Source organism: Pteropus medius, unplaced genomic scaffold (genome assembly GCF_902729225.1).
Source record: "Pteropus medius unplaced genomic scaffold, Ma_sr-lr_union100, whole genome shotgun sequence".
NCBI classification, from domain to species: domain Eukaryota; kingdom Metazoa; phylum Chordata; class Mammalia; order Chiroptera; family Pteropodidae; genus Pteropus; species Pteropus medius.
This window is the reverse complement of record NW_024354500.1, coordinates 33,955,759-34,027,847: the sequence shown is the minus strand read 5'-3', so window position 1 is coordinate 34,027,847 and position 72,089 is coordinate 33,955,759. Positions and strand designations below refer to the sequence as shown.

At 33.7% G+C, this 72,089-nt stretch overlaps 2 protein-coding genes across 2 annotated transcripts; both read right to left on the bottom strand.

Annotated features, from left to right (window-relative positions):
• Nucleotides 1–13,551: 13,551 nt before the first annotated feature.
• LOC120594830 (cysteine-rich secretory protein 2-like) lies at nt 13,552–24,008 on the bottom strand. The gene is made up of 7 exons (XM_039852976.1): nt 23,940–24,008; nt 22,721–22,837; nt 21,843–21,930; nt 18,089–18,234; nt 17,574–17,671; nt 15,570–15,658; nt 13,552–13,679 (listed from the first exon to the last, which is right to left on the bottom strand). The coding sequence occupies exons 1-7, from the start codon at nt 24,006–24,008 to the stop codon at nt 13,552–13,554; spliced, it is 735 nt and encodes a 244-aa protein (XP_039708910.1).
• A 7,401-nt stretch (nt 24,009–31,409) lies between these two features.
• LOC120594927 (cysteine-rich secretory protein 3-like) lies at nt 31,410–67,823 on the bottom strand. Its single transcript, XM_039853122.1, has 9 exons — nt 67,439–67,823; nt 52,935–52,971; nt 44,016–44,086; nt 40,504–40,620; nt 38,906–38,993; nt 37,205–37,353; nt 36,689–36,786; nt 34,739–34,827; nt 31,410–32,827 (listed from the first exon to the last, which is right to left on the bottom strand). Exons 3-9 carry the CDS (start codon nt 44,082–44,084, stop codon nt 32,700–32,702), a joined length of 738 nt encoding a protein of 245 aa, XP_039709056.1. The 5' UTR covers nt 44,085–44,086; nt 52,935–52,971; nt 67,439–67,823; the 3' UTR covers nt 31,410–32,699.
• Nucleotides 67,824–72,089: the final 4,266 nt, after the last annotated feature.

Below are 72,089 nucleotides of genomic sequence, written 5' to 3'. Positions count from 1 at the left end.
CTGATTGGGTTGATAAGGCATACACAACCTGCATGAGCACTGCTGTGTTCCAGTTTCAGCATCGGGCCACATTTCAAGAAGTGTCAGTCCAACAATAGGCTTTGCTTTTCTACAAGGATATAACTCTTCTGAAGTTCTGGGGAATAAAAATTTCCACCTGATGACATCTTTTCCAGAAAAGATCTCGATAGATCTATTGCATGCGCTCTTGCGCCCTCGCTCTCTCTCTCTCTCTCTCTCTCTCTCTCTCTCTCTCCCTCTCTCTCTAAATATGAGAAGTGGTAGGAAAACAAAGTTAGAGAAGACATTCTCTCCAAGCAAGAAAAAGCCCATTCTTCTGTGCATTGTGAGGAACACAACCAGAACACTATAATCTTTTGTAATGTCAACTTTCAACAGGATGTTTAATCTGGTGTCCAAAGGACAGTTTCCAGTGAGGTTTACTGTCTCATATCATAACCAGCTCCCTCCTTCCCTCGCCCCCCTTTTGTTTCTTCTTTGTGGCTGTGATATTTGTAACTGTGGAGGGGCAAACATGAGCATCAGGATTTAAAGTGAGGAAGATAAGAGAGCAGAGTCTCCAGCCTGAGGTCAATGTCACATGTTTTACCGTTAGAGCCAGCTCCCACCCACAATCCTGCAGTATGCGGGATGCTGCAGAATTGGTGTCTTGATGACTCTGAGGATGATGTGGTCCTGAAGGATGATGCGGTTTTAATATACCTTACCTCCCTATTACTGTCCTTTGGACACCAGTTTAAATACCCTGTTAAAAGTCAACATCAGGAAAGACTATAATGTTCTGGTTGTGTTCTCCACAATGAACAGATGAATGGGTCTTTTACTTGCCTGAAGTGAACTTTTTCCTATAAATATGCTCTAACCTTATATCAACACAGTGATAATAGTGTCGTACTGTTGTCATAAATCACAGTTATAATTAATGAAAAGCTTTAGGTCTTTTTCAAATAACATAAGTCATGTGCAAAGTATGTTCAACTTGTTCTCCCACAGTTGATTTTTGAAACTAAATTCCTAGTTACTGCCACATTCCAGCTTTTTAATGCTTGCTACCCTTGATTCTGTCACTCACTTAAAAGTATTAGCCATCTGTCTAAGGTTAGCATGATTATATTCCCCATTAAGGGCTCCTCTTTTATAGTGACAGAGTAATTAGAAGGTCAGATATTCAATAAAAATGTTGCTTTTTGAACATAAAATGAGAGCAAAAGAAAGAGCTTTGACGGGCATTTCATTCAAGTCATGATGGGGCTAATGAAAGAGCCTTGCTTCACGTAGAATACTGTTCCCTGAAGATTACACTTGAGTCTGCCAAATTTAGTGTTCGTCTTCCCTATTCCATATAATAAGCTAGTCAGTCTTGACCTTTAGTGCCCTCTAGTGGGGAACACATTAAAACACAGATTGCTGGGTCTTACCCCAAGTTTCAAAATCAGCGCATTTTCACAAGTTGCCTCGTGATGTTGATTGGGGGACGACTGTTCAAGGGCCACTGCTTTACACTGACCTGCCCAGCCTAATTACACAGTCTTTCCTTAGTATGTTGCCATTTAAGAGTTACAATTACATTCCAATCTTATCTCTAGGAGAGTAGATCTAGGTTAACTTGACTGAAGTTTTGGGCTTCCCAAACATTTCACTTGACATCGATAACATCACTTGGTTTAACTAGGAAACAAAATGTTATTGACAAAGTCCTGGGAGGTTGCTCATTGTTGAACCAACACACTGCCTATTGCTCTCCTTCCTCATCATTTTTTCGATTCACTGATAGTAATTTCATGATGACTAAAAAGTTTTCATTATCTCTCAAGCATCTAGATGATTTGTTACTGTCTCCTCACAGATTTAATTATTTTTTTCTTTTAGATAATTGTGCTGGACTGTAGAGTTTAAAGATTCATCACTTTTATAGAAAAATTTAAAATAGGACTTATACAGTAATTTGTCTCTTTTTGACACTTTTGATGGACCTTTGCATCTTATATTAACAAGCTTCAGCATATTCTTGAATTTAGCATATTGCTTCACTCGCTTTCTAGTAATGTAATATACTATCATGACTTTAAGTATCTTCTATATAGTGATGATTCCTAAATTTTTATTTCCATTCAAGACTGAGTTCTCAACTCATAAATTCAACTGTCTCTCCATACTTCCACTTTTAATATGCCCCAAACTGAACATATGATTTTCCCCCAAACCTGTGCCTCTATGCCATGTTGTGGTAATCTTCCTCTCTTTTCCTTTTTCTTTTCTTTTTTAGATGTTTCTTTTTCTTCCCTCCCTCCTTCCTTCCCTCCATCACTCTTCCCTCCCTCCTTTCTTTCTGTTCTGTATCTATTCTTTTTTAAATTGAGACATAACTTGTATATAATATAGTGCACAAAACTTAAAGGTATGTAGCCAATTTAATTTTTACATGTATGTATGTATATAGCTATGTAACCAGCACTCTAGAAGTCTTCCTCATGCATTCATCCAATCAGTACTCTTTAAGGTTTGATTTATTTCTCAACATCTTTTTTTTTTTTAACATATAATTATAGACCAAGATTTTAAGGTACTAGAAATGGAAGTCAACAGGATTTAGTCACTATGTGATTTTATGAAGTTATAAGGAAATATTTTATGCCTGACTACCATCGAACTACAAGTCTTAAAAGTCATATTGTCAAAAATAAACACGTCTCTGGGGACCAGTCAAGATGGTGTAGAAGGTAAATGCTCTACATTCCTCCTCTCGTGACCACCCCAGAATTATAACGAAACTACAAAGCAACCTTCACTAAGAGTTGCCTGACGTCAGGCTGAACAAAAGTTCTACAACTAGGGACATACATAAGAGGTTACCTCTAATAGGTAAAAGGGGTGGAGATGCAAAACAGCTTGGTCCTACAACCACGTGTGGTGATTGAGAATCAGGTGAGTTATCTTGGCTGCAGAGCCCCTTCCCCATCAGAGGAGTGAGAGGTCCTGGCCCCACTCTGGGAAGAGAAGTCCTTACAACCTCTGGCTGTGAAAATCACTGGTAGGTTGTGGCTGAGTGACATGGAGGGCTGGGGGAATGACAGGCTTTCTTCTTAAAGTGCCCGTGTCTGGACTTACTCATTGACAGACTCACTTGCTCTGAGCTCTAGCACTGGGGCAGCAGCTCAAAAGGTGCCAGGGACATACAAGGAGGAACTGAATTGTCTGCAGGGTGAGAACTGGAGAGGTGGCTTTCTCCTGGACAGAAGTGCTGGTAATATCCATTGTTCCTTTGTTGAGCCCTCCCCCTCCCAATGTGTGGGTACAGGTGGCCACCATATCTGAACTGCCATCGACCTAGATAATACAAGTGGCTCTGCCCAGGGAATTCCCTGAGACTCTGCCTTTCACAACTTGTGGGCCCACTCAAGCCACTTTTAGTGGTTTATTCCATACAAATTGCCTGTCTTGGCTTTTGCTACAGACTTCTAAAATCTCTCAAAGGCTCACAAAACCTAAAGAAGCAACATTTGGCTCAGAGTGTCCCGTACCTCTTGCTGAGCAACCTCAGGCCCCACACTAGTGGCAGCCAGCCTCAGTTCCTGGCTTGGCCTCTATAAGCCCAGTATGGGTGGCAGTCATCTGTGGATTGCTGGGTGACTCTTACCAGGTGGCTACGGAGGTGCACAGGCTGTGGCTAAACTTGGCTTATAGCTGGAACCCTCCCAGGAGGCACTTGGGCCGGCACACCCTGTAGCCTGCTTTGAATAACACTGGAGCCAGAGCACCACCCAGGGCTGCATCTGAAGAGGACACATCCAAAGGGTAGACTGAGCAGACACCAGAGCCCTGCTAAAGTGAATCCTGCTCCATAGGGTCAGCCCTTCACTGGCCAGTCCTCACAACCAATCAACCTAAGGGCTAATCCCATCCATCAGAGTCCGAAGAGCAACCAAGTCTCAACTATGACAAGACGGTATACACAACACATCCAAGGGACACATATGTTGAGCACGTCGCTCAAGTGACCAGGGAAGACTGTGCCACTGGGCCCTACAGGACATCTACTACATAAATCTACTCTACTGAGACCAGGAGACTTAGAAGCCCTACCTAATACATAGAAACAAACACAGGGAGGCAGCCAAAATGGGAAGACAAAGAAACATGTTCCACATGAAAGAACAGAATAAAGCTCCAGAAAAAGAATTCAACAAAATGGAGACAAGCAATTTACCAGATGCTCAATGAACTTATGGAAAGAGTAGGTGAATTCAGTGAGAACTCTAACAAAGAGATAGAAAACATAAAAGAGAACCAGTTAGAAATGAAGAATAAAATATCTAAGATGAAAAGTACATTAGAGGGAATCAATAGAGTGATTGAACAGGAGAATCGAATGAGTGATTTAGAGGATGGGGTAGCAGAAGACACCCAATCAGAATAGCAACAAGAAAAAAATTTTTTAAAATGAAGATATTTTGAGGATCCTCTGGGACACATAAAGTGTAACAATATTTGCATCATAGGGGTACCAGAAGAAGAGAGCGAGCAAGAAATTGAAAACCTATTTGAAGAAATAATGACAGAAAACTTCCCTAACTTGGAGAGGGGAATAAACATACAACTCCAGGAAGTTCAGAGAGTCCCAAACAAGATGAACCCAAAGAGGCCCACTCCAAGACATATCACAATTAAAATGCCAAAGGTTAAATACAGAGAATCTTAAACCCAGCAAGAGGAAGGTGACTAGTTACTTACAAGGGAGCACCCATAAGACTATCAGCCAATTTCTCAACAGAAACTTTGAAGGTCGGAAGGGCTTGACACAAAATCTTCAAAATGATGAAAAATCAGGACCTACAACCAAGATTACTCTGCCAGCAAAGCTATCGTTTAGACTCATAGGACAGATAAAGAGCTTCCAGACAAGAAAAAGCTAAAAAAGTTTATTACCACCATGCCAGTATTACAGGAAATGCTGGAAGGACTTTAGAGAAGAAAAAAATATGTATCAAAAATATGAATAAAGAATGGCAATAACTACATATTTATCAACAAGTACTTCAAATGAAAAATAATTAAACGCTTCAAACAAAAGATAGGATGGCTGATCTCTTTCTCCCCCATCGTGGTGTCTGCTGTTGTCTTACTCGCCATGTCTTCTCACAAAGCTTTCAGGATCAAGCAGTTCCTGGCCAAGAAAAAAAGCAGAATCATCCCGTTCCCCATTTGATTCAGATGAAAACTGGCAATAAAATCAGGTACAGCTCCAAGAAGAGACTCTGGAGAAGTACCAAGCTGGGTCTATAAGAAATCACGCAAGAGATGGCATACATATTTCTGCTGTATCCATGTTGCTTGGATCTTACTGAAGTACTGAGAAGATCACTACTATCTGGACAGTTGGACACGTTCTATTGAGAAATTATTGGAAAAATGAGTTTCCTCTTTGTGTAATGTGCTTCTGCACTAGTAAGTTGGTTCAGCAATAAATATGTGAAGCTTTTTTTTTTTTTTTTTAAAAAGGATAGGGTGGCTGAATGGATAAGAAAACATGACCCTTATATATGCTGCCTACAAGAAACTCACCTCAGATTAAAAGAAAACAGAAGGAAAATGAAGGGATGGAAAAATATATTTTATGATGGAGCTAGAGGGCATTGTTCTGAATGAAGTTGTCGGATGAAATGACAAATGCCATATGATTTCATACAAGTGGAATCTAAAGACAAACTAAACCAAAAAAAAAAAAACCCAAAAAACAAAAAAACAGAAACTAATACGTAGATATGGAGAACACTTTGAGGGTTACTAGATGGAAGGGGAATTGGGGGAGTCAGTAAAAAAAGGAATTAAGAAGTACAAAGTGGTAGTTACAAAATAGTCATGGAGATATAAAGTATAGCATAAGGAATATAGTTAATAATATTATAATAATTACATACAATGTCAGAAGGGTAATAGATTTATTGGAATGATCATTTAGTGAGTTATGTTGTACACCTAAGATTAATATAATATTATATGACAACTATAATTGAAAAATAAAAAATATTATTAAATCTTAAAAAAAACCTACATCTCTATAAATGTAGAATAGGTAATCTATCTCAGAACTTAATATAAAGGAACATTTTCCTATCAAATTAAATAGTATAAATACATTTTTAATCCAAACTGTCAATCAATTTTAGTCTAGTTCAGGAAACCTCATTGTGTAGTGCTTAAATCATTAGGCTTTTGTCAGACCACATCTGGGTTGAGTTCATATTCTGATGTTTGCTGGTTGTTAACCCTCCTATCCTTAACACTCCTATCCTTCTTTAGTTATATGCACAATGCAGACACAAGACTATTAAGAGGATAAAGTGCAAAAATAAATATAAAACATTCAGCATAGCACTTGGAATGTGATATATTTTTAATTAACTTTGGTAGCAGTAAGTAGAAACAGATAAGTAAATAAAAATTCATTGAGCAACATTAGTGTCTCTTACTGATAAATATCTTAAGTTATTTCACTTAATCAAAAAAGAAAAATCATCTCGATTTGAGATAAAGAAATAGATATCTGATGACATTTTAAAATTCTATATACAAATCAAAAGTACCTTTTATTATCATCTCTCTCAACATTAGGGATTTTGGTTTTAAGATAGTTCCCATTAATTGTTTTCATATGTGCATGTGCGTGCATGTGTGTGACAGGTAAAGGTAGTATTCTCCTCTATCTGCTATTGAAAGAGCCATAACCCTAAACTTTTCACCCAGTCACTACTGCATACCTGTAGACCCCTGTGGATTTTCTCATGTGTACTAACAGATCTTGTCACCTGCCCCATAGCACCTGATCCTTTCCTACTCTTCTATTCAGCCTCTCTCATAGATTTGGAATGTTTAGTGTTCTGATGCCTGGGAACATTCAATGAGCATGTTGCCAGTAACTCCAGACCTCAAAGATGAGTTTGTCTACTGGGTACTGAAGCCTCCAGTGGTCTCTCTTCAGCCATCACTGTCTTTGTGGCTGGCTTCCAATGTCACAGTGATAAGGATGAATACTTCATGCAGACAACATAAAATTGTGTTTTCTGGAACTTTCTTTAATTCAAACAAGACGCGTTCCCTTTAAAAATGGTTAAATTGCATTTTTCCCTTTGGTGTCACATTTTATATCATTTTATGAATAATTTTTACTATCCTGAAGAACGTTTTGTGTCCTCAGTGGCTAGGAACTCTTATGTTCTTATCTCCCACATGCACTCATGAGTGCAAGGATTCCTTCTGATTTGTTCACTGATAGTTCCCTAGTATCTTTATCTACCTCTATATGTTAAAAACCATCAATTCATACCAATATTTCCAATCTCAATATAATAACACGGAATTTATTCCTATATTCCTCCTCTGCTTATATATAAATCCTTTCTCCAACAGTGAGAAAATTGGCCCCCATTATTCATAATATATTTATTCGTTCACTCATAGGATATATAATAGTTTTAGAACTACTACCCTATGTGTCTAAGGTTAAAAATAAATAAGAAAATCTTATTCACTACAGTTGAAAGTTTGTTTACATAAATATAGAAGACATACAGTCCAAAATGGCATTCAAACATTAGTTGAACTGGTTCTTTTTTTACCCATTACAGTGATTATTTTATGTATTTAAAACATAGTTTAATTTGTTTTTGTGTCTATTCCATTTTTGGCTTTTTCTTACCCTCATTGATTATATTTTATTTTAAAGAATATGAAACATTAACATGATTCACAAACTAAAACTATGCAAAAAGAAATAGTCAGAGAAGTCACTCCCTCGTCATTTTTACCTAACCCTTCGACATCCTCCATTCTGCCTTCCTCACTCATTCTTGATCACCCACTGTATATAACCAAAATCATTAGTTTCTGGTACACTCTTTTTATGTTGCATGTATATTTTTCAAAAATGTGAAAGTACATGTATATTTTTGTATTTATCATTTTTTTTACACACAAGATAGAATACTATAAAAATACTTTTGCACTTTGCTCTTTTTCATTTAACAACATACCCTGGAAATCACTCTGTATCAGTTCATAAAGATCCTTCTCATTCTTTTTAAAAGATGCATAGTACTACTTTGTGTTAATGCACCACAGTTTATTCAATTAACTTTTTGTGTATGAGTTATAGATTTTTAGAAATATTTTGCAATTACAAATAATATTTCAATAATATTGCACATATTAATCTTTATATTGTTGAAAGAACAATATGGAATTTCTAGAAGTGATTTAAAGTTGAATTCTAGAAAGGCTGCTGGATTAAAAGGTAAATGCACATGTAGTTTTGGTAGCTATTGCCAAATATTTCTTCATAAAAACTGTACCATAATATATTATTTTTGATTTTTTTAAATTTGAGAGGCGAAAATGCTATGCAAGTGTTTTTTTAATTTCTTTTTATTATGAGTGAAATTAAAAATCTTTTTTTTATGTTTAGTGGTCATTTTAATTAATTTTTGGTGAATTATTTGTTATGTCCTTTGTCCATTTACATATTAGATTACACACACACACATTTTTTTGAGATGATAGTTTCTTGATAGCTTCATAGATAATGGCCAGTTTAATCTTCATCTCTAATAGAGTCAATTTTTGTAAATTCTATTTTCCTAGTAAATTATTTTTTTATCTAGGGTTCCAAATATATTTACATATTTATTTATTTATTTATTCATTCATTTATTTATTTACTTATTTATTTAAATTAGTTTCAAGTATACAATACATTGGTTAGACATTTATATAGTTTATAAAATGATCCCCCTAATTGTTCCTTCCCTCCTTGGGTTTTCCACCTAGCCAATATATTAATGCTAACTGCATTCCCTATGCCACGCTCCCCATCCTCATGACCATCTATCAGCTACTAATTTGTACTTTAATCCTTCACCCCATTTCCCAGCCTTCTTGTCCCCCTGCATACAGGTTTTAATAGTACCTTTCGCCCCACATCCACTCTCCCCTCCCCCGCCCCGGACCCCTCTCTCTTCCTATTTCTTCTATTCTAATAGTTGTTTCTCCTTTGTGATTTTGTTCGGTCAATTTGTGGTTTTATCTTTTTTTTGTTTTTTAAGCTCACTAGTCATTTGTCTGTTTTGTTAATTATAAAACACAGAATTTTGATTTATTAATTATACTTCTGATTTTCTATTCTCTAGTTCATTAACTTTAGTTTATGACCATTATTTCCTTCTTTAGAATTTACTCTCCTTTAGATTTACTCTACTGTTTTTCTAGATTTTTGAATTGGGGATTTAATTAATTTATTTTAATTTATTGGTAAAAATGTTTAAGACAATGAATTTCCTTTTTATCACTGCCTATGTGTGTTCTACAGATTCAGATAGATAATATTTTTATCATTATTTTTATAGAAATCCTGTAATTTGTATTTGTCTTTCCCTTGTTACTTAAGACTTGCTTAAAAGAGGGTTTTTAAATTTCCAACTAGAAAGGCCCTTTTCAGTTTTGATTTTGTTTCGTTACTTGTTAAAGTGCTTTTTACATTTCTATTTTATAAAACACTTTTCCGTAAACTAATAATTGATCAATTTTTAAAACTATTTTATGCACTTGAGAAGAAAATGTAAATGCTATTAATCTGTCTCAGTGACTCTTTTCTCTTTTACATTCTAATTTTTAGCCACTTGACCTTTCTTGAGCTGAGAGTTGTATGTTAAAATCTCCTGTCTTATTAGTATGTTTCAGTTTATGTCTCCTTGCATCCTCTATAGTTTTTATTAAATGGCCTTAATGTTATCTGATGATTAGGTGTTTATAACTTTCATATGGCGCATTGCAGAGAGTTATTTTTAATGTTAGATATATTTTCGCTTGAATTCTTCTTAGGTTGATATTAGGCTTATAGCCCATGCTTCTTATTTTTTCTATTTCCCTGGAATACATTTGCTAATTCTCTTACTGTTAGTCTTTTTGAATCACTCTTCGATAAAGCATACAGGTGGGTTCTGTTTTGTGCTAAGCTGAAATTTCTTAAAGTAATTGATTTACAAGCCCATTCATATTTATTAAAATAATTAATATGTTTTCAATTCTATTATATTATTTTACATTATAATTATTATGTGCATTGCATTATATTTGCTTTGTTTCTTTATAGATTTTTCTTCACTCTTTTAAAAAAATTATGACTTAAGATTTTTACTTTTTATTTGAGTAGTGCCCTTAATCTTGTTTATTTGTCATTTCCTAGTGGATTTATCAGCTTTTAGTAGAATACTTTAGCTTTAAGTTATTGACTATACTAAAACAAATGAGCTTATTCTACTTTTTTCCTTCTCCATTTGGATCTAAATTATTTTAGAAGGAATCATTTTACTCTGCAAACTTCTTCTCACTTTCAGAGTTAAAATATCAGTAGCCTTTGTTTCATTTATAAATACTATTAGCACTGACTCTAAGATTAAAACTGTTACTTTAAACTTACATTTAATAAAAAATAATAATGCATAAAATTGAATCGACATACTGAATAGCTTATATACAATAAAATATTGAAAAATCATGAATCATTGGGATGCTACTACAATTTTATTTTCCTTATGTCGTATTCTGCCAGAGGCGATACAGTCTGTTTCTGATTCTTTTTACATCACTGGAGGCTTCACATGATGCATTTTTCAGCAACTCCTCCTGAATATTTTGTGCATTAGTGTAGTTTTGCTTTAAGTGTATGATGTATAGATTTGCTTGCAGGTACTAGGTCTATTTCTGTTCTTATTCTTCTTTAAACTATATATAAGTTCGTAAATATAATCAAATTTAACTTTTGACCTGGAAATCTCCTGTAAAAGATACACTGATTTGACTGTCCTTTTTCAGTCTTTTGAAATTTTAAGATCTAGTTTAGGTAATTTATCCTTTTAAAGAGGCTTTTTCTTTCTTTTCTTTTTTCTTTTCTTTTCTTTTTTTTTCTTCCAGCCTTCCCCTTCCTTCCTTCCTTCCTTCCCTTCCCTTCCTTCCCTTCCCTTCCTTCCTTCCCTTCATGTGAAATTATGTAGCCTAGTATTGCTTCTTATACCTCCAAAGAGAGAATGTTTAAATAGCCCACATTCTCTTTTTTCTGTTCCATCTTCTTGCTTATTTTCTCTCTGACATTTATAGTATACAATAGCATGTTTGTGGGCCTATTCATTGATATTTATTCCACAAATATTTATTGAGGCCTTCCTATGTGTGAAAACCTCTACTGGGCACCGGGAATAGAGCTGTGAAGTGAATAAGATCACACTAGAAAGTGAAATTCCTGAAGGCAAGGAGACCATGTGAATGCACTCCTTGAAGACAAGGCCTGGAGCCTTTTGCCACAGGAACTGCCTAGGTCTTGGGAGCTGTCTGGTGCTAATGTATGCTGGGAGCCTGATTTCATGGGAGCCTACTGGAAGCCTGGTGCTATGGGAGCCGACTGGTGCCAGGGTGGATTAAGAACCTGAGATCACAGGAGCCTGCCAGGAGCCTGGAGCCATAGGAGCTGCCTGGGGTCACTGGGGAGCTGCAGAGGGTCTCTGGAGCCCACAGGCACAGGGTGACTTGGGGGCCTGGGTTTATAGAACCCTGCAGGGACCCCTGCAGGGCTGCAGGAGTTGGCCTGGTTCTGGGGTGGGCTGGCTCTGAGGTCTTTGATGAAGTCAGGCACTTACTTCACTCCACTTTTCCCACAGAAAAGGTATTTCTCTCTGCAATGGACTGCCCAGGATTGGGAGACAGGAATGAGAATAGTGTGAATCTATCTTTCCTTCCCTCCTCGGTGTGTCTTTTCTTATTTATTTCTATGCTTCGCCCAGTTGCTGTAATCCCTTACTTGAAATTCTTGGCTCTGGTGAAGGTATTTTTGCATGCAGATTGTTCAAAATTATGGTTTTGAGTGGAAGATGAGTGCTAGAAATTCTTATGCCACCATTTGCCGATATCACTCTTCAAACCAACAATGTTATTTTAACTGCTTACCTTTATCATTAAATTTTACCAAATTCCTTATGCAATGCATATAATAATTATACTCATTTTGTAAATGAGTATAATTTATAAATGAAGTCTGATCTGCTTTCTGTCAATATAGTTCGCATTTTCTAGTTTTATATAAATGGAATCACACAGTATGTATACTTCTGTCTTTTTTCACTCAGTTTAATTATTTTGAGATTCATCGACATTGTCGAGAATATGAATAGTTCATTTTTTTATTTGTCAAGTAGTACTCCATTATATGCATGTACTGTAATTTGTTTATCCAGCCACATGTGAATAAACATTTCTAGGTTTCGGCTATTACTAATAAACCTTATATGGATGCTCACATATAAGTCTTCAAATGGACATATGTTTTTTTCTTGGATACATAAAAATGGAAAGGCTTGATCAGATGATAGGTATATAACTTTTTAAGAATCTGAAGACGTGAGTTCTAAAGCAATTGCATGACTTTATATTCCTAAGAGGAGTATATGATGGATCCAGTTCCTCCACAACTTCATCAACACTTTGTATAGTCATTTTCATTCTAGTCATTTTATTACTTGTATATTGGTATCTCACAGTGTTTTAAATTTGCATTTCTGTAATGACTAATGATGTTGAACATCTTTTTATATTCTCACTTGCCATTTGTATATATTCTTTGAAGTCTCTGTTCAAATCTTCAGTATTTTTATTGCTTTTTTTTAAAAAAAAGCATTGTTGACCCTGTTGTTTTATCAGTCTCAAATGAGAATATGTGCAGACTTATAAATGGTAAATCTCTCTAAAGTATTTATTACTATTGTTTTCTTTTGAGGAGGGAGGATATATTTGTATATGCTGTTAGGTAATATTTTCTTTTTAGATCAACTAAGCCAGTAGGGAGGAGATCAAAATGTCAAAAAGCAAAAAGCAAATAAGAATAGAACTGACTCATTTTTTTTTTTTGGTTATCAAGATTAATTTTATAGGTAAATATTTTGTTCTGTATAATCATTTATGTGGGCTGAATCTAGCTAGAGATAAAATTATGAATACTGTAAAATATTGCATAAGAATCACATCTATGTGATTGCTTAGATAAGTTCTTTATTTTAAAAGCTAATTACTTCTGTTAGTCTTTGTATTTATTCTTTATTTATGTAAAAAATCATGTAGTACAAATGACAATGATGTTAATTTTTTTTTATTTTTTGCATATTGTTTCAGGAAACAGGTAATTCTTCATTTTAATTTGAAGTTCTAGTGACCTAAGTCCTGTGGTTAAACAACTTTAAAAATTCCCAACTTGGTTCAATTCATTAACTTTAAAGTACCAAATGTATATTGAAGTCCCAAAGCTGTCGTCATGGACTTCGCTGCTTTTATAAATCGATTTATGAAAGAGATTTCCGTGAAGATCCAAGAGAAAAAGAAGTATTACTGTTCACAATCAAATTTCTAACATGCCTACAGTTTCAGCTTTGTTATGTGTCTTTTAAATCATGCAGCCCTTCTCCACTCACTCTTGCTCAAGGCATGATGAGTATTTCAGTAAATTTTGTTTTCACATTGGCAAGTTGCCTTGCACTTTTCTTTGAGTAGTTCATGGTCACAGCCAGCTGTTGCCTTCAAGGAATCACAGTTACTAAGGAGATCTTCATACTCGCAACTATTGGCTGTAACAAAAGCAGATTAGTTATATCCTTATAATTTTCTTTAGTAGCGGCAAAATAATTTATACATTCAAAGTGCATAGGAGGGTGGATTGGACAAAAAGTCAAGTTTTCTTACTCTGTGATGGGCCTTTTACTTCTTGAGGGACATATAGTTTACTCAGTTGAGCTCACTGATTAATCCACCACTTTTTTTATTTTGAAAATGGTGACATGTTTCTAAAATGAATTGACCTACTTTTCTCCCTATCAAAGACAGTAAAATGAATATAAATAAATCTCTCTACACCTGCAGAGTCTAATATGAGAGCCACTAGCCACATACAGCTATTTAAATTTAAATTATTCTAAATTAGATAAAATTTAAATTTTAGTTTCTTAATCTTACTAGCCACATTTCATGTGTTCAAAGGCCACATGTAATTAGTGGCTATATATGCTAACAAAATATTTCCATCGTTTCATACTATTAGACAGCACTGCTTTAGATGTCAATGTTTTCTTCCTGGAGAAAGTGATTTCTATGGAAAGATAAAGATGCAAAACAGTGATAATGTGCCCTTTTTTCTTCTGATACTTCTTGGGTGTTCCCCAGGGGCCTTAAACTCAACAGATCTCAAACTAGACTCATACTACCCACAACCCTCACAATTCCTGAGTTTTGTCTCCCTGTATCCCTTCCACAATCTTAGTGAAATGGTTCTCCTACTCAGCACTTTAGACTGAATCAATCTGAACTCTTTTTCTACTTCTGACCAGCACTCAACCAGCACAGGTAATGAATACTGGCTATTCTACTTCTTTTCTCTCAACTCAGTCCATTTCTCTTCCTTTATTTTGCCAGTGATGCAGTAAAGACATCCTTTTTGTTTTTCAACCCATATTTTTTCAAAGTTTTCTAGCTGGCTTCTGTCCAATTGTTTCTACATACTATTGCTAGCAAGCTTTTTATAAAACATGATTCTGACTCGTCACTCTTACATTTAAACTCTTTCAATGGACTGCTTATCCCTAATAGGATAAATTCCAAGCTTCTTAGCAAATAGCGTTCAGCAGAGATATTAATATTCAATTTTTTTCTCCTTTAGTTGATTTATAACTTTGATGCCATAAATATTCTGAATTATACCTATAGAATTCAGTCAGAAAGAATGTTAACTAAAAGTGAATGCATTTAAAAATCTCAGTGAATAGGCCAACTCTATTGTTCATAACTTTAATAAAAGTATATCAACTAACAGAGGAAATAGCTATTCTTACATCTTTTTATGATGTGTTTAGAAATGATAAATATGACATTTGTTTCATTCTCTCCTTTTGTAGCAATATGTTTGTGGGTTCGATGACCCAATACTGTATACAGGTTGGATATTGTCATTAAAAACGTGCATAAAACTACTTTCAAATTTTAAGGAAAGTGATCACTAAGTCAAATGCTATGATTCCAATTACACTACAAAAAAGCATGGTAATCAGCATGATGAACTCATTAGCACAAAAGAAACATTGTTTGTCTGTCTAGACCAAGCCATAATTTTATCTCACATCTGTATATTTCTACATTTTATTCTTTCGAAATACCTCCTTTGGTCTAATAATACTAACTTTGAACTAGTTACCAGAAACATGTATAGTTACTATTAGTAAGCTCTTCATAGTCCCACAAACATACTGACAACAGATGTTTCATTATGTTACATATAGTATTTTTCATTACAAAAACATGTAGATTATTAAAGTGTATAAAAAGATTAAACACATACACTGTTGAATAATCTCTTTTCTTTTGCATAAAGACATTTAAATTGGTAACCTAAGGAAATTTCTTAACATACAAAAAGAAAAAAATATCAAATTTTTGTTATAATAGCAGGTTAATCACTTCAAACTTACTGCATAGTCCATTGTCACAGTTACCAGGGCAACTGGCACAGGGTATTCCTTGTTGGTAAGGGGTATTCTTTTTACTCACATTATTACCACTGAAATTTAAAATATATAATGTCAAATATTTTTCACTTGGCTGTTTAATTTATAGTTCAAGGGTAGCATCAGTCACCAAATATAGTTATTCAATTTTTCAGATATGTAACAAAACTGAAAAATTATAATTCTCAATGTGTGATTCAGATAAACTCCAAATTAAGAAAATAACTTTACACATTGACCCATCTCCTTGACTATAATTTTGGAGGTTGAATAACTAAATTGAATAACTAAACTCTAAAATTTTCAACACTATCTTCATCTCACAGTAGACTCAAATTGTTAAGTCAGTATACCCCAGTGTGCTGGCTAGGGGTAGAGCATATTTCCTAGAGAGACAGGAGAAACTCCCGGGGGCAGGCAGTTGCAGTTAGAAAAAGAATACTCGATGTTACAATATCATCTTATATTTGAAAGATGATAAAATACCATAATTTCTCTAATATGGACTAAGGACAGTAAAACTACAGTATGAGTATTATATAGGTACACACACATAAGCATAGACTTCTATATAGGAATAGTGATATTTAAGGAGTTAATGGTGTATGTGTATGGGGGCAGGGAGAGCTGGGGAAAGTTGGTGAGATTCTAGAGGCAGCGTGTGAGAAATTTTTGTTTATTAAACAAAGAATATTAGTTTTAAAAAAAGTTTCGAATAAACACCAATATCCAGGATATAATCACCTTACAAGAACTAACTGGTAACTCACTGATAATTATTATTGTATTGGTCATTTAATTAATTTGAAAATGCATGCAAGTGCAGATTTCAATAGTGTCAAGTGGGCTAATGGCCCAAGGCAATACATTTGAATTTCAGTCTCTCTACACAGAATATAGCTGTATGTATGTGAGCCCTTGGAAAATTGTAAAATAGACATAAAAGTGTTCTGAAAGTTTTCTCACCTCTGCTTCTCCTTATTATTCACTCCAATACTCATTTCAGATGCCTGGCTTCAGATGCCTACCCTCTCACAGCGAGGCAGTGAGTTTGGGTGTACTCTCCTAGGACTTTCCAATTCTTTCTACTAAACTCTAATAGATGCAAGTGGGAAAATGACTTTGGAAGTCAATCTTCTCAAAAAGGAGATCCATATCCCCAGGTTAACCATAATCTCAAAATAAATCCTGTGGGAGACTTGTTTTGGGGGCTTCCCTGCCTCTAGTCATAAGAAATTTCAAACACTAAAAAAATTAAGACTGACAGATATGTTGAGATTAGATCTTCAGTATATTCATAGGATTTATTGTAGACGACTTCAAACATTGCTTGACAAAACAGCTTGTTTCCTGCTATAAATCAAGACCTTATGGATAGGTTGTTAATCGAGTTTTTTTGGTGTGAAAACTGTAGAGAAACAAAGACTTAAGATGTTAACTTTTTCTGAACTCTGAAATATATTAAAGATCTCTTGAAAAACCTTTGAATCTCAAAAGAATGGATTTTTAATGATAAAAATGTTGTTGTTTTTATATAAACAGGAGTGGGAACATTTTAGCAGAAAAGCCTGAAATCACAATTTGCCATTATCTATTTGCTAATCCACTACTACCCCTTGTTTAACCATCAAGCTTCTACCCTCCTAGAGTGTGAAATTAGTGAAAACTGAAGATACCAAATCTAGGGAAATACACACTACACAAGAATAACCTTAAGCCCTAGGTAAAGGCAATAGAAAAGATATCACTTTATAATTGAAGAAAGAGAGCTTCAGATTTTATATTTGGACCTAAGAACTTGGTCTTTTCTTTGATAAGTTCAATGTATCTTACCTTAAAGAGCATTTTCAAAGATTTATGCCTTCTCTTTACTGAAATATTTTTTTTTGGCTTGTTTAATATATGAGATTTTTTAATATGAAATTGCAGATAGAATTATGGACATTCAACGCTAAAGTGTATACTTACGCAGGACAATATTGGCAAACATAGTAGTATTTTAGATTATCTTGATTGGGACAATAGGCAATTCCACATCCGACACGGTAAGATGAATACCAAACAACCTATAAATCCATAAGAGAATATATGAGTACATTGAGGAAAAAAAATTAAAAAACAAATAGCAAATAAAAACTTGAAAAAAAATGTTACTACTATAGTTTGTAGCTGTGTATCTAATGGAAATATTTAAATTATTGATACAAAGTCACAAACTTTTAAAATGTTAAAATTTCATGTACATTCACTACTTTATCCATTTATAATGTTGGAAAAGTACAAAATGCACTTCCCAACCAAGAGTTTTGCAGGCCATGGAAAAAAAATGATATTTCTACTTGAAGTATCAGCCAATTGCCAAGGCTCTATTATACCTACTCAGGCTCCTTTCCCCAAATTAAACACTAAAGTTGTTCATAATTTGGAGAAATTTTCTATATTAGAGCACTTGTGGCAGAAATATTTTTATTTGTTCTCTTTACCTGGGTATAATGTCCAACTACTGCACTGGAACTCTTTGGTCCTACGCCATAGACAAAATTGTGGCTCTCATCATACCAGTTTTGGATTGCATTTGACCAGGCAGTAGGGTCACTTGACATATAGAGATTCTCACCACATTTTGTACCTAAGATGGAACAGATCATGAGGAAAGCTGTAAAGCATGCAATAGCAAAAGAAATCAACTATACGAACACAAGAATGTTGCCTTTCATAGTGACTATATTTGCCAGTATTGATTAAATACATTAAAAAGGTGCTTCTATTTCTTCTCAGCTATAAAACTGAATAGAAGACAGATATGCTTAGCACAGCGAGGGTGGTCTCAACATGTAAAACTTTGAATAGGTTGAGAAGATCTTATTCTTTAAAAATTTTTTCCCTCGGGGTTGTCAAGATGCATTCTTTTTCATGCTAAATTCTTTTTCATTCTTTTTCATGTACAATGTCTCATGTGCTCTCAGCTTTGTATTGTAAGCTTGGAAAGGCAGCAACCAACTTTTATTCTTTCTCTCCCCTTCTTTCCCATATTATGAGTTTTTTTTTCACATATAGGACCCTGAATAAAATGTTTATGATTATAATTTTGTGTGAACTGTGGGGAAAAAAACTTTATAGGCACTCTTTAAGAACCCAATCATGACATTGGTTAATAAAATTATATAGGTTTTAAGTGTAAAAAAAAGAACCCCAATCAAGCAACCAACATCAGGAGGGATGATAATTTTCAAAAACTTGGATCTTTTTAAATTCTACAAATCAGAATGTCACCAGGTCAAATACTCCTCAGAGAGTTAAGCAAAAAGGACCTTGCAGAGAGTGACATCAACAAGATGGTGGAGTAGGAATCCCTAGGCTTCCTTCCCTCAACAAACACACCAATTCAACAACAGTTCATGAACAAAATTGCCCTTGTGAGAAATCCAAAACCTAATTGAAAGGCTCCCATACACTGGGAAAATATGAAACCAGACTCATTTAAGCCTGTAGGGAGATTGGAATACCCTCTTGCTAGAAGCCTTATTCTCAGCACAGTGCCATATAATTAGGAAGAGACCTCCAAGCTCCCAGGTCCGCCCAGGGGAGGGAATGACTTGGTTCATTTGTTCAGCATTTCAACTTTTCCTAGGGGACTCTCCAGAGGGCTGGCTTCTGTCTTACTGGTCTTGGAGCTCTGAGTGTCAGGCACAGGCTAGATACCCAAGGGAGAATGGATATGGTGGCTTGGATTGGTAGATACCATAATTGCTGCTTCTGGTTCAGCACAGAGCAAGCAAATACAAAAATAGCTCTCAGCTTCCCCTTTGAGAGGCAAAGAGTTGATCAATGTCCAATGTTCCAGTTTCTCCAGGGCTATCCAAAGAACTGGCCTGTCTTGCCAGTCTTGGAGCTCTGGTTGGTTTGGCACAGTCTTAGCCCCTGGGGGAGAGCAGAGAAGGTGCTTTGGTTTAGTAGATGCCATAGCTCTTCTTCCCAGCTCAGCACAGAGCAAGCAGACAAAAACCATAACTGCTTGCTTCTCCTTGGGGAGGGAAAGAGTTGGTCTGGGCATCCAATGCCACAAATTTCCAGAAGCTGCCCCAAAGACTGGCTTATAACTTTCCTGTCTGGGAATGCTAACAAGACCTAGCATAATCTAGCCTGGGGCTAGTGAAGACACAGGAATTTGGGCTGGCAGTTGCCATAGTCTCTCCCTCCCAGTCCAGCACAGAGTGAGCAAACAAAAAACCTCAGCTCCTAGACTCTCCCTGGGGAGGAAAAGAATTGGATGGAATGTCCAAAGTCCATCATTTCTGGGAGCTGCCTGAGGAATTAAGCATCTTTTTTGACCGCAATGGACTTGAATAGACATTTCTCCAAAGACCATGTAAAAATGGCCAACAGGTATGTGAAAAGATAATCATCAGGGAAATGCAAATCAGAATTACGATGAGGTACTATCTTATACCTGTCAGGATATCTATTATAAAACAAACAAACAAATGAACAAAAAACAAAAGACAACAAATGATTGTGAGAATGTGGAGTACTAAGTAAAATCCTAGTACACTGTTGGAGACGATGCAAAATGGTGTAGCTGCTATGGAAAACACTAAAGAGGTTCCTCAAAAAATTAAAAGTAGAACTACCAAATGGCCCAGCGATTTCACTTCTGAGCATTATACAAAAGAATTGAGCATTATACAAAAGAATTGAAATCAGGATCTTGAAGAAATATTAGCAAACTGATGTTCATTGCAGCAGTATCCACAATAGCCAAGATGTAGGAACAACCAAATGTCCACCAACAGATGAATGAATAAGCAGAATGTGATATATACATACAATGGTATATTAGTCATCCTTAATAAAGGAAGAAATTTTGCAACATGTGACATGGATGAACCTTTATGATGTTATGCTAAGTGAAATAAGTCATACAAAGAAAGCTACTGCATGATTCCACTTTTGTGAAGTATCTAAAATAGTCACATTTACAGAATTAAAGAGTGGAATGGCTGGGAGGAAGGAGAAATGGGAAGTTGCTAATCAATGGCAAAAAATTCAGGTAAGTATGATGAACAAGCTCTTCTTGTACAGTAGAGATCTTCTGTAATGTACAGTAGAGATCTTCTTGTGTAATACACTGTAGGTACAACATTGTACCTACAGTGTATTACACACTTAAACACTTGTTAAGAGGGTAGATCTCATGTTGTGTTCTTAAACAATAGCATTAAATAAAAAAATAATAAAGAAGTGCCTTGTACCCCAGAAACTTTTCCCTATATTTTTCAAGCCCTCTCTTAGTACTTACATTTTGATGGCTTGAAATTTATTATCTCCTTTAATAAGGAAGAATAAAAACTAAGCATCTAACAGTAGACTTGGATCTTTAAGACCATTTGTTTCAATCTTCTACTGAATACAGTCAACTCTCTTCATGATTTTATTATAACATTAGCATCAACAACATAAAGAATAATAGTTCTACTAAATCACAGGTAAATTATTCATTACCTTCAAATCAAGCTTACCTATATGTATATCATATTTGATAATGTAAATAAATATTTTATGTAAAGTTTATGCATACAAATGTTTTTCCTCATAGCTTTTTGATCCTTGATATGTTCTTATGACATGTTTTTGAATTTATTATTCTATACATATAAGCACATAGTCCACATAAAATACTTTTCTGCTATCAAAATATTTTACCCCAAATATTCATCCTGATTAAAAGTTAAATATTTTTAGAGCAAAGTTTAGGAACAACTCAACATAATTCAATATATTTTATAAATACAAAACAAATAGATTTCAGAACACCAAATGGCTATACAATATCACAAAAGGGCAGTGAGTTAGAAATCAGAAAGCCTTGTTATCTTTCCAATATATGTTAGTACTTCACGTTGTATTCTTGGTTAAGTCTTTCCTCCCATGTTCTAGTTTTCTAATTTTTAAAACTTGGAAAATGGTGATGCATGACCTGTTTACTCATGAGCTGGTTGAGAGGAACAAATGAGATACTGCTTGAGAAACTGTGTAGCATAAACAATCAACACACATAAAATTGCACTTATCATAATTATCTCTCTATATACAGTGATTTCAAAAAGACAAAAGTATAAGCAACATTTATTCAAAATGTCTTCTTAATGCAACACCCTAGAATGGTCTGTTCTATTTTATTTTCCAGTGTTACTTTATTTGTTCATTTGTTCAATAAATATTTACTAATTTACATACTAGTTTTTCGGTCTTCTGCACTACTGTGTTCTAAAGTGCACTTGTTTGCCCACTTTTGGGCATTTGCTGTTGCTTCTCTGCTCCATTCCTAAATGTCAGAAGAAAAAAAATACACTTAAAAATTCAACTTCAACAAAGCATTTGCATTATAATCTGATTGGTAGATTGATTTGCACTCCTTTAAAACTTCTGTAAATATATTATCTGTCACTGGTATTAAAATATCTCCTTTTTTCTTTTTTTTGGTGTGTCTTTCTCCCCCCAGTGCCAGTTTCAATGAGAAGATAGTCCATAGGTAATGTGTCTAATGAGAGAAATATCTAATACAATAATATCTGACTATTTATGATAGCACAGAAGCCACACCTAGGATTTTTAGTAATGATGCTACTCTAAATACTGATCAACATCTCAAGTATTATATTTCAATAGTAATAAGCTGACCTACATTATTTCCAATTCCATTTGCAGCCCATTGCATTCCTATGGTAGATATTTGTTTTTTAGGGACTATGACCTGGAAATTGGGCTATTTACCCTAAATGGCACTTATCTTGAAGGAAAGAGGATTTCTTTCTTTTAGACTAGGAAGGATAGTGAACAAAAAATATAACAGCTTCATATTTAACGTCTGAAGATTTAGCTTCTAATTCTGCCTTCTCAACTTAATAGGCCTGTAATCTTGACAAGTTATTTAACCATAACCATTATAAAGGAAAATTGAGAACTTATGCTCTGCTCATGACACAGTTCAAATGAAATAGTAAAATAGAGGCAGAACTTTCCAAGCCACAAAGCACTTACAAGATGCCAGTTACCAGCTGCCTGCTCATACCACCACTGGTTCACACCACTTTCTTGATATTACTCCCTCTTACCATCTTTAGCATGTTGCTGGCAGGTGGAGAGACTGATTTCCTTAGTTCATTGTGTTTATTTACAATCTCTCTTTGGACTTGTGATTGAGTGGTTAACAAAGCAGTAAAGGCTGGATCCTAAAAAGAAATAAAGTTGAGGTATTTTTTAACATTTTTGAAAATTGCATGCAAGAGTAAGTTAATTCAAGGGAACAAAGATCACTTTAAAAAGTGTTCAGTTCAAGCCAATATTAGTTAAGCATTGCCAAAAATTAAGCATTGACAAACAGTAAAGAAGTAATTTGAAGATTTGAGAATGCAGATGTAATTCATGGCATGACAAATTAAAAAATCCTTTGAAGCCACAAATGCCAATTTCCAGTTTCAAGGGAACTTTTAATATGACATATGAATGGTAATATTTTATAATAAAAAAGTTGGATAATAAGAACATTAAAACGTATTCATTCTTATTTAATAAGGTTGCAGCAGGAGGAATAAGGGTAGAGCTCAAGATTCATCCTAGACTTTAATGAGAACTTTGACCTGACATGATATCTGTATTTAGAGAAAGAATGTATTTAAAATGAATTAAGAAAAGAATGTTTAGGCCCAGTAAAAGTGCCTTCAATATTCTAGAAAAATTACTCTACTTATCGTGGGTGGATTTTATGGAGCCACTCAAAAAACAATTTTACAATATTAAACAAATCTCCAAAACAGTATGAGGAGAGCAAAGCCATCTAATTAATGGACTAGTGCTGACTTTATTCCTTTTAGTAACAAAAATATAATTAAGGTATTAAACAAGGTGCTGATATTTTTGGTTTACCTTTGTGTGTGTGTGGGGGTCTAAATCTGGAGGCAGAGTAAGGTTTATGAAATTTGATGAGCTAAATTTACAATTGTCCAAAATAATATTTCATCATGTATTCAATATAAAAATTATTAATGAGATATTTTCCTTTTCTTTTGAAATCTGGTGTGTACTTTACACCTACAGTACATCTTGTTTTTGACAAGCCACATTTCAAGGGTTCAGTGGCCAATGTGCCTCATTACTACTATACTGGATAGCTCAGCCTTAGACTTTCATCTAGATAATGATGTTAATTGCTCTACGCTATCAATGAGTGCTTTGTATTACCCGACACTCTTACTCTTTCTGCTCTCAAAGTGCCTTGCCATCCCACAAAGTTGCCTGGATAGCTCTGGAAAAATTTCCCACTTTTAACTTTACCTTTCCTTCTGTGGGTGAAGATAGAAATAGCACAGCAACCAGAAACACCATCCCTGGGAGTAAAGCCATTGCTGGGAGGTAAGTCAAAGAGAACAAAGGTCTGCATTAAAATATGTTATACATGGACTAAGAGAGAAAAACCAATGAAATGATCATGGTTATCTCAAAGGAACTGTGATTCCTAATTTATAACATAACAGGAAAAGAGCGTCATATAGTTCCAGTAGGATCATGGTAGAAACAACCTTGTCTCTGATAGGGACAAGAAAATATAAACTGAAGAACCTGACCAATGCCCTTGAAATATATATATTCAATTATATATATTCAAATTATCATACTTTTACATTTTTCTATTACAGTTCTAGTGTGTTTCAAAGTCATAAACATGGGAATATTTATATTATCTATTTTAGAAGGAAATGTAAAGAATTTATTTAAGTTTCAATTTGATATAGTGAGTAAAAGAGTAAAATTAATAAGATAATTCTTTCAATAAAAAGTAGTTTTGAAGATCATGGATAGATTTATTAAAAATATTTTACCATTGGTGAAAAACATGTTCACATTAAAATAAATGAGTTATCACTTACTGTTGGTTCTCAGAGCACGATGAAGTATCTGTTTTATTTCTAGGAAGAAGGAAGGTGAAAAGAAGTTTAGAGCACAATATGTATTACACTTATTTCTGTTTTAGCAAATTCTGGTTGTGTAAATAAACCTCTGAAATAGAATTTTTTATCTCATTATCTTCAAAATTCATTGCCAGTTGTCTAACATTGTTTTTGACATCATTCGGTTCCAAGATAGCTTTTAACATAAGTAAAGTTTGCCCTCCTTCCCTAACTAGCCCTCTCCTCTTTTAAGGCACATTAAAATCTGTATGCTGCCTTTTTGGCCTTTTTGGTGTTTTTTTAATAACCACTGAAGACTGGCTGGTCACCATGAAGGTAACCAGGGTCCTAACCTACAGATAAACTCCTGGGGCTCTGCTTTCTATGATGCTTGATTCCCAGTTACCAAACTTCTGTAGCTTATTGGTTAAGAGCATAGCCTTTGGAAACTTCAGTTCTGGGAAATCCTCTCAGATATTCAATTTTCTCTTCTGTAAAATGTGGATTATCATATCATGGGTTTGCTTTGAAAACTGAAAGGTATAATATGCATAAAACATCTATTACAATGCCTGGCATATAATAATAAATAAAAATTATTAATATTTTTATTATCTTTTGCAACATGTGGTAGATTTTGAGTTCATAAGATCATTCCATAAATGCATGTTGTTTGATTGAATTGCTAATTCTAGAAGTGTTTATAAGAACTGTTGTTACTTCCAGGTGTTATAGGAAAAAAAAAATCATTCATATAGGAAAAAAAAAGATTCAAATGTTTAAAGGCCAGTTCTAATAGAGACCTTCTGGCTAGCTTTAGAAAAATGATGTACCCTGGCTGTCGTACCCTCATCAGCTCATTAAAAGGCATATACATGGGCCTGAAGATTTGTATAGCTTATTCAGTAGGTTTGCATTAGATGACCCACAATTTCATAATTCAAAAGACCATTATGCCACATACTCCTCCATCCTACTCTCCTCTCCCCTCCCCACTCACCCAACCTATAATTATCTTTGTTGCAACAATGAAAATGATAACAGTTTTGGTGAGAATATATTCAAAGAAAAAAATGATCATATTTTATTCATTTAAACCTATATTCATACATAGTTGAAAAGCTGGCTACCATTTTTTCCCTTGCTACTTACTAATACAAAAGTACTGTGCCCTTTCTTGCAGGTGTTTTAAAACCAGGATAACATGGTTCTCCTAGAGTGTCTATAGGAAGAGCATGGTGTATGGTTTCATAATCCTAGAAAAGGGAAAAGAAGATATTTAAAATAAAAATGTGAAGGATAGGTTGAAAATAATGTCTGTCACAAACTTAAAACTTGACTCTAATATTTTATTTGTTCTCTAATACTTTATTTATTTCAACTCACCATTAAGACCATAATTCCCTTCTAAGATCAGATTGTTTCGATGTCCTGGTATTTCATTTGGACACTAGCAAAGAAGTGGGCTTCTTAAAGAAGTTCGCTTTATTTGTTGACTTACTGCCTTGGAATGTCATAACATATTTTCAAGACTCCCAATTCCTTATCCAGGCCTTTAACCCACACAGTTCTTTAGAAGATAATTTCTGTGAGTAGTTACCCACATAGTGAGTATTTACTATAAGGATCTGGGATCACACCTCTTTCTCTTTATGTCTTTTTCTAGAAGCCAGTAGATGACACAAGTCTAGAAGATTCGACACCCACAATTCTAATCGTTTTAATATACAATTTCTAATAACTGCATTCAAAACATAAGCAGCTAAAATTTTTAATTTAACCTCATAAGAGGCCAGATTTAGACATGACTTCAGCCTTCTGCTATGACCCAGAGCTTTTCATGTAAATAGAATGATTTATCTTTTAAGATAGGTAAAGAGTTTCAATAGGATAAACGTAGAGAGGCGTGGTCAACGGTTGGTGGATCCACATTAAGCAACCCAAGGAAACACTCTATCTCTCTGCACTGAATCAGAGGATGATGTGCAGAGTGCCAGAAGCACATGGTTATCAGAAGGCCCCTCTGCTCATAGATCTTTCTCTCCCCTGTCTTCACCCACCTCTCCGGCCCTGGTCATTTCGTTTCCCAGTCTGCTCTAATTCTTACCCTGACTCCAGAGCCCAGATCTTTCCGCGTTAGGGCGGGAGCCAGAGACTGGCTGCAGCTCATCCCTCCTACAGTGTGTGTGAAATACCCAGCCATCTGCGCACGCCCGCAACGTCATAGAGTTTTATGCCATCAGCGCAGACAGCGGATAACTGAATTCTTCCTGCAACTTTTCCATCACCCTCTAGGGCTGCACCAGAGAAAATCTTACACATTTTCCCTTTATGAAAAGCAGAGTACTGCTTACTCTCATTACCATCACTTGATGAGGAAGGTAAATGTCTGCTCAAACACTTGAAAAGTATGAAGGAAGATGGAGATAGTATCAGGACCCGAAATGCTCAGAAGGTGGCCGAAAAAGAGGCGTTCCTTTACAGACAAGATCTGAGTTAACGCGGGTCGGATTTTAAAGAGCGGATTGAAGAAGTCCATAGATATTTAAGTTTTCAGTTCAACACCAGTGTGGTGCCAACAGTGAACTCGGGGTTACATAAAGTTGGCATTTTGCAGGTTTGCTCATAAACGCTTCGCGTTCTTGCCTTTCTTCTTCTTTCCATAATAGTTTTGTGGTTAGGAAATTCAAAAAGAATAACAAAAACAAGCCTTAGAAGAATGCCCAGAATTCCTGATCCAAGGCTACTGGCTTCAAGATTGGCAGGTGTATCCAGGATTGGTTGAAGATGTGTTGACTCTCTTTACACAGGGCAGATGAATAATTGATGTGTTTTCTTTTGTGCTGGGTTGTTTTCAAGATTTAAAGGAATGGATTAATTCATTAGCTAGAGGACAGATTAGGTTAAAAAATGTCAAACCAAGAGTTAACATCAATCACACACTAGTGCTGTATACCTCAAGCAAAGACGCTTGAAATTTCTCATTCCAAACCTTGAGACTCATCTAGGAACAGCTGTAACTATAACTAACTGCCATGTTTCATGGTGCTGAGTGCCATTTTCCCTTAGCAGTGTTAAAAGTCCAAGTGACCAATGCACAGATGTTTTAGTTTTCCTGTATTGTTATTTCAGTTCAACTACCACTGACTAAAAAAATCTTGGAATTTAGAAGTCATCCTAGACTGCTTTACTCTTATGGTTACAACCAAAGTCAACTCTTGACAGTTTGCTTTTCTAATTATTTATGAAATCTATTCCCAGATCTCTCTTTCTCACTACTATATTTATGTTTTCATCATATCTTGCTTAGATTATTAATTTAACATTTTTAATATTTATATCCACAAAATTACCGCTCACCCTTTTATAATTTATTTGGTACATTTCATCTTTCTTTAGGGCAAAACAATTCATTGTTATCCTATAGTAGTCTATAATTTACTGCGAATATTCCTATTTTTCATTCTTGGAGACACCATATCTGTAATTATTACTTGCTCCCACGGATTATGTCAGAATGAGAGCAATCTGAGTATTGTAGTAATAGATATTGTTAGTAAACATGTATTTGAGAAATTGACAATATCTCTCCTGATGATTGCTATAGCTCCAAATTCTAGAACAATACTAGTTACATAGGTGGCAGTTTGTAAATATTAGCTGAGTGAATAAATATTGACATGGCTTAGATTCTTAGGGAGTGAAGAGAAAAGAACACATCGTTTCTTTCCTCTAAGACTTATAGCACTGTGGGAAAGATATATACATATGAACATAACCAGGTAGTGCAGTTTAGTGCTAAGTAATTGGAAAAGAAAATATATACAGCAATTGGGAGTTCTGTGACTTGATATTATTTGGGTAAAACCTAGATGGTAGAGTAACATTTGAACTGCTTTGAAAAATATATATGACTTGATCAGAAAGAAAAAAAAGAGTTTGTACACTTCGTTAGAAGAGCAGAAACAGACAAATCAATGTCTCACAAAGGCATATTTAAGTCATTATAATAGGCCTTTGAAAATGTTGGGGAAGCTTTGCATAGAAGTCTAAGGAGATTTGCTTTTCTTGTATAACGTAGGAAAGTAATTTCACTGATGTTCAGAGAATTGAGAAATTATGTGATCAAATATTATTTCATGAAAGCTACCTGATAGCACTCTGCAGGATGTTTTGTGGAGCTGAGAAATTGGTGACAGGAAAAATAAAAGTGTGGTAACATTTCCCATCTTAATTTTAGAATAATAGAAACAGGAAAAAAGGTTGGACGTGAAAAGATAAACAAATGGTGTTGATGATGGATGAATATGGAAGGTGAGTCCAGAATAAAAGAAAGTTTGTAAATTTAGAGTCTACACGTATTGGAGAGTACATGGAAAGTACATCTTCATTATTGAGAGGGAGTACAGGTATTTCTAAATATTCTTGTAAAATCAGAAGTTCTCAATGTGCTGAGCTGAAAGGAGTAGAGTTCAAGATGCCTGAGAGTTGAAAGGACTGGGTTCTTGCATGGACTTTGATGAGAAATCCACTGTAATTCTTGTCCTGTTCCTTTACGTGTAAGATATTCTTTGTTCTACCCTGTAATTTTGTGACCTTGCTAAACTTACTTATTTGTTCTAATAGCTTTCCTATACATTCATTTGGATTTTTTTACAAAAAGATCATTTTAATCTGCAAATAGTTTTTGCCTTTCTAATTTATAGATTAACTTCTTTTATTTTATTTCATTGGTTGTAAACTTAAAATGTGAACAAAGTGGTACAAATTGAACCCCTGCCTTATTTCTGACAGTGGATTCCAGATCGAAAAGTACTACAATAGTGTTTTTATCTATAAAGTAATACAAAGAGAAAGTATTTGGTCATTCACTAAGTATAAGCTTAGTTAAGTATAAGGAGGATTTTGTAATGTATTCCTTATTAAGATAGGTAGTTACCTTCTATTCCTAATTTTCTGAAAATTGTTTCCACTAAGGGTGCTAAATTTTGTCAAGTGCATTTTTTTCATCTTTTGTGATGATTATATCTTTATGCTATTAATATGGCATGCCACATCAATTTATTTTTGAATGCTGAAACATCCTTTTATTCTTGTGGTAACCTTCCTTTGTCATGGTGTATAATCATTTTTATATGTTGCATTTATGTTCATGAGAAATAATAGTCTGTAGTTTTCTTTTCTTATGATGTCTTTGGCATAAGATAATATTAACCTGAGTTGAGAAATAGTTCTCTTGTTTTCTGTCATGATATAAACAAAAAATCCTGAAATTATTTGTACATAGATATTATATTTATGTAAATACACACACATCTATAACCCAGTGCAATTTAACTCTCTCTCTCTTCTAGTCAATAATCTCTTAACTGGTTTTTTGTTTCAGTCTTGTCCTTTTACAATTTAAAATTCATCCCATTGTTTACTTATAATATCCCAATTCTTTACCTGCCCTAGAAGGTGCCAAGGGACTAATTTTTTGTCTGACCCCTTTTAAAAATTATTTTAAAAATTATTTTACTCACTCTGCTCTAGCCATTCTAGGCTTCTTGCTTTTTCTTAAAGATACCAAGTTTGTTCCTACCTCATTGGCTTTGTACTCGTTATTCTCTTTGTCTGAAAGTTTCTTGATCATTAAATTTATCGGTTTTCTCGCTTTTTAGTGTGTTCCTAATCCAATTCCATCACCTCAGAGAGAATTTACCTATCCCATTTAAATTAACATTTGTCCCTCTCAGCCTATCCTCATTATTTTCTATCCTCCTGCCCATTTTAGTTCTTAGCACTTGTTACTTCCAACATTGTGTTAGGATTTATTTACAAAATGCATAGTTTTCTTTCTCTCTCCTCTACTGGAGTGTGAACTCCATGAAGTCTGGAACTTGGGCTATCTTGTCAATTACTCTATTTCAAAGTACCTAATTAAATACCTGAGTCATAATTGTTTTCAATGTAATTTGTTGAATGCAGGATTGAATAATATTACACATTGTGATGATTGCTGTGAAAGGAAGTATAGAGAGCTACAAGAGGGAATAGGGGTATGTTCTTCAGATTATTTACTCAGAGGAATCTCTTGGATAAAATGGCATTTAATGTGAAAAAGCTATTCTAGCAAATACTAGGAAGATGAGTCTTCCAGACAGAGCTAATAGCAAAAACAAATGCCCTGAGCTTGGGAGAATTTAATAAAATCATTGTAGTTGAAGCATAAAAAATAAGGGAGAGTGGAATGAAGTGAAATTAGATAGGAAAGTATAAAAAAGATCATTCAGTTGCTTGCAGGTCAGTTTAAGAGTGTGGATATTATCCTAAGTACTTGAGAAATCTATGGAAAGCTTTTGAAAGTAGGTTAGAATTAGTCTATCTCTTTAGAGATTAAAAAATGTGTCAGATGGTTACCAGATTTATCTGGGTGATCATTTCATAGGTTATGTAAATGTCTAATCACTGTGTTGTACACCTGAAACTAATACGATATGCCAACTTTAATTGATAAAAATAAAAATATAAAAATTTAAAAAGAGAAAAAAGAAATGTGCTGCAAAGGCAACATCTGGGAGTCACATTTGTGGTCTTGAACCTGTCCCGGTCTTACCTTTGCCTCATGACTACTCATATCCTTGAAATTATTAGTGATGCTTGACACTGGATAAGGATGTGAGTCTGATGTGACAATCCAATTATTGGTATTATCTGAAAGCCCTTAAAAAAGACAAACATTTAGCAATGGAATAGAGAAATTCAAACTTGGAAATCTGAGAAAGAATAACTGGATCATCTAGAGAAAAAGTATGAAGTGTCATGGAGCCATGAAAACAGGATTTTCTTTTCTTTTTTTTTTTTTAATGCATTTTTTATTCTGAAGTAGTTTTAGATTTACAGAAATTTTGCTGAGATAATACAGAGAATTTCCATGTACTCTGTACCCAGTTTCAGTTTCCCCTAATGTTATCACCTTACATTACCCCGATACATTTGTCAAGACTAAGAAATCAACATTACTATTAAAACACTCCAGACTCTGTTCCAATTTCACTGATTTTTCTACTAATGACCTTTATCTGCTCTAGGATCCAATTCAGGATACCACATCTTATTTAGTTCTCGTCTGCTTAGTCTCCTCTGGTCTGTAACAATTTCTCAGAATTTCCTTATTGCTCATGATTTTGACAGTTTTGAGGAGTCCTGGTCAGAGATATTTTGTAGAATGTCTCTTAGTTTCGGTTTGTTTGACATTTTATCCCTTAACAACATTTGGGTCACAAAGTTTTGGAAGTAATACCATGGAAATGAAATGCCCTTTTATCATCTTATATAAAGATATACGTGAGTCCACGAGACTTATTATAGGTAATGTTAACTGTGATAACTTGGTTAAGATGGCATTTACCAGATTTCTCTACTGAAAAGTTACTATTGTTCTCTTTTCATATTTTACACTTTGGATATGAGCAACTAAGTTCAGCCCAGACTCAAAAGGAAGGGGTCTAAGTTTTATCTCTTGGTAGAAAGAGTATTTACATTTACTATATTAAGATTTGTCTATGCCAACATAGGTTTTAAAAAGGAAGGCATGGTCATATTTTATTGTACAATTTATGCAGATGAAGAATGAAAAGTCTTCATTGATTTTTGGAAAATTGAAGGTTGGAGTTACCTTGGGAAGAAAAAAATAATATAATTATAAGGATGGAAGCTAAATAAGTTAGAAGAGGGAGGAATTAAAGCCTGCATATGTTAATACTTCTTTAAAGATATTTAGCTATAAAGTGAACCCAGGAAGGAAGACTATAGTCCAGGATTCATGTGACGATGATATCAAGTTTCATACATTTTGTACATTTTGTTCTAGGAACATGATTCTCAATTTCAATTCAGATTTCTAGTGACTTTAGTCATAAGAGACTTTCATATAACTTTCAGAATCTCCATATTTATATCAAAATCCAAAGTTGTTACCTTTTAACCCTTTGTATGAAAGAGATTTCTGTAAAATAAAAAGCAGATCCAAGAGAAAAAGATGTTACTATTTGGAATCAAATTTCTAGCTAGCATGTCTATGATTTCCTTGCTAATAAAAGTCAAGTGTAAGTTGATGATGTGGCTTTCCTCTACTTAGCCATGTTCCGTATGTATTGGTCATTTAATAAATTTTGTTTGAACAATTGCAGGAAGCCTTGCAACTATTCTTGGTGAGAGCATGTTCACATCCCAGTTGATTTTTCAACTGTTTACAGTTACTGTAAACATCTTCATATTCGCAACTATTGGCTGAAATGAAAACAAAGAAATTAGGCACTTCATTATCATTTTCCTTCATAGCAGCAACACAAAGAATAAACTCAATGTGAATGAAGAGTAGGGAATACAGCAAACAAGTTGGCATTCTTCATTACACTATGATGGCCATTTCACATCTTGAGGGATACATAAGGTTCCTTAGTTAAATTCACTGATTAAGCTATCATTTTAAATTTTGAGCTTTTCCAAATATTTCTAAAATGACTGACTTATTTCCCTCCCTCAGAAAAGAGAGTAAAATGAATTTAACTGAATCTCTCTGGAACTTCACTATCCCAAAGCCGCTAGCTATGAGGTTGTTCACATTTAAACTTAAATTAATTAAAACAAAAGACCATTGAAATTTCAGGTCCTCAGTGTTACTAGTTATATTGCAAGTGCTAAACAGCCAATGTGTCTATATGGGCTACTTTACAGGACAGTGCAAATATTGAACATTTCCATCATTGCAAAAAGTTATATTGGACACCGTTGCCACTAGACTCTAATGCCATTAATCTTTCTTTCAGAAGTAAGAAGTCATTATGAAAAAGTGCGGATTTAAAAAGTAAAAGTAGGAGGGAATTTCACTATAACTATTGGACATTTCCACCTGGATGTCCCTCAGTGGTTATAAACTCAAGAAATCTCAAACTAAATTTATCATCCTACCTATAAACTTGGCATTTCTTTGGAATCCCTCCCCAACTCCCAACTTGATTCACTAAATCTCAAAGAAATGGCACTCCCAACTACTAAGTTATTAAAACCAGGCACTGGGAATCGACCTGAACTCTATTCCCTCTACTTTTTATCAGTGCTTAATAAGTACAAGTAATAAACACTGGCTATTCTACTTTCTTCCTATCTCTTATAAACTATTTCTCTTCATTCACTTTGTCCTCATGCAAAAAAGACATCGATTTGTTATTGAACCTATGTTTTTTCAAGTCTCCAAGCTAGCTTTGATCCATTTGTTTTTTCATACTACTGTCAAGAGCTCTTTATAAAACACAGGTCTGATCTCATCACTCTTCTGTTTAAAATCTTTCGATTGGCTACTCATTACTAATAGGATAAATTCCAAACTCCTTAATAAATAATATTCAGCAGAGGTATAAGTATTTTCATTTTTAGCTAATTTATAGCTTTTATATAATCTCAATATTCTATATTATGGCTATACATTTCATTAAAAAAAAATGCTACGATTCAGTCAAGTGAATGCATTCGAAAGGCAAAAATTTAAGTTAATGGATCATTTTTATTGTTCACAATTTTAGTAATATAACCCAACTAAACAAAAATACCAACTTTTTGTACCTCAATTCATAGCAATGCTGGAAATGAGATATTATATGACATTAATTTTATTCTCTTCTGCTAAAATAGTTTTGAGACTTCTGTGAGCTAATGATACTATATGCAGATTTGATAGACATTTAAAGAGAACAAAAAATCACTAGCAAACAAAAGTGCATGTGGTTATTAAATTAAACTTGATGATTCTAACTATACTATGAGGAAAATGAGGAATTTAGTATGTTATTAAAAATTATATTTGCTGTGCCTGTCCAGAATTGAGCCATGTTCTACAGTCTCACACCTTTATATCTTCTTTTCAAGATGCCACTTTTGTTATAATGGCATTAATTTGGGTGAAAAGAAAATTCACATTTAGTTAAAATAAATTAGGTTACAGGTGGTAACAGGCTTTCATTGCAAATAATACATGAATACTGAATAGTGTAAATTTTTGCTTAAACGCATTCTGTTAAAAACATTTTATTATTGTTTTTTATATGAAAGCATTGCTTAAGTTGGTTCAGAAGATTGTCTAATTCTTAAACAAAAATGTCAGGTCATTTTGTTATACTAGCAAGTTAATGACTTCAAACTTACTGCATAGTCCATTGTCACAGTGATCAGGGCAGCTGGCGCAAGGTTTTCCTTTCTGGTAGGGCGTATTTTTTTTGTTACTAATGTTTCCACTGAAATTTGAAATACAACATGTCAAATGTTTTTCATTTTTCAGTTTAGTTTATGCTCCAAGAGTAACATTGATCACTGTATATACTTGAATATTTATTCATTGATTTTAATCATATTGACTGAAAAACTAATATTGCCAATGTGTACTCAAATACCAATGCAAAGTAATCTAACAATTAACACATACACTCACTTCCTTGACCATGATCTCACAACCTGAGAAACTGAAATGGGATTCACAGAATCTAAAGTTTTCAGGGTATATTTCTGTGTGATAACACTCTTCATCTCTCAGTAGACTCAGTGAAATTCCTAAGTCAGTGCACCCTAAGGTGCTGGCTAGGGGTAAAACATATCTCCTAGAGAGACAGAAGAAGCTCCTGTGGGGATAGAGGGTTACAGTATGGAAAACACTTACTGTTAAATGTAATTTTATATTTTAAAAGGAAGCTATAATTATTAATAATTTGTATAATATAAACTGGAGAAAGTAAAGCTCTAGGATAATTTTTAGCTTCAAGATGCGGGATGGCGATATTTTCAAGTAGTTTGGGGGGTAGATATATTAGGAAAGATTTTGACTATAGAGATTTTGTGTGTGAGATTTTTATGTTTACTAAAAATGAGAATGTTATTTAGAATAAAAAGGTTTAATTGACATTAATCTCTAATGTATATTGGTCTTAACAGTGACTAGCCTGTACCTCATTGATGACTATTATCCTATTGGCTACTATTTAAAAATAAAAGGGAGTCAAAGCTTCACTTGGACCTAGTGAGCCCAAGACCCAAGGCAAAGTATCTGAATCTCAATCTCCCTGTACAGAAGACAGCTATATGTGTGTGAATCCTTGGAAAATTTGTGAAATAGATATAAAAGTGTTTTGGAAATTCTCTCACTTTTCACTCCAGCTCTTACTACAGATGACTGGATCCACAGCCAGGCAGTGAGTTTGGATTCATTCTCCTAAGACCCTTCAATTCTTTCTACTAAATCCTAATAGGTGCTTGCAGGAAGGTCACACTTCTTAAATTGGAACCTAACCTCACCTGGGTCTTCTATGGTCTCAAAATAAATCATGTAAGAAGCAAAGTTTGGGTCAAAACTTTCCTTCTCATGACAAGGAATTTCAAACATTAATAACAACCTATTTATTGAGAATACATCTTCAATATGTTCATTGGAATTTTGTGGATAATTCAAACACATTGCTTGAGGAAGGGATGTATTTGCTGCTATAAACCAAGATCTTAATGAATGGTTCCTTTAGAGATTTTTGTGTGAAATTCTGAGAAGCAATGACTTAAGATGTTACCTTTTCTCGACAACTTGAAATATATCAAGGATTTTTTGAAAAGTATTTGAGGCCCAAGATTTAATCAATTCTTAATGATGTACTATAGATATTTTTGCATAAGTAGGAATAGGAACATTTGAATACAAAGGTTTAGGGTTACTAAAATGTCATTTCCATTTGCTACCTCACCTTCACTCTTGGCTTCACAATCAAGCTTTCACTTTATAGAATGTGAACTTCATAAAAACTGACGGTACCAAATCTAGAGAACTACATACTCTGGATATGTGTGGAGTGACCCTGAGCCTTGGGAAAGGCAATTGAGGGGGAAGACAAATCATTTTTGTCATGAGGGAATACAGTTTCAGAATATTATAGTTGAAACTGAGAAGCTGGTCTTTTTTCTGAGAAGGGTTGTGTCTCAAATTTAGAAAACCTTTCTAAAGATTTATCTCTCCACTGAAACATGCTTTTTTAGTCTGTTTTGTCTATTACATGATAATTTTAAAAGATTGAATTGCTGATGGCATTATTGACAGCAAATTTGAAAGTGTATACTTACGCAGGACAATATTGGCAAACATAGAAGTATTTTAGAACTTGTTGATTGGGACAATGGGCAATTCCACATCCAATGCTGAAAGAGGAGGCCCAAGCAACCTATATGCAAATAGGTGAAGATACAAAAGTACATTAAAGAAGAAGGAAAGATGAAAAAAAATAGTAGGAAATAAAAAATCTGAATAGAACGTTATTGATGTATTATGTATTCATATATCTTATGGATATATTTAGTTTATTGAATTAAATTAAAGATCTTTAAAAATATTACATTTTCATGTACATTCATTGCTTTATCCATTTAGACTATTAGAAAAATACAGAGTAGATTTCCCTACCAAGAACCTGCAGGCCTTTTACAAATGACAGCTAACAGCTGAAATACCCACAAAATGCGGATTGTCTTTTGCCTACTTGAGATCTTCCCTCAGATTCAACATTGAAATCAGTAAAAATTTAGAGAAGTTTTCTTTTTAGTGCATTTATGACAAAAAAGGTTTTTGTTTGTTTCTCTTACCTGGGTATAATGTCCAACCACTGCATCAGGACGCTTTGGCCCAACACCATAGATAAAATCACGTTCTTCATTGTACCAATTTTGGCTTGCATCTGACCATGAAGCAGGGTAACTTGACATGAAGAGATTCTCACCACAGCTCCTTGTCCCTAAGAAGAAACAAATTATTCATGGGGAAAGCAATAAAACATACAATGGTTACTATATATATCAGAGTCCCTATTCTTCAAACACAGTGCCATTGTTGCTAGCTGTTGATTAATCCATAGGAGTTCCTTAAAAGCTATAAGTGAATAGAAGACAGATGTGCCAAACACATTAAGGCTGATGTCAACATGCAAAATTTTGAGTTGATGAAGTCCTCTTTAATATCTACTCAGCCTAGAGTCATTCATTTACATATTAAATTGTTCATTAGTATATACCTCATGTGCTCTCTGCTGTGTATTGTAAGCTTTCTGAAAGCAGAAAGCAACTCTTATAATATTCTCTCTTACTCTAATCCACTCTTACCAGAGATTTTTCATATATAGCAACTTGAATAAATGTTTAGAATTATTATTTTGTGTAACCTTTGTAAAAACTTTTATGCTCCATCTTTAAGAGCCTTGAGCATGAAGGAAATGACACCAAGAAGGACAATATTTTTTAAGATTGTGGGTCTCCCTTTAATCAGCAAATCAAAATGTCACAACCTAACTTCTCCTCAAAGACACAGGAAAAAAAATTGCTTTGCAGCCCCAGAACATTTCAATATATTTTTCAAGCTTTAAAATTAATATTTATGTTTGGATGATTTGAAATGTAAAGTCTACATGTTACATAAAGGGAATGTACACTATTCTTGGATAGTTTTTTAAAGAGAGAAACAAATAAACTGAGATTCTAACTAAACTGGGATCTTCAAAACAATTTGTTTCAATCTTCTACTGAATATAGTCATCCCTCTTCATAATTTCATTAAATTATAGTAACAATGGCAGTCCTACTTTCAAAACAGGAGATTTATTTACTACTTGCAAATTGGGCTTTCCTATATCTGTCATTTTTCAATAATTTAAGTAAATATTTTTCCTAATAGTTTATACATATAATATTTTATCTAATTGTGTTTATATTCCTTGATGTAGAAGTTATGTCGTATAGATTATTCTAGGTGCATGTATTGTGGGCATATAGAACATACAAAAGACAACTTACTGTCATCAAATATTAAAAACATGCTAAATATTTTTGAGTAAAATTCAGAAACTTTGAAAAATTCAGCATATTTTATACATTGGCTATAAATAGTTTTTAAAACACAAACAGTTCCATAATATGAAAAGGGCGCTGGGTTAGAAGTCAGAAATTCTCATTTTAAATTTTCTATATATGACACTAATTACCAATCATTTTCCCTTTGACAGTCCATTCCCTACTCTAAAATAGAAAAAAAGATAATACATGACCTGCTTTATGCATAAGATGGTTAAGAGCTACAAATGTGATATTGTGTGAGACAATTTTGTAAAATATAAAACACTCAATAAGCACAGGTGGTGCTTTCCAGATTTTTTTCCTCACATGGAGACACTTCATCTTGAAAAAGGCAGCATTACAAGCAATATTTATTCACAAAGATTTCTTAATGCAACATCAAAAAAATAGCCCCTTATTATTTTACTTGTTCACCTACTTAGTAAATATTAATTTACATACCAATTGCTCTATCCTTTTGCTGACTGTGTCTCAAAAGGCACTTGTTTGCCCACTTTTGGGCATTTTCTGCTGCCTTGCTGTCCCATTTCTAAAACAAGGAGGGAAAAAAAATATATGCATTTAGTGACTCAAACCACAAAGGAGCATAAATAAGGTTTATAATGAGATTGGTAGGTTCATTCACATCATTATAAAATTTCTGTATATGCATATAATATACATGCATTATATATATTATATATATGTATATAATATATAATGCATTATAATCAGACATATTTTTTTTTGATGAACCTATTTCTGCTTGACAAGGAAATATAGATAGTATGGTTACCCTAAGTAATTAAAAAATATAAGATAGTTAATAGTCTATTTATGATAGCACATAGTGGTCCTACTATAATTATTGATAAACATGTAGATAAATGAGATTATTTCTCCTGTAATACTGAGCTGGCATACTTTGTTTCTAGTTCCTTTTTTTTTTTTGTTTTTTCCTACTGAATACATTTGGGAGACATGACTTTCAGTACTGGGTCCAGAAAAATTGGATTATTTTACCCTAAATGTCCTTGATCCCAAAAGGAAAAAGCTTTCTTGATCCTAGATTAGGAAAGTAAGTGGAAAAACAATGGCCATTATTGGATGTCAAATATTTGGTTTTAATTCTGCCTCCACAACTTAAATAGCCCTGCAAACTTGATAAGTATATAACCATTATAAAGTGAAATTAAGAATTCCTGCTCTACCCCATGAAGCCAATGAAGCTTAAGTTTTGGGCCCCTCACTTGCATAGGCCCTTCCAAGGTTGTGCTAGGGGACCTCAAAATATGTCTGGCCATTTTTTTTTTATTTTATTTTGTAAAAATTGCAGTAATAAGATAGTTTTGTATTCTCTTCCTTAAAGAAGGTTTCTTTAAGCTTCAAGTCAGCAAAACTTAAATTTCCCCTACTAACAACATGTTTCTTAGAAAAGATCTAGAGTATAAGGTGGACTTAGATGGAGTGGACATTGATAATGAAGATTATATTGATGATGATATTGTAGGTCTGATTCTATGGAGAGGGACTGGACAGGAGAGCTGCATACAGCCAGAGAATTTATTCAAAAGTTGTTTTGGATCAAAATGAACAGAAAATGCCAGTAGAAATTGTTTAAAAGTCAATTTATCAGGGTCAGAGGGCACATGCTAACCTCAGGGCCAGGGTTTTAGCCCAGGGCTTATGAAGGAGTTTCAGGGGCTCCATGGGCACCCTGAGATTGTATGCAGTCTCTATATGTGCATTTTTTTTTCTGGGAACAGAAATTCTAGACACAGAGTTGGGAAACTCTGAAATGGGCATGATAGTGAATTGATCCTGATAGATTATACTATTCTAGTGAATAGAACATATAATAGTAGGGGGATATACAATTTATAAGCAAAATAGTATATGTAATAATAAAAAAAAGTATTTCTGCCTTGTTGGTAATAAACCTCAATTAAATAACAAAAATAGAACTTCCTAAGTCACAAAGTTCTTAAGAGATCTTATTTACTAGGTGCTTGAACTTATCGTAGCTGGCTCAAGCCACTTTCCTTGTGACTGCTTCTTACCATCTTCAGCATGTTACTGGCAGGTGGAGAGACTGCCCTCCTTAGGTCATTGTGTTTATTTACAATCTCTCTTTGGATTTCTTTTCGAGTGGTTGACAAAACATCAACATTTGAAGCCTAAAGGAAAGCCAAATTAGAATTATTTTTTTTTAAGTTTTGAAAAATGCATATGAATGAATAAGTTAATTCAAGAGAGCAAAGATCATTTAAAAAGTGTACAGTTCAAGCCAGTGTTGTTAAATATTATCAATAAATCTGAGCCAAAGCTATGACTTTTAAATAGGAAAGAAACAGAGTTAAATTTTGAGAGTAGAGATATAATTTATGGCATGACAATTAACAACACCTCTGAGACCACAAATACCAATTTCTAGTCTTAATGTGATTTTTCTAGATATACGTGTGATAAAATAATGGCAAGTTACAAGATAGAAACCATTAAGACATTCTCATTCATAATCAGGCTGCAGTAAGGAAGTGTTAAGAGTAGGGGCAGGTGACTCATTCTAGACTTTAAGAGGAACTTTGACCTGACAAGGTGTCTGTATTTAGAGAAAAAATGTTTAGGACCAGTCCAAGTGCATTCAACATGAGCAAAAGATTCAACCTATTATGCAGCAGATTTTATGGAGTTGCTCAAGAGACAGTTTTACAACATTAAACAAACCCCTACATCAATTTAGAGGTAGCAAATTCATCCAGTTAATGGGTTATTGTTGACTTTGTTTCTTTTAGTAACAGAAATATATTTAAAGTATTAAATCAGATGCTCATCATTATTCACAGTATCCAAGACATGGAAACAATTGAAGTATTCTTCAGTAGGTGATTGGATAAAGAAGAGGAGGTCCATAAATACAATGGAATACTACTCAGCTATAAGAAAAGATGAAATACTGCTATTTGTGACAACAAGAATGGATCTTGAGATTATCATGCTAAGCAAAATAAGTCAGATGGATAAAAGTCAAGAATCATGATTTCACTCATATATGGGATCTAAAATTGAAAGTAGCAAACGAACAAGACAAACAAAAATTCATAGACTCGGACAACAGTATGGTGGTTACCAGAGGGAAAGGGGTAGGGGTATGTTGAAAGGGTAAAGTAGATCAAATATATAGTGATAAAAGTAGATGACTTTGAGTGGTGAATACATAATGCAATATACAAATAATGTATTATAGAATTGTACACTTGAAATCTATATATTTTTATTAACTAATGTCACCCCAATAAATTTAATAAAATTAAAAAATTTAAATCAAATATATTTTTGGTTTATCTTTGTATATGTATATGGGGGGGGTGGGGTTAAGCCTGGAGGTAGAGTACAGTGTGTGAATTGTTGCATAAAATTTACACAATTCGATGACCTAAATTTACACGAGAATGTGATGTTATATGAACATGAACAAGATTTTTGAAGTGTAAGTGTGAAAGACAGGGCCCTTTACAGATTTTCCTTAACACCTGGAGACAAGTTATTCTTTCCTTTCTGCAATACTGAGTTCTCTTGAAGCTCTCCAAATACTGCAGACATAGGTCTGACCACATTCTATTGCCACTATCTACTTATGAGTCTATTTCTCCCACCTGCTTATATGTTCTTAAGGACAGGGACCAAGAATGAATACGAAGGCACCCACAGATCTGGCACTTTCCCAGCTACTGATTCCTAAGTTAGAAAGAATGCAATGTGTTATTATATTAGTGGTGGCCGATCTCTGTATTATGTCGAAGCATAAAATAACAACCCTGGATATGTCCTAATAACCCTCGAACACCTGCTTAAAATAGTTTCATTTCAAAGCAGCTCAAAATTTGGCCCCTGAGACAGGAGAAGTACTTATTTCCTGCTTCTAACCCCATCTTGCTTTGTAGATAAAAATTCTACTAATGAAGACATGGCTTTGCTTGCTTTATAAAATAAGTATCAATAAAGATTTTATTATGTGACGGGTGAAAAATGTTGAATATAGAGTATTGAAAATAAAAAGTATACAATATGGCATCTATCTATCCTTAAAGAGTTTATATTGGATAAGCAATATGATATAAATAATTATAATATCACATGATACATAAAATGATAGGTAGCATCTACTAGATATAGAGAAAGGATGGATTGACCCTTCTTGATTGGGGTTAGACCATCAAAAAAAGATGTTCTGGATTGGGATTTTGAGAGATGAATAATGTTTTCCAGGCATCTTGAGAAAGAAGGTACAGAAAACACACTGGGAAGAGGGTATGTAAAGCATTTTCTCAGCAAAAATTTAGTGGTGCAAGAGGCAAATGATATGTCTCTCTCTTATTTTAATGATATCCCTTTTTATTAATTTTATAAATGAAAACAGGAGATGGACCAAAGAGGTGTCGGGAGATTGGAAAGGGCCATAAAAGGAAATATTTAGGGAAGAAATTGAGAAGACAACAAATTTCTGGAATGAAGCCCTTAGCGATGAAAAAATCATCTTCGATTAAAAATCTGATTGTAGTAACATAATGACTTTATTTACAAATGTTAAATGATGCTTGCCCTTGTGTCAGAATTCTCTGGTCTAGGGAGTCCTAGCTAATCTTGTATGCCCAAAGCTAAAGAAGAGTGTGAGAACCTATAGCTCCTTACATTCAGAGGTTTTCCGATTTGAAGAGAGATACTTTCTACAGGTACCTACGAGCCAATTGAAAGAGAACAACTCATTCTGTTTTGAGATTATTAAAGTGAAGCAGCATATCACAAACAATAAGAGCATCTTATCTTATACATAATAATTGTAAAAGTTATGAAAAAATCAAATATTTAATACTTTAGTGAATTTTCTTTTTATACATTAAAAATATAGATTCAATTATCCTCACCCAGTAACTATGAAAATTAAATGTGGTGATATAAGTGAAGAAGTTTTACTAATTTGAGATTATATATTGTTAATTTTGTGGAGGGATCACATTGAAATGGATTAAGTAAAAGGAAATCAGAAAAGATCCTGAAAAAAAGAAAAAAGAAAAGATCTTGTGATAAAAGAAGTTTTGATAGCTTTTAAATTTATAGATGAATACTGTCAATAAAAAAATAAATAAAGCATAATACATAATTTTAATTTTTTGGTGGCCACTTTAAAAAGATAAACATTAAATTAATATTGAAATATATTTTATTTAACATATTCAAAATACATGTTTTCATCATGCAATTCATATTAAAATTATTGAGATATTTTATTTCTTTTTAAGTCTTCTAAGTCTGTTGTGTATTACATTTACGCAGAACTTAATTCCGACCGTCCACATTTCCAGTGGTCAGTATTTTCAGGTGACTAAGTGTTACCATACTGGTGGGTCAACAGCCTTAGATTTAATTGTGTTAAGTACCTTGAGTAATCAATGAGTTCTTTGCGATGTACTAGACACTCTAGCCCTTTTTACTTTTGAAAATTGATCTAGTAGCTTGATGTGCCTCAAGAATGATTGAATCATTCTGAAAAGATTTTCATCCTCAACCCTACCTGTACATTTGCAGGAAAGAATGGAAGCAGCACAGGAACCAGAAACAGCAACACCGGGAATAATGCCATTGCTGGGAAAACAAAACAAAGGGGACAAAGACCAGCATTGGAATGTTTAGTGCCTGGACTTTTAAACACAGGGGAAAAAAAACCCAAAATAAAACAATGTAATGATCTCAGATATCTCAAATTCATCAGTAACATAACAAAAGCAGATTTGTTTCAGGGTGCCAGAAGAGTGATAATGGATTCAACGTCAAAAGCAAGACTTCTAGGTAGACGATGAAGAACAAACAGATGTTCTTGACTGGAGCTCTTGAAGTAATACATCTGTAAATGTTAAGGTTACACTACCCAATTCCACCCTAGCTCCACAGTCTTGTCTATGTAGCTCCTCTTTTCACATTCTGGGAGTGGCTTCCTTACACTGACCATTTAGGAGTAGTCATAGATCCTGTTTCTGTTACTGGGGTACTACTGTACTAGGCCTTGATGGTTTCCTTAAACCCTGTTTACTTTTACAAATATCCACTAATTAACATCTCTTCAATTTACCAGTTAGCATATACCATTTCTTTCTGCCCAGGCCTCTGGCTTATATACTTGCCCTTCACAGAACCCTAGGCAAATCTACTAAGAAGTTTGTATTTTTTGTTTGTTTGTTTGTTTGTTTGTTTGTTTTTAACACTTTCAACTACTCTCTTCAGTTCTGCATATGCAGCCAGTATCATCTTCATTTTCATTCAAACATTTCTTTTTATTACAATGCTTCAAATTTCAAAAAAAGGCAATACTCTCCGATCTAAAAACAGAAAATTGCTTTTAAAGGATTACTAGCGCAGTTTATATTAACACCCTTAATATGTTCATATGCTTTGCTTCATTAATTCAACTTTTTGGAATCCTGAGGGAATAATATATCCTGAAAACCTTTAGGCATAAATTTTATCACAATATTAATAGGGTAAAACATAATTAATTAATGCTTAATTAACAGGAAGATAAAATGTCTAAATAAATTAGAATACATCCTCTTATTAGAGTATATTAGACATAAAATTATGTTTATGATGGTTTTGTAACAAGGAAAGTGCTTATGTGTCAAAGTTAAGTTTAAAAGAAAAAAAAGAGAGAATACCATATAATATATGAGAAATCGTTAACCTTCTGTTACGACTGAAAGTTTGTACCCTCCCCAAATTCATATGTTGAAACCCTAATCCCCAGTGTGTGTGTATTTGTATTTGGGCCTCTAAGCAAGTAATTAAGGTTGAAAGAGGCCATAAAGACGGGACCTGATCCAATAGGGTTAGTGCTTATATAAGGAGAGATACCAGAGATCACACCCTCTTTCCTGCACACAGAGAAGAGGCTATGTGGGAACGCAGTAAGAAGGTGGCTGTTTGCAAACCTCGAAGAGAAATTTCACCAGAGACTAACCATACTGGCACTTTGGTCTCAGACTTCTAACCTTCAGACCTGTGAGAAAATACATTTCTGTTGTTTAGGCCACCAAACCTCTGTTGTGGTAGCCCTAGCAGGCTATATACATTCTCATGTTTAATATTTGAGGGTTGCAATATTTTCAAGTGTGCTCTACTGTCCATAACATGTAGTAATTTGAAATCTTCTGGAGCTACATATCTCCATTCCAGTGTACATGAGTGAGCAAGGCACTGAGATTGCGGGTTACCTCCAAATACTATCCAGCAAATATATCTCAATGCAGCTCTGCTTTTCTTATGGTTTTATGACAAAAACTCCATGGCATAGGTATTTGGGACCAATTTTAAGATAAGTTAACAAAAATGTTATTACATAGTGGTATTAATCATCTTGATGTGTAAGGACATCTGGAAAATATGTACATTATAATTCTCCTGGAGGATAGTAACAGAAACAGGTCCTTATCCTCTTATCCCACAAAATGAATGCTCAGACAAAAAGCCAAGCAAAGAACAAATGAGGTTAGACAGAAATACAAGAGAATGAGTTTATCTTCATGTGTTAAACATTCTTTTCTGTATTTTCTGTAAGTCTACATTACTGTAATTACAATAATTAGGAAAAAGAAAGATCTTTATTCCAAGAGAATTGTTAACTCTTGGAAAAGTGCCTCCGACTTTGTCAAACGTGTTACTTTAACCACATTTTTGCAAACAGGTATAGCTAATAGATTAGGCATTATGATGTTCAAGAAAATGGAAAGCAGAGGCATGGAGATAGTGATCTCCTGATCGTCTCATTGTTAGTTAGTGCATAGCTGGGACAGAACCCAAGTTTTCTTTTAACCTCAGTGTCCATTTCCCAATAAACTGTACTATAATTTTTGGAGACATGGAGTTTTGGGTAGAATGAAAGCATTTAATGAATTTTTTGCCTTGACAAAAATAACACATTGCTATAAATCTTTTTGTGACTGGTAAATAGATAATAAATTAGTGAACATATTTGAGAAAGTCAGAAAAAATTAATGCACATTATTAACAGATAAGTCAAATCTTTTTTGTTGTCCTTCAAATATAAAATAAAAGTCCTAAGATTTTGAGAATTCAAATATATTTTCTTAGGCTGTCCATTTTGAGTTGAAAGCATATGCCACAATGATAATCTCTATTTATATAAATGTATTGAAATAATGGGGAGCTTTGTCGACTATTTAATAACGTGTTTTTGTCCATTTAACAACTAGGATGGGAAGGGAGGGAGTTGGAATGGTAATCACAAAGTTGATAGCATGTTCCTGTAAGGGTTTTATAATGAATACAACTTATACAGATGTTCCTACAATGTTCTGTACAATTAAAATTTCACTCATAGCAATAGGAAAAGATTAGTTTTGTTTATATTATAGTTTTTAGGTGAAACGGAGGAAGAGGTAAAAGAACAGAAGGGGAATTTGAAGCCAGAAAAGGAAAAACATGGAAAGAAAAAATAAACTTATTTCTATATAAAGCAAATACATAAATTTAATATCAAAAGGAGTCATTTTTATTTTGCAGAGGTACCTGATCCCCTATTGAACAAACATAAACTTTGGCACCTGCATCATGATAAAAGAGAGCAATGTAAGTGTTAAGAAGCCTGGATTTTTCTTGATGTTATTGGTCCTTTTTTACCCAGCTCATCTTTAACTACATGAAATTGAAAATTTACATCTGTCATATTAAAATATGGTGACATAGGGTTACTTCATAGGGTTTTTGTGACATTTAAGGAGATTAATAACATTAAAGAAATTTGATAACATAAAACAACCACCATATACATACAAGTCCTAGCATTAACCTTACTATTGTTATTATCATTTGAGATGCTTGCTCCTTCAGCTGATAGTGAGTGTTTCCAGCAGAAATCTCTCAGCTCCCAGGACCTTCAAGGATTGCCTCTGCTGAAGACAGCCACCTGGCCCAAGGTCATGCTCCCTTCAAATGGCAGCCTCATTTGATGTCTGTCAGATATGGGGTATAAAGGCCTGACCTCTTCACTCCAACTAGAAACATCCCTGAAACATCTTCCCAGTTCCAGAACTACTCTGAAGTAATTGATTGGCTGAAGCCTCCCCTCCAATGAAACTATATCACAGCTTAATTTCTACTTTTGCCTAATCTTGCTTCCTTCTCCTCCTTTCCAAAGGAATTGATCCCAAGTGCATTCCTTAATAAATTTCCTGTGTCTCATATTTTCTTAGCATTGCTTGGGGAACACGAATTGTGACATCATTCATTAGATAATCTTTATTCCATAAATCTAATCGAGATAGTCTTTTTATACTTTCATTATCCTTTGATCATATGTTTTTATGCCTTTGATCATGTTAATTCTCAAACCTTGATTCTAATCACATCCTTCAAGAATCTTTCAGTCTCCCTTTCTCCAAAGAAACCCACAAGCTAACTCCAAAAACACTAATCTTATTCCTGGATAGAAGTGTTTAAAGCCCATCCAGTAAACTTTTGATTATATTCAATTTTTCTGATTATGTACAGGATATAATTTCTCTCAGTTTCTTCAGGTACATTTGACTTTTTTCCATAATTAGATTGAGTTTGGAAAAGACAGACTACCATCTCCACATTCTTTTAAATGCCTGATGGCTAAAGCTGGTTCACTATATACTTGCTCAGTAGTGGAGCTATAGAAACTTTCAGAGTCTCCAGAGGACCCTCTCTTTAGCTAGAATGCCCATCCCCCCAGCAATGGCCTGAAGGCCTCCTGGAGAATTTGAGAGCCACAGAGAAAAACAGATCCTTTTTTTTTTTTTTTTTTTGCAAGTTAATGTCAGTCAGGTAGAATACCTGATTTTTTCTTTGACAGACATTTGTCAAGTTTTACACAATCCATCCAGGATAGCATGTTAGATATTGTTAAATGTGATCAAGTGAACAAAACATGATTCCCGCCCACCCTCAGAGTCTTATCATTAGGGGAACCCATTATTTAAATATCCAGATTGTGAGTTATTTGGACATTCTCATATATACAAAACTAAAAGGTAAAATTTTATTCTCTTTTGACCTGATTAATTTTGATTCTTTTGAAGAAGGATGGGGAAGAATATAGCATAGCACAGGCTCTGGAAGTAAATATTACAGCTGAGGTAAATATAATTAAGATCTACTGTAAGTTGGAAGAGAAAAGCATTTAGCTCCACTCCACTCCTCTTCCCCAGGGGCCTCCCTAAATAGTAGGTGCCGATACGATACAGTTTATTTTACTTTCATTGAGTAGAGTTATACAGAAAGCATGAGAAAGAATTAGGTAAAATAACTGCCTCTTCCTGTCTTTCTCTTGCATGAAAACAATTTCCAAATGTATGTAGTTACACGTTTCCTCTGCTTAATTACCTAGGGACAAACTTGAGATTCTTTTGAAACAATTTCCCTTAAAAATGTTATTTTGTTATGTGCAATTCACCAACTTTCTCCTTTTATATGCTTTTCCACTCTGCTATTTGTAATTCCCCTTTTTCAAAGAGATTAGTAATTTCTCATAAGTGTGAGTAGAGAAAAGCCAAATCCAGGGATTTCAAAGGTTTACAATTTCAGGTATTGATGGTATACTACTATCTAATGACAGCAGAGCAAATTGTGTCTTTCTGAAGCATAAATATATATGCTACAATTAAACTGTATTATAGTGCTCCTTCTTCACATTGATGTTAGGACCACCACTGCATTTGAAATACTCATTTGAAAAATAAAATAAATTATTTTCTCTAAGACATAATATCACTGCTTGTTAATGGATAAAAAACATATAGTTATAAAAATTATACAGGCATACCTTGCCTTAAAAGTCCATTTTGTGAAATAAGGATTTTCAAATTATAAACTAGGGAGAATCTGCTTAGTTGCTAATAAGAGAATTGATAGAAGAGTCCAATTAAAAAGTAAGCTTTTAGTCTTCTATTCCAGTCAGGATGTCAAAAGAGAGAGGCTTCTGATTATCACCCTAATATGAACTCTAAAGAAATGAAAGAAGTGAAATGGAAATATGGCTTCCAGGAAAGTATCAAAAAGGTAGTGAGACAAACTGATGAGAATTAAGTCTCTCATGACCTCTAGTATGTGTGTATGGATGTGTGTGTGTGTGTGTGGTGAGTATGAAGTGGAGGAAGGTGTTGCATCCTGAGGCAATGGCTGATCTGATCATGCAGTGACAGTAACAACTTTTAGTTCCTGCTTTTGCTTCCAGACAATCATTGTGTCCCCTTTATTGTAAAATTCTGTACCTGTAGAAGGAATCACTGTTCTGGTGCTATATGTGTTCAAGACAGCATCAAGGAAACATAAAAACCTTCATCAGGTGTGAGGAACTAACAAGAGTAAAGAAATGTGGACTATTCTACATTACTGTTACAGTTATATCTCTATTTCTTCCTACTCCCAAGGATTATATAAGTATAAATTACATGACTACTTACTCTCAAAGGTGTTTCTTCCTAAAATGTAAACTTAGGAGTTTCCATCAGAAGATGGAAATGATTCTGAGATTGATTCCTAAAACAGATGAGGAAAATAGTATATAACATAAAGGCCCATTTTATAAATGAAATGTGAAAATCTTAACAAGACATCAATTTACCAATTGCAAAACATCATGATCAAGTAAAGTTTATATCAGGACTGCAAGAATACTTCAAAATTAGAAAATTCATTGGTCAGATTCATCACATGAATTGACTAAAAAAAAGCGGCAAAAAATATTTCACTAAATTTAATCCCTGGTTACAGCTAAGAAGAGAACAGAGGAGAATAGGGGAGAACAGAGGATAATGGCAATATACTAAAGATCTATAACAAATATTATAGTTACTAGAGAAACTAGGTGCATTCCATTTGATATTGATAAGAAAAAATGACAAATTTCACTGTTATTGAAGAGGTCCTGATCAAAGCCATCAGACAAGAAAATAATATATTCATTAGTCTCGGAATAGGTAAAATCATTGTTATTTTCAAATGATATGGTCATCTATCTAGTAAATATACTATAATCAACAAGTTTACTAGATGTAATATCAACCTACAAAAAATACTATTGTCATATATCAGCAACATTCAACTAGAAAAGATTTTTAAAAAGATGCCACTCCTAATAGTAACAAAAACTATAAAGTATTTATGAAATAACCGAGAATAAAAAAATCTTTTTCAGAGAAAACTTTAGAACTCTAGTAAAAAACATAAAAGGAGATCTGCGTAAATTGAGAGATTTTTATGCTCTTAAATGGTGTGCGTTAATATAATAAAGCTATCAATTCAAATTAAACTAATATAAAAATTCTTTAAAATTTAATGAATATCTGATGGGCACATGGATAATTAAGTAAACCTCTTATAAGAAGAACTAATTTGGTATCTTTTTAGTTATTTATAGTTATCTTTTTAGTTATTCAAATTTATGTTTATAAAAATTCGATATTATTGTAAGAACAGACAAATGAACCAAGGGAAGTGAAAAGGAAATTTAAGAGACAGACCAGACAAGGTAGCATAAAAAAGCATTAGAACAGATTATCTAGCATATTGTGTTAGGAAAATTAGCTCACTATATGGAGAAAAGTAAAACCAGGTCCTTTTTAAGCATCACCTATAAACGTGAGTGTAGAAGGATTAAATTTATCAATAGAGAAAATAATTTACATGCAACTTTTCAGGTCCATACCCTTTTCATCTAAGTGAACCACACATAACAATGCCATTATATGGTGATATGGTGTTTTGTGTGAAGCAACAGTATCACTCTTGGCTTATTTAAAACTCATAACAATCTAGGGAGTAGATATTCAATATCCCAGTTTACAGCTAGGCATTCTCAGGATCATAGATTTAGTAATGAGTTGTCATAAACTTGCAAGCAGGAGAACTGGGATATAAGCCCACACTGCTTGGTCTCAAAGTCTTCACTCCTGAAAGGAGGGAGTGGAAATATTTTAAACAATTATACAGACCTGAAAAGATGCCACTACATGCATTAAGATACTTGTGTGAAATGTGTGCCTTATAGGTATATCAAATTTATATATTAATCACAGCACAGAAAAGTATCTAATCGAATATTTTCGAACTCTAATTATAATATTTAATGTTCATTCTGATCACTTTCTTTCATTTTATCACTTGTCTCTGAGACAGAAAGCAGCCTAGACACTCTACAAAGTTTGGAAATTTTCTAGACTTTATCGTGTAGGAAATCTGTAATGATAATAATTGCTTTGACAATTCTTCAAAAACAATTTTTTTCTTTTCAAGGATGAACTACCTTCTCTTTACTTGATTTCTTAGCAGTATTTGATTTAAACACTACTTGAAATTTCTGACACGCTTCTTCTCAGTTTATCTCTTACAAATCTGTGCTCAATTCAGAGGCCCCAGTTGACCTTACAACATATCATTATAGAGTAGCTGCTGGGCTTGAAACTTGTCATCAGTTTAATTTCCTTTGATTCTCCTCCAGAGAGTTAGTCATATAGGCAGATGTTGGCTTAGCTTTAACTAGGGGAAGAGGCAACACCAGATTTCTCTGACAATAGAATAAGGCTTCTCTAAGCTCCCTGGCTGACATTCAACCGCTGAGAAGAAAAGCATTAATAAAATATTCTGAAAGTAAAATCTTTCCTCTACAAGGTAAATAATAACTACTTACATGTTGTTGTTAGGTAGCTCCATGGTCTTTTACTATTTATTTATCCAGAGTCATTCTTTATTTGCCAAGGACAAATATAAAATTCTATGTAGAAATTGCTTCCAAATAAAAATATACACAACATATATTATATTTAAATTATTTATATAAATGTAGCTGCCTAGGTAGATTGACTTTTTATTGAAAATCTTCTAAAAGTCTCTCTCTTTCTCTCTCTTTGATTTGAGTGCATTTCATGGACTCAAATCTTATATTGGTACTCCTTAATAGAATATTTTTTATCTCAAGGTCAGTACTATAATTTTGTTTTGATTAATTTAAAACTGTTAGCAATAGCTTCCCATTCTTATTTTGATAATATCTGTGTTAACACATGTCCATATATGTGAATATTAGTAAAGATATTAATATATGAAAATACCCACACATATAAGCATAGTTTTTCATTTTTCTATTAAAGGAAGTTTTGATATAATGATCAAAAGTCATAGACATGAAAATGAATTATATTGCTTGTTTAAGAATAAAAGGTAAGAAATTGATTTAAATATTAAATTTGATAAAAGTGTTTTGGGAATAATAGAGCATATATTACTTTCTTAGCTTAAGGAGAATATAATAACTTAAGGTAACTACTAGCAATAAAAGTTATCAATAGACTTCTGAAAATCATAGATTCATTTACTGTGTCTCGTTTTACCACTGACAAGGCATAAGTATATTGGCATAATAAAATGTTCACCTTAAAATAAAGGAGTTATCACTTACTGTTGGTTCTCAGAGCAAGGTAAAGTATCTGCTTTACCTGTAGGAAGAAGGAAAGTAAAGAGAGAAGGTTAGAGAGGTATATGTACATTACGCCTGTTTCCTGTCTTTGGCAAATACCGTTGTGCAAGGAAATCTAAGTCAACAAGGTCTGAAACAGGATTTGTCATACCAATAGTTTCAAATTTCATAGCTGGTTGTCTAACTACAGGTTTGGCTGTACATTGTGATTCTCTTCATGGCTTTTAAAAATAAATTGCTAATTCAAATTTAGCTATTGTACAATTACTCTTTGGAGCTCATATACTGTTACTATGTATCCACACTTTAGCCAATCACTACTTTGACAATTCTTAACCAAATTAACCTTTTCCTATCTGTTTAAATTAAATTTATTGGGTGACACTAGTTAATAAAATTAAATAGATTTCAAGTGTACAATTTGAAGATACATCATATGTGTATTGCGTTGTGTGTTCACCACCCAAAGTCGAATTACCTTCCATTACCATATATTTGACTCCCTTTACCCTTATCTACTTCCCTTTCCCCCACTTCCCTCTGATAACCACTAAACTGTTAACCCTGTCCATGAGTCTCTGTTTGTCTTGTTCGTTTGTTGCTTTCAGTTTTATATCGCATATATGAGTGAAATTGTATGGTTCTCAATGTTTTTCAGTCTGATTTATTTCACTTAGCATGATAATCTTATAATCCATTCACGTGTTACAAATGGCAGTATTTCATCTTTTCTTATGGCTGAGTAATAGTCCATTGTATATATGTACAACTTTATCCAATCATCTATTGAAGGACATTTCCATGAAGGTTGTTTCCATGTCTTGGACACCATGAATAATGCTGCTATGAACATCAGGGTGCATATATTTTTACTGATAAATATTTTTAAATTTGGGAGTAGATACCTGGAAGAAGGATTGCTGGGTCATATGGTAATTCTGTTCTTAATTTTTGTGGAAACTCTATATTGTTTTCCATAGAGACTGTACCAATTTGCAGTCCCACCAGCAGTGTATGAGGGTTCCTTTTTCTCCGCATCCTCTCCAACATTTGTTATTACTAGTCCTGTCGATTACAGCTATTCTAACAGATGTGAGATGGTAACTGATTGTGGTTTTGATTTGCATTTCCCTAATACTAGTGAAGTTGAGCATCTTTTCATATGTCTGTTGGCCATTTGTATGTCTTCTTGTGAGAAGTGTCTGTTCAGGTCCTCTGCCCATTTTTTAATTAGATTTTTGTTGTTGTTGTTGAGTTGTATGAGTTTTTTGTATATTTTGGATATTAGCCCTTTATCAGAGGCATTGTTTGCAAATATCTTCTCCCATTTATTTGGTTGCCTCTTTGTCTTGTTAATGGTTTCTCCTGTTGTGTAGAAGATTTTTAGTATGATATAGTCCCATTCATTTATTTTTGCTTTTACTTTCTTTGCCTTTGAGGTCAAATTCATAAAATCCTCCCCAAATTCAAGGTCCATGAGTTTAGTACCTATGTTTCTCCTACGCGATTTATTGTTTCAGGTTTTATATTTAGATCTTTGATCCATTTTGAGTTAATTTTGTTATATAGTGACAGATAGCAGTCTAGTTCCATTCTTTTGTGTGTGGCTTTCCAGTTTTCCCAGCACCATTTATTGAAGAGGCTTACCTTTTTCCATTATATGTTTTTGGCTCTTTTGTCAAAAATTATTTTTCCATACATATGGGGGTTTATTTCTGAACTCTCCATTCTGTTTCATTGGTCTGTGTGTCTGTTTTTCTGCCAGTATCATGCTGTTTGATTATCGTCACTTTGTAATATAATTGCAAGTCAGGCAGAGTGATAGCTCTGGCTTCGTTCTTTTTCCTCAGGATTGCTTTGGCTATGTACGGTCTTTTTTACTTACATGAAAATCTGATGATTTTTTTTGGTTACATTTCTTTAAAAAATGCCACTTGGATTTTGATGGGGATTGCATTAAATCTGTATATCGCATTGGATAATAAGGTTATTTTAACTACGTGGATTCTTCCAGTCCATGAACACAAATTATCTTTTCATTTCTTTGTGTCTTCTTCAATTTCTTTTAATAATGTCTTATAGTTTTCAGTGTATAGGTCCTTCACATGCTTCATGAAGTTTATTCCTAGGTAGTTTATCCTTTTTGTTGCAATTGCAAAATAAATTTATTTTTCATTTTTTTTCTGAAAATTCATTGTTAGTGTATAGGAATGCTATGGATTTTTGTATGTTGATTTTGTACTCTGAAACTGTACTGTCTTTGTTTATTATTTCTAATAGGTTTTAATGGAGTCTTTAGGGTTTTCTATACAGAGTCATGTCATCTGAAAAAAGTGACAATTTGACTTCTTTCCCAATTTGAATGCTTTTTATTTCTTTCTTTTGACCAATTGTTCTAGCAAGGACTTCCAACACAATATTGAATAAGAGTGCTGATAGCAAACAGCCTTGTCTTTTTTCTGACCTTGGAGGGAAGGTTTTTAGTTTCTCACCATTAAGTATGATATTAGCTTAGGGTTTGTTCTATACGGCCTTTATCATGTTTAGATATTTTTCTTTTATACCCATTTTATTAAGCGTTTGAATCATAGATGAATGCTGTAACCAAATTATTCTCATTACGACATTCGTGTTTTCAAGATTATTTCTGTATGAATGAAGCTAAGCTTATCATTTTCTTGAACTATAGAGAATACAATATTTTCTTACAGCTATCTAAAATATTCATTAGTAAACTATTGGACCCTATTGTTTTTGAGAATAATTTCATACTTTATCTTTATAAATGCAAGGTCACTGTACCTTTTGAACTGTAATGGTAAAAGACCCCATAACTTGGTTGTATTTCTAAGTTTTAAATTCTCCCAGTATTAAAATTTATTTTCTAGTTGTATGGAATTCAGCATAACATTGAGCTACATTACATAGTAAATTATCATCATTTAATTCTGTTCATCTATAGAAGGCTTTATGTAATCCTTGCGGGCTCATTTTCATACCTCAAAAATAAAGGAAGGTGAGACATAAGAAGAGATGAAATACTGTCATTTGCAACAACATGGATGGAACTCGAGATAATCATGCTAAGTGAAATAAGCCAGCCAGAAAAAGTTGAAAATTACATAATATCACCTATATGTGGGATATAAACCCTCATGGACATGGACAATAGACTAGTGGTTACCAGAGGGTAGGGAGAGGGGGGAGGGCAGATATAAATGAGGTAAAAAGGATCAAAAATGTGGTGACAGAAAGAAATCTAACTATGGGAGGTGAACACACAATGTAAATATATATATGCCTTACTGTTAAAATGTACAGCTGAAATTTATTGAATTTCATTAACCAACGTCACGATAAAAATAAATTAATTAAAAAAAAACCCTGCTAAACATAAAAAAATAAATAAAATAAAATAAAATAAAATAAAATAAAATAAAATAAAAGGGGATGGACTACCAATATCGAGTTCTCTTTACCTCTAAAAAGTAATGATTTTAAATACTGAGTTTGTATAAATGAAGGGTTATAAATTAATAAATCACAATTAGTACATACATAGCACTAGCAGGCATTTCTGGGTACTCATGTTAGCATGTATATTGCACTATGTGGTGCACAATTCAAATAATTACTAGGGCAAAAATGTGCTAAAACAGATCAGTGCCTATGATGTGATATCAACAGAATATCATTTAATGATAGTTAATTAATAAGTTAAATAGTTGAATATTACTCTAAATGTTCTTTATGATAGTTTAAAACTCAGGATAGATTTTACCATAAAATTTTAAAAAGAGTGCTAACCATTCAGCTGCCATGTCTCCAGTTAATCCCTAAAATGTATTTTACCCCATGATATGTGATATGTGACTTCTCAATACGCCGAATTAACCGCTAGGATAAAATCACCTTGGAATCATCACCTATGCAACCATTTTTTCTATGGGAGAATGTGTTTCATGGGCAAAAGCAGATCCAGAAATGCCCACAGCTCATGCTACTCTCTATTTAATGATATAATACTCTTAAAAGCTTGAGATTCGTGATATGATGGGCACAAATTAAATTTCTGTACCAAGGTATATTGGGAAATTATTTTTCTGTCCACAAGTTCTTACCTCTATAAATGGTAATAATATTATTTTATTTAATTGTGATAAAATGGGGTAATATATATAAGTTGCCTAGCATGTAGTAAGAATTTCTAAAGTGTTAGTTCCCTCCTATCTTATACACTTGTTTTCCTTTGTTTCTAGAAAAATTTCTCTCAAACACTTGTAAGCTATGGGATTGCACTTGAATTTTATGACAGATGGTATGACTAAGTGTGAGAAATTACCATAAGAGAAGCGGATAGAAAGTGTATAAAAGAGGAAAATATCTTTTTTGACTTATTATTACCACTTAGTATATGTTCTCTAATTTTATATCCACAGTTATGACTAAATGATCATTATGTGCACCATAATGCTCAATGCTCTAGATCAAAGTTTTAAAATCTGAGCACTGAATCATCAGTAAAAATAATAAACTCTTAGGAATTAAGGCATCTAAGGTCAATATCCAAACGAGGTCATAAATTCTGACAAATGAAAATGAATTTGATCTTCCCTCTGTAAATTTTGACATGTGTGATGGAACTGTGCCCAAATATCTGGGTATGAATATAGCTATCACTAGAATTAGTTTTGCAACAATTGATTAAGTATGTGGAAATTAATATTATGCACTCTATTATCTTTAAATATCTAGGATAATTATAATTGTGTACACAAATTATGAGTAGAGATTAAAATCCTTATTGTTGTTGAAAACAATGAAGAAGGAAGATAAATCTTTTGTTACTTGAGGAGCAAGTTTACAAGTTGAGACTCTTTTAAATAGTTAAAAGATGAGTCGCATAATTTTAATGATGACATATTTTACCTTTGACAAATAAACAGAGTAGTATTTACTCATAAAGAAAGCAAGAAAAAAATAGAAATTATAGATAAATAATTTGAAATTTAACTTCTTGGTGATGTTTTTCTATGAATCTTGGCAATATTTTTTTCAATAAACTTGACTATATCTATATGGTCAATTAGTACAGGTGTTTGTATTAATGCTGTTCTCCCTAAGGCCATGTTAAATTTATTAATGCAGTCTTTGATTAATGTTACCTAACAGAAAATGTTGAGTATACTTGACCATGAAAAAAGTATTGTATCTTAGAAGTGATGAGAACATTTTACAGTTAAATATGGTTACTTTCTGTTCTCATTCATCTTTCCTTCCTTATTGAACATTTCAAGATACATTTATCATTAAAAAGTTGATTTTTTGCTTTTAACTTTGTTTTTGTAGTATGAGTTTAACTCCTGGCTAGTTTAATTTTATAAATTGAAATTTTTGTAGTTAACAGTAGTATCTTTTGTGTATTCTCATGTGCTCAATTCTTTATCGATGCCCGAAGTAGCTGTTCTATTCATTCAAATGGTGATAACTTTTTCTTTGAGTTATCTACCATATTAATGACAAAAGATGGTATGGTAAATAATCTTCTCTTTTATTTTCAGTAAAAGTCACAATGCTATTTCCTTTATCTTTTAAAAGGATGAAATATTAAACTAATATTTAAATTAATATTAAACTAATATTTAAATTGATACATATTATTAATTTACTTCATTTGGTAATTTTCTGTCAGAAGAACTGATAAACTATAAGCAATCTTTTAGAATATATTTTAACATGAACTTCTACATCAGCTTTTTCCTGATAGGAAGGGGGAAACTTTTGGGTCGCTATTGAAATCATATTAGAAGAGTAAATTCACTTTTGAAACGTTGACAGTGTTTTGCCATTGAGTTTTCTTACACTAGACCCTATTATGTCTTTCCAATTATTTAATTCTATTGAAGTATTTAGATCCTTCAAGAGTATATAAAATTTTTCCTCAGGTAAGCTTTGAATGTTTCTGGCTTAATTTATTCCCAAGTTTTATCTTTTCAGTTGTTGTAAATGGCACTCTTTCTTTCCATTTGCCGTTCTAAAAACTTACAATGGCAGGCACATTCGGTCTGTCTTTGTAACCTAAAAAATGAACTATGTTGAAATAAAAAAGATAGTAAATACATATCTCTACCAAAATTACAGAATATGAATAAGCTTTCCCCTAAAAACGATCTATGATTTATCTTGCTTTTTTGCTTGTGACTCCCAACTATTAAATAATCATGATAGTTGTATTGGTTTCCTATGACTGCTATAGTAAATCACCATAGATTTTTTGGCTAAAAAACAACAGAAATTTATTCCCTCATAGTTATGGAGGCCAGAGGTTCATAATCAGTATCACTGTGCTAACATCAAGGTGTCAGCAGGGTTATACTTTTTTCAAAGACTCTATGGGAGAATTTGTTCCTTGTCTCTTCCAGCTTTTGGTAGCTGCCAATCTTCATTGATTTGTGGCTGCATTACTCCAATGTCTGCCTCCTTGGGAATACACAAGAGATAACTTGCCTCCTCCCCTTCTATCTGTAATCTTTCTCTCTCTGTTTTATAAGAACATTTGTGAAAACAATTAGGACTCACCCGGATAATCTGGGGTAATTTCCGCATCTCAAGATCCTTAGCTTAGTCACATCTGCAAAGACTCTTCTTGTTTTCAAATAAGATAACGATTAAAGGTTGCAGGGATTAGAACATGGATATCTTTGGGGAAGGGGGGGCAGAGGGAGGAATGTCATTTTAGCTTATACAATAGTCAATACCAGACTTATCCTATTAAAGTCTAGGTGATATCTGACTTCACCTTTCCTGCCATCTGAGCAGTTGAAGGAAAAATTAATTATAGGCTTGTTGTGATAGTTTAATACATTGCCAGAGAAAATTTTCAGGATCATATCTTCAGTTGTTCAGATGTTATAAGTGTGATCTGAACAAACCCATTGGAGTTCTGAACTATAGATCAGTATACCTCTTCACTATCTCAGGAGCACTAGTAACTAGTACAAAACAGTACAATCTAAATTTGAACAAACTTATACTTTGTATAGTTAGACAATGCAAATATATTGGAAAATATCTGTGCAAGGAGAGCAGCAAGATTTAATAAATTTTAATGAACTCTATAAAGGTGGTCAGAGTAGTCAAAAGTTTGAAACTGGTATAGAAAAATAATAAATTCCAAGGTATAATAATGAAAGAAAATCGATAAAATTTAACGGCAATGCCTCTTAGTTAGATCAAGAAAATAAAACCTAATTATTGTAAAGTCCTTTATGTTCATCATTGATATGTAAAACAAATTCTCTTCTGAGCAAGAGAAAAGAATATATCTAAAGACTAAAATCTCAGTGTCACCCTGGAATCCAGATGGCTTGCTTAATCCCTGGCATAAATTATATTAGAAACTGAATCATTACAATCTTCAAACAAATAAGAACATTTTTAATCCCATAGACAACTCCAATGAAAACAAAAGATACTGGTTTTATTTGCTAAGACTAGAATTTTAGAGCAAAAAAGTGACTTAAACTCTGTAGGACAAAGATATTTGAATCAGAAGTCTCAGGAGGATCACAAAAGACACAGAGCTGCCCATGAGCCAGGCCTTATATCTCTGTCAAGTGGCCAACTTATATGGAGCTCCTTTTGTTTTTCTGTTTTTCTTGGGGGATGTGGGTGGATAGGTGAAGAAAAATTCATCTTTTATGCTAGCAAAAACTAACATGCTTCTTGTTAGAAGTAATATGTTCCCAGTTCTTCAAGTATCAAGGAATAGGAAAGGTTCTTTAGTTATTAATAAATCCATGAGAAACATATTCCATATGTTCTCAAGTGGGGAAAATTTGCCACATGTTAAAGTATTGCCAAATTTCCTGTTGGTTATTAACCGTAACAGCTAGTTACCGAAAATCTATGCTTCCAGGAAAAAAATACATGAAAATATCCTAATAGATTTAAGTATATCTCTAAAGACAAAATTCTTAGTCTAAAAGTTCTGAGTATGAAATTTCAGATTCTGTTTCTCCACAAAAAATTAGTATGTAAATATGCTTTAAAAAGTGGGAAGAATTGCCATGCCATGTCGTTACCTCTTTCTTTTTCCTTTTTAGGGTATGTGTAGTTTGAATATTTGCTTTCAGTAGGGTATATGGAACTTAAGATTGGTTTTCAGTGGATAGAGTATAGAATGTGAAGTAGTATTAAATGATAAGTTCTTTTTTGTTCACAAATACATTAAAAATTCTGTCATGAGATTAACATGCAATATTAGTTACAGAAAAATTAGCAGGAACAGGAAAACATTGTTGCTATAGAGGACTACTTGTAAAGATTTTTTTTTCTGTTTTATCAACCAGACACTATTATTATATTAAGAAAAAAACCATCACAGGAAACCTTATATACACTAACTTTATTGTCATGAGAGTTGTACTTGTAAATAAGAATATTCGATAAAAACGTACCTGGATATATGTCACTTAACACATCTTAATTACTAATGACTATTTTCTCTTAAAAAATCAGATGAAAATAGCCATTATTATATTGAAAATATTGACCAATTTCTTGAGTCATTTCATATGATTTGAAAAAATTTTAAACAATCATACTGCAAGTCCTTAAGTATTAGGTGTGGTGTAATGTAAATGAGGATAGAACATTTTTTTAGACAGTCAACCTTGGTGAAACAAGCTGCCATTTCTTTACCGACAGCAGTTGTGAAAGTCTAAACTGTTTCCTCAGCCAAGACTATTTTCTTTAAAGCTCTTTAATTCCTTTGAATTTTTTTCTCCATGTTTTCTTTTTGCTCAATAAGCCGCAAATCAAATTTCACCTCCTAGTTCCTCAGCTATGTTGCTTCTACTTCACCTCCCTATTGCATTAATTTTGAATTTTTGTCGGGACTATTATAAGAATGATTAATGCTTCAAAAAAAAATTGATTATCTGTGTATAAATACACACACATATATGTTATTAGAACACTTGTTTTTTAAAATAATATAATTATGTTCTTTTAATTAATATGGTAGAAATCCAGTGACATAATTATTGCTAATAATTTTCTGGGTGTCAAGCTACTAAAATTTCTCTAGATCTAATTAGGAAAATGCTCTTAATGTCTCACAAATAAGGATATGTTGCAAATAGAAACTAGGTAATCATTTATTTCTAACATAGTAACTCTTCTTTACCTTAGAAGGTGCTGAGGAAGACAGAGATAAGCAAAATAAATGACAAGAGGGGGCTTATTTGTGTAAAAGAAGAAGAAGCGAGTAAAGGGAGAGAGGAAAATAGCTTTTTTATCCTCTATCGTCTTCACTAGTATGTACAAGTTTCCTACTGGTGAGTGCATACTTCTTTTAATAAAAATTCGTAGGATATAATGATCAAATATTTTACAAAGACTTTCATGATTACATATTTCTAATTTTATAGTAAACTTCTTTTATAATGAGATTTCAATAGTACTTAGAAAAGCAAAGTGGGTCTCTACAATATCTGACACATTAACTTACTGATACTTGACATTCTTTATGTTTGAAATTCCCTTAAAAAAGAGCAAAGCTATTCATTATCCTATTGAGAGTAGACTAATGTAGCATGGATGGCCAAGATGCGTTGAGAGGTGAATAGGTCAAACTTTTGGATTTAAATCTATGCTTGTCCCTTGATTTTGACCAGATAAGTCACTAACCTATTAGTATTACTAATTTCACAGGTTGTTATTACAGTAAGAAAAAGATATTTTAAAGCAGGTGTTTCATAAAAATATAATTTCAAATCAGAAAATGTAGACATCTCTGTGAGAAATTATCTGTAATTTTTACTTTGATAGAATAGTTTCTTGCTGTGCAAACCAAAAAAAAAAAAAAAAAAAGGGAAGAATCAATGACAAACCCTACAGAGAGTAATCTTTTGTCTAGAGAGAATTTCTTTATTCATACTAAAATAATATGGAATCCAGACATGAGAGCATTTGCTCTTTCTGCTCCTTCTGCCTGATAAAACCTGCATGTATTCTCATCTTATCTTTCTTTGATGCAATTAAATCCTAGTCATTCTACTTGGAATCGTAGGTTAGGATAGAGAGCTGTGGACTGCAAAGAGTAAGAGTTCCCAGGGGCTCCACTGATGTTTTTTAAAACGCTGGGCTGCCTCCACATATGACAAACCTAAAGCTAACATCATACTCAATGGGGAAAAGCAAAAAGCATTTTCCTTAAGATCAGGAATAAGACAAGGATGCCCACTTTCACCACTCCTCTTCAATATTGTATTGGAAGACTTAGTCACAGAAATAAGACAAGAAAGAGAAATAAAAGGTATCTGAATTGGAAAGCAAGAAGTAAAACTCTTGTTATTTGCAGATGACATGATACTATATATAGAGAACCCTAAGATTTCACCAAAAAACTGTTAAAATTGCTCAATGAATTCAATAAAGTAGCAGGATATAAAATTAATTTTCAGAAGCCAGTGGCATTTTTATATACCAATGATGATCTTTCGAGAAGAGAAATTAAGAAAACAATCCCATTTTCAATTGCATCAAAAATAATAAAATATCTGGGAATCAAATTAGCTAAGGAGGTAAAAGACTTGTTCTCAGAAAATTATGTCACTGAAAAAAGAAATTGAAGAATATACAAATAAATGGAAGCATATATCGTGCTCGTGGGTAGGAAGAATCAACATCATTAAAATGGCCATACTACCCAAAGCAATCTACAGATTCAGTGCAATCCCTATCAAAATATCAAAGACATTTTTCAGAGAGCTAGAACAAATAATCCTAAAATTTATATGGAACCATAAAAAACCCCGAATAGCCATGGCAATCTTGAGAAAGAAGAGCAAAGTTAGAGGTATCACACTACCTATTGTCAAACTATACTGCAAGTCTACAGTAATTAAAACAGCATGGTACTGGCATAAAAACAGACACATTGATCAATAGAACAGAATAAAAAGCCCAGAAATAAAGCCACACCTATACGCTCACTTAATATATGACAAAGGAGGCAAGAATATTAAAGTCTCTTCAATAAATGGTCCTGAGAAAATTGGAAGATAGATACAAAAAAAAAAAAAAAAGAAAAAAGAAAAGAACCTGGACAACATTTTCACACTGTATACAAGAATAGACTCAAAATGGATTAAAGACTTAAATGTAAGACCTGAAACTATAAAAATTCTAGAAGAAAACATAGGCAGTAATCTCTCTGATATTGCTACTAGCAATTTATTTTCAGACATATCTCTTCAAGCAAGGGAAAAAAAGATAAAATAAACAAATAGGACTACATCAAACAAAAAAGTTTTTGCACAGCAAAAGAAATCATCAACAGAACAAAAAGACAACCAACTGAATGGGAGAAGATATCAGCTTATGATACATCTGATAAGAGGTTAATATCCAAAATCTATAAAGAACTCATACAACTCAGCAACAAAAAACAAACAATCCAGTTAAAAATGAGCAGAAGACCTGAACAGATATTTCTCCAAAAAGGAAATACAGATGGCCAATAGACATATAAAAAGATACTGAAGGTAACTAATCATCAGAGAAATGCAAATTAAAACCACAATGAGATATCACCTGACTTCTGTCAGAATGGCTATCATCAATAAATCAGAGAACAACAAGTTTTGGTGAGGATGTGGAGAAAAAAGAACCCTCATACACTGCTGATGAGATTGCAAATGGGTACAGTTGTAATGGCCTGCTGAAATGTGAAAGGGTTAAAGAATAATTAAAACCTGAAACTGGACAAAGGAAGTCTATAACTTAGGCCTAGTTTCTGGAACCCCTAACCACATTCTGTTAATCATGAAACTTGTAACAATGAGCTCATACGCTAACTGCCAATTTTAGCCTGTGTAACCCTGCTTGCTTGCGTGGCATGAAAAATAATCAATTGTATATAAGCTGAGAATTACTGTTTGGCCATCGCCCATGGGAACACTGGCTATTGGCCATGGGAACATAGGCAATCACCCATAGGAACATAACATTCTAACACAAGCTTTCTGCTTCTGTACTTCCCGCTTGCACACCTGACCAGTGGGTTGACAGGTAGTGAATAGGAGAAAGATGGACCTTTGTGTTTAAGACAGAATGAGGAATGGGATTTGGGGCTTAAAAACCTTGTATCTTGGCATTTCGAGGCTGCTCCTTTGCAAGGACAGCCGCCGGCTAATAAACTGTCTCCTGGTTAAGAGCACTCAAGTTGGGTCTGGTTATTCTGGACACAACACAGTCACTATGGAAAACAACCTGGAGGTTTCTCCAAAAATTAAAAATGGATATACCTTTTGACCCAGCAATTGCACTTCTGGGTATTTATCCAAAGAAAACCAAAACAATAATTTGTAAAGATTTATGCACCCCTATATTCATGGCAGCACAATTTACAATAGCCAAAATATGGAAGCAATGTAAATGCCCATCAACAGATGATTGGATAAAGAAGTCATGGTTCATATACAATGGAATATTACTCAGCCATTTAAAAAAATGAAATCCTACCATTTGCAATGACTTAGAGGATGGACTTAGAGGTTATTATGCTGAGTGAAATAAGTTAGACAGAGAAAGATAAATACCATATGATTTCGCTTATATGTGGAATCTAAGGAACAAAAACCCAAACTAATTAAAAACAGATTCACAAATATAGAGGACAATCTGGTGATGATAGAGAGGAGAAAGGTTGAGGGGGACTGGGAGAAAGTTTGGGGAGCTGGGAGAAAGAGGAGAAGGGTAAAGAAGTACAAATTAGTGGTTGATAGATGGTCACAGGGATGGGGAGCACAACATAGGGAATGCAGTTAGCATTAATATAATGGATAGGTGGAGAGCCAGAGGAGAGAAAGAGCAATCAGGGGGATCGTTTCATAAACTACATAAATGTCTAACCATTGTACTATATACTTTAAACTAATAACAAAATAAAATTTAAACTTTAAAAAAAAAAAAAACCTCTGAGGCTGCCTCAATAACCTTAGAGCCTCGTCCATAATCTATCAAGGACACTCTATGTTCCTCTTTTCCCTGTTCTTCCCAATGCCCCAGTCCACTTAGTCATGGCACACAGTGCTTATTGATGCAGAACAATGAACAATTATAACCATGGAGATTTCTATAAGAATAATTACATGAAAATAACTTTCAATAATTTCCCAAGAGGAACTTCTTTTTCTAGCCAATTTTTTCAAGTCAACTATAAAGGACATACATGTGGAATTGCCTGCAATTTATACACTGTCCCTTAAATCTTTTCGTCTCCTAAAATTGCCACCTTTCCATCATGTCCCTGTTTCTACTGCCCACTCTTTATCTTTCCAGGCTGTAAGAAGAGAGTGACTGCAATATCCTTGAGGTTTTCTGTGTGGAATTATATAGATAACCAAGTCATAGCCATTTCCATAGGGACACTCCAGAGTATTTGCTCAACTCCAGGTTTATTTTTCTCAACACACACACGCATACAAGCAATAAAAGCAATATATGATTTAGCGAGTACTTTTTGTATGTGTATTTTATTCTTTTTTGTAAAGAGAAGGAAAAGAGATGGTATACAATTTATCTGGGTATATTAATATAGTTTCTCCTAATGATATACTCAAAATCAGCAAGGGTGCTTCATTTTTTTTTTAAGTACATAGTTTTGTATTGTTTTTTGTTATTTTGTTTTATTTCTTAAATATACCGAGTCAGAATCTCTGGAAATGGAGCTCAGATTTCAGCATTTTCAATAAGCCTCCCAAGTGATTCTTTCATTTTGAGAATTCTTTTAAAAGCCATATGCGTGTGTGGAGTCACTTGAAAAATTTTCTAAAGTTGGAAAGACCATCTAATTTTTGATACTTTGAAAGTGAAAGAGGACATTATTAAAAAAGTATTGCTAAGGATAACCTATGTGTATCAGGGACTTCCCAGACAAACCAAGAAATACTGTTATTCTCATAAGAGCTGAATACTAGGACACATGTTTTGAATATGAAATCTAGGACAGAGTAAAAGTTTTGGAACGTATCATAGATGTCGGTTCCATATTATCCCTACTCATATACAATTAAAACTGCAGATCACTCCTCCAAGTTATTTCTAACTCCATCTCATCTTTCACATTTTCAGCACCACTGTTCTAGACCAAGTTCTCATCATTTATCTTTCAGATTATAGATCTGGCCTTGTATCTGCTCCTGTTCTCTCCATTTTTTTCTTTCTCTCATTCTTTCTTCCCAATCAATGCCAGAGTAATGATGCATAAATTATTGTTCTCTTATCATGCTTAAAATATGTAAATGTTTCTCCCTGATTTAAACCATGATAATGCACAGAATAAAGAATGGAATAATGCATACCATACCATTGATATAAATAATAAATGACATAATGGTAAAAAGAAGAGAGTTCTTATTTAGCTAGTATGCACCGGTAGTTAAAAATGCTGGTTGGCAAATTGAACCTGCTCTTACCCTTTCAAGTGCCCCTTGCTCCACTGCAGAACCACCTGGCCCTTGCCTTCAGGACCTGCATGGACATTTCCACAATCTGGCCACAAACAAGGCTAAACCTGGTACGGCAGCATTCTCCTGGACCCAGCTCCAATGCTATGGCATGAAAATGTTCTCTTAGGTCAGCGCTGGTGATGTACTGGTTATGAAATATTTTTAACATCCGGCCTTAGAATAAATAATTTTCTTTTCATGGTACATAAAATTCCTCATGATTTGGCTTTTTTATACCTTATCTGTTCCATGGTCCAACTCCTCCTACTCTATGTTTCACTGCTCTGAAAAATGACATCTTCTCCCTTGTCTTCATGCTTTTGCACCTGCTTCCTGAACCACTCTTTCCCTACTTTCTTTCCTCCTAAACTCTTGCTTATTGTTTGTATCTAAGATTATTTAACATATATATTTTCATGATGGTCTTCCTTAGCTCCTTCCTAAGGCAGATCTGAGTACTTTTTCTATGCTCATATTTCATTTTGGACATATCTCTAAACTCAGTAATTTTTAAAGGTGGTCTTTTTATACATGTCCATTTCCCTTCTAAATGGTAACATACTTAACCCTGGAATATCATGTATATCTGTCCCCAGTCCTTAACACTTTCCTGCATGTATATACGGCAATATATATTGACTAACATATGACAAATAAAGAATAAATAATGAATAAAGGATGCTTATTTGAAAGAGTACATAAATGCAAAAAAAAATAAGCTGGTTAAGATTAGTCAGAGAGGGGTTTCACAAATGTGATACATTTTGAGCTGAACTTTGGAGTAAAAGACCTGGAGCAACGAGACAAGGGCGATTGGTCCCAATGAGACCAATAACAAAAGCAAGCATAGGAAGAGAAATCAATACATAGGTGAGCAGAGAATGACAACTTTGGGTTAGTAAGTGAATAATACAGAAGGAAGAGAATTATTCCAACACATTTCATGTCAGTTTGAGGAGTTTGGAGCTATACTACTAGAACCAGTAAATCCAAAGCTTTATCTCCTCACAATAGCCTTGGGTTTGTAACAATTGGCAGTATATTCTTCCCTGGAACTTGGTTCCAACTCCACACAAAGTCACTATCTGTGTCCCAGAAAGATTTAAATCTATGTTAAGCATTAACCAATCTTCCTGTGCTCTTACTTCCCGGAGTTCATCCTGTTCTCTCAAAGATCAACTGATAGCTGCTTGGGCCTGATGGTTCATTGTCCCTTAAGCATGTGACTCTTTGTCAAATGCTAATCCCCCTTAAATTAAGGCCTGAGGAATAAAGAAATCCATTATTTAGTGATTTATGTGGTTGTTGCTATACCTGGCACTGGTTCCTTGGTTTTGGACATGTCACATTTTTACGTTTGTTTTAATAATATATTGGTGTTCAAAGGTCATCTATGACTCATAGAAGCCAGTCCTGTGACTGTAAAACTATATTTTTTGCCTCTCATTCAGAAAACACCTCATGTGCTTTTCATATGAAGCTCGTAGGTTAACCGCAGCTGTCTATTATTATTTTTACCTTTCTAAGGTTAATAATTATCCCTAGAATGCTCATAGCCACAGTGAAAACAATCTAGCCTTCACCAAGTTAAATAATAATAATAATAATAATAATAAAAAGCTTGGGATTTTGTTATTTCTTCCAAGTTACACGAAACTGAAAATGACCTGCATGCATTTTATTTTATCTTAAAAAAAAAGCAAAAGTTTTTACAACATAGGGATCCCTGCCTAGGAATGGAAAACAAACTATAATTATAGATTTGTGCATATGAATAACTAGTGCTGATCCTTTTATGTGGTGTCAGATAATGTTATTTGCTCAAGTGATATTGTCTTTGGCAAATTTCTTTCTTATATGGGGTAAAAAAACTTTTCTTCTGCCTGCTGTAAAATTTTTTAACATACTACCCTCTAGTTTTCAATTATTTTCAATTCTGAGTTGGGTCTTCAGATATTTTTGGTTATGTATCCACGTGTTTCCACTGCCTAAAAAGTATCCCCTCCTCAGCCTAGGGAAACATTTGTAACTAGGATACTACTTTTTTTTTATTTTTTATTTTTGCCATAAGGCCAAGGTGCCACAGGAGAACCATCTATTTTTTTTTTATTGTTGTTGTTTTATATATATAACTTTATATAACTTATGAAGTTATCACCCCAATAAGTCTAGTACCCATCTGACACCACTGATGTAGTTACTACAATATTATTGTCTATATTCTCTATGCTGTTCTTTACAAGTAAGATACTACTTTTCTATGCATGGCTCTCAAGATTAGTTCTGAGCCAATTTTCGACTTACCCATTGCTCCTCTTCATTTCATTGTCTAATGTGTTTTTTTGGACTTCCCTCTACCAGCTTCAAACTCAGAAGGGATCTCTTCTATTAATAGCACCTTGTGCTTCCCATAAAAATCACACTCCTCTTCCATGATGAAGCTCTAGCCACATGGGACTTTCTAACACTTCTCAAAGAAAGCTCATTCTCACTGTTGGCACTTCTTACTTTCTGCATTCTCTGCCTAAAGTGCTCTACCATGCACCCCCCACCCTCATAATTTCACAGATAGCTTCCTCATAGCTTTCCAAATTTAGCTGAAATATTATTCTTTAGAAAGGCCTTTCTTGACTCCCTTAGACTGTGCTGCACGTATAGATTCAAAAAAATTTGTTGAATAAATGATTAGACAAATCTGATATCACACATGTCATATTTGAAGAAAAGAAATCGGAAGTACTAGAAATGTATAAATGATGAGAAGGCCAGAAGTAGATATTGACTGTCCATGTTCGTTTAGCATTTTACAGTTAACAAAGCAACTTGACATATATCATTTGAATTTTTGAATTCTGTTATGGAAAATTATTACAATCTCCATGTCACGAGAATGGAGGGTTAAAGAAGTTAAATAATATTTCAAGATCATGAAGCTAGTAAATAGGAGAAGTTGGAAGTTAAACTATATTCTTATGTCCAAATTTAATGTTTTGTCTTCTATAATTTGTTGGAGTCTCTGATTTAAATTTGATATTTGTCAGAATAGAGGTTCTAGGTGAAATATCAGCAATATTAAGTGAATGACAGTTATCGGAAGTTGAACACATTTGTGGACATACAAATACCTTTCCTGCTGCAGAAAAAAAAAAAAATATGTGAATTCTCTGTACTGGCTCTGGCTTACCCTCTTTCTAGTTGTATCACTAACTGCTAATTCTATGCTTTAGTTTTCTCTTCTACAAATGGGGATAATTCCACAGGGTGGTCATGGGAATTAAAGTAGCTTATATATACGTAAAGCTTTAGAACATTGCCCATTGTGAAGTAATGCTTAATACATGAAAACTACTTTATGATTATGATCGTTGTTATTATTAGTATTATTTTACATGTTTACTAAAGACCTTTCTTCTAAAGATAATATTAAAAGCATAAAATATGTGACTTTTATTTGTAATTATTTTTTTGGGATTTCCATTATTAATTGTATGGAAGGAGGGATCTTTTTTATTTTTACTTTTTAGACCTTTGGTTGAATGTTTTTGACCCTTGACACTTTTATTCTGAGGTTCTAGCCAGCCCTATAAGGGAATTCCTAGAATGGATATATCTAACTTACCATGGATTTGATCTGTAGCTATAAGTTACAAAATAAGCCCTCACTGTGAAATACATCATAACTTAAGTAAAGCCATAATATTTCAATGATTGAAAGAACATTAAATATCACCTGATTTGTAACCCCGTTCCTTAGCCTTAGCATGGACAAACACATAGTCCTCCACGTCTTTTACAGTAAACACAGAGACCTAAAAAATTTCTTGTACTTGGAATTATCTGATACAATGTGGGTTTTGTAGCTCTTCATAACTTGTTTTAATGGAGGTATGTTTGCTCTTTTCTCTTCACATTGCTCCAAACTAGATCTTGCTCATAGATCATACTAATATGAAATTTATATTTTGCATATAAAGGTCCCCTTCAAGAGATTTGAGTCTTCTGGTAGATATCAGTGCTGTACTTAGTAGAGAGCTATCTTGGTCCATTTCCATGACTCAGCTCCATTTGCAAGAGAATTGCTAGAATTCCTGTTATGAAGGGCAGAGCTATTACTATATTTTCCTCAGTGACTTTGCACCCAGAAATTTATGCCTCACTCTCTGACCTTTCCTGAAATCTTTAATAAGATTGAATAAATAAGAAATCACACCTCCCATAAAAATTTCATCAACCCTTACTCTGATATAGTGGTTCTCCACTCTACCAGATCCAGTACTTCCTTTTTATCACAATTTTTTTTTACTCCTCCTTTACTATTCTGAAGAGAAATTCAAGAAATTATATAACCAAGGTTTCCCTTAGAGTATGCCAAGTCCTAAAAAAAATAATTTTTATGGGATCCCTTTCTATGTAAACCACTGTACCCACTTAGAATCAGTTTATAAATGCCATTCTGGGGGCTCAATATCATTTGATCCAGTGGGAGCAATCTACCCAGCTGGCAGCCCAAATGGAACTAAGGCTTTGCAATGGAGCCTGAGACATCCTATAGATTCAATTATGATGAATTTGGGGGCATCTAGACCCCATGAACAGGGTAGAGGGTTAGAGAGCATAC

Excerpts from the sequence above, each read along its gene's own strand:
- LOC120594830 (XM_039852976.1), bottom strand. The coding sequence starts at position 24,008 with ATGGCTTTACTCCCAGGGATGGTGTTTCTGGTTGCTGTGCTATTTCTA. Across the intron at positions 21,931-22,720 it reads CCAGCAACATGCTAAAGATG|GAATGGAGCAGAGAAGCAAC; the intron begins GTAAGAGGGAGT and ends TCTGACATTTAG. Across the intron at positions 13,680-15,569 it reads CTGTGACAATGGACTATGCA|CCAATAGTTGCGAGTATGAA; the intron begins GTAAGTTTGAAG and ends CTTTTGTTACAG.
- LOC120594927 (XM_039853122.1), bottom strand. The coding sequence starts at position 44,084 with ATGGCATTATTCCCGGTGTTGCTGTTTCTGGTTCCTGTGCTGCTTCCA. Across the intron at positions 38,994-40,503 it reads CCAGTAACATGCTGAAGATG|AAATGGGACAGCAAGGCAGC; the intron begins GTAAGAAGCAGT and ends TCCTTGTTTTAG. Across the intron at positions 36,787-37,204 it reads TGGTTGGACATTATACCCAG|GTTGCTTGGGCCTCCTCTTT; the intron begins GTAAGAGAAACA and ends ATTTGCATATAG.